Source organism: Canis lupus, chromosome 8, assembly GCF_048164855.1.
Source record: "Canis lupus baileyi chromosome 8, mCanLup2.hap1, whole genome shotgun sequence".
Taxonomy (NCBI): Eukaryota; Metazoa; Chordata; class Mammalia; order Carnivora; family Canidae; genus Canis; species Canis lupus.
The window spans coordinates 61,058,891-61,130,612 of record NC_132845.1 but is presented as its reverse complement, the minus strand read 5'-3'; the positions used below and the strand labels follow the sequence as shown (position 1 = coordinate 61,130,612).

At 49.4% G+C, this 71,722-nt stretch overlaps 1 long non-coding RNA gene across 1 annotated transcript; it reads left to right on the top strand.

The window, feature by feature from the left end:
• The first annotated feature begins 12,385 nt into the window (after nucleotides 1-12,385).
• Nucleotides 12,386-56,036, top strand: LOC140638760 (uncharacterized). The gene is made up of 4 exons (XR_012035720.1): nucleotides 12,386-12,517; nucleotides 36,371-36,544; nucleotides 36,965-37,065; nucleotides 55,490-56,036. It is a non-coding gene; the product is annotated as an uncharacterized lncRNA (long non-coding RNA).
• Nucleotides 56,037-71,722: the final 15,686 nt, after the last annotated feature.

Here is a 71,722-nt window from a genome sequence, read left to right as displayed (position 1 = left end):
GGCAATGGAAGGCGCAGCGGCTCCGTTGGCACAAACTGCACACCACCGTGCAGACGTGTCAAGCTGGGATTGCATATTCGGGTTGATGGAACAGGTCGTGCAGGACACTGGGGCAAGTGGAGGCAATGCTCAGGGGGCTGCTTCTCGCCTTGGGGAGCTCTGGAGAGACTTAATCCTGGAGGCAGAGATCCAGGAATGCAAGGTCTCACTCAGGGTGTGTTCACCAACACCCCGGCTGCTCCAGGCACATGACTGCAGCAGGTACTGAGGTGAGGTGCCCAGGCAGGGCAGACTTGATCTTGTTCTGCAGGTAGCACTCCTGCCCTTGGCTTCCACAGAAGGAACCTGTCTCTCAGTGGGGTTTTGGTGGGTTTTGATGCCAGCCAGTCCTGCAATGTGCATAAGGGGTTGGGTTTCTCTTCTTGAGCTTCTGCTGCCACCATGGACCCAGAAGAATAAGACACATACACATAGAGCAGACCTAGACTCAAGCAAATGCCTGCACCCCCAAGCCCGTGCTGACCCACAGATCTGTGAGGAAGGGATCCATGATCTTTCACTGAAGCTGCTTAATTTGGGTCATTTGCTCAGTAGCATTGTCGCATCCACAGCCAATAGAGAGGAAATTCTCCAGTGCATGTCTAGTTAGAAGGCAGCACCCCCACCCCTCACTCCTGCCCCCTCAACCGTTCAGCCTGTGAGCCTCAGAGCAGCCTCCCAGCCCAGGCAAGGTCTCCACTGGTCTTCTTGTCAGGCCCGTGCAATGTCTGCTTGTCTTTCCAGCAGCTCAGAGCTCAGGAGGGCCCTGTGTGCCTCACACGTGGCCACACCAAGGGGAGCTCCTGCACAGCTGCTGACAGCAGGACTGAATGAAGAAAGTCAAGGGGAGACACTCTAGAACAGCCTCCTCCTGCCCACCCTGGCTCTGTGCTCCTGTCGGGCTGGGCCAAGGGTGGCCAGTCACAGAGAGCCCACAGACCTGGCCCACATGGTTCCCACTGGTGACAGTACAGTGAGAGCGGTCGAACACTCCTGGTGCCTACAACGTGGTTGGGGGTGAAGCAATGCCCTGGCGGTGGCAGTGGAGCTGCTGATGGTCAGGCCAGCACTGTGTGAGCAGACTCCACCATGCCTCCTGCCTGCTGCCCAAGCCCCTGAACTCTCAGAGGTGGGAGCCCTTGCTCGGGCTTCGAGAGTTATATCTGGGCCGTGCTGTGTGGCTGCCAGCCGTTGAGACAGCACCTCGCCTGAGCAGATGGTGTGAAGCTAGTGGCATGATTTGATATGAAGCCCTGGTTTCAAGAACACCCGAGAGGGAACACTGCTATAAACATCTCAATGCCAAAGCAGCCTGGTGGTGCATGGGGGCAACTTCTGTGGTTGGCTTCACCCTTCCTATGATGCCTGCCAATATTTCTGATTTGTAAAGTGCTCTCTGAGCACAACAGTTTGAAAACCGCTGGCTTGTTTTCTGGGCTAAAAGGTACCTGCTGTGGCCCAGTATGTTCACCTAATCCACCTGTGTGGGAGGCTGCTCAGCCCTGTCACACCCCCGGGGTGGTGCTGAGGGGCTCCACCAAGGGGGACAGACCGAGTAGCACCACACTATGGGAACAGTCAGACCGGGCTGGAGGCTTGGCAGTGGCCAGGATCCTTCCCAGCTGGCATGTTGCCTCCTATAAGAGGGTGGGTCAGGGGTGGGGCGGAAATGGAGGGGGTCAGAAGACACACATGGCACGTGGCCAGAAGCAGTATGTCTAGTCCCTTAGAGGGGGAATCCTGTCCGGGGCACAGGGAAGTCCTCCAGCCATGCAATGAAGCTCCAGACAACTGCCATCTATGTGTGCTCTGACTCCAGAGCTGAGAGTCCTCCACAAATTAACCTCACAGCTGGGAGACCACTGTCATCTCTTCCGGTGGGGAGGCAGAGCGGATCATAGCTTCCTTTAAGAAAACCTGCTCAAAAAAAAAAAAAAAAAAAAAAAAAAAACACGAACAAAAGAAAGAAAGAAAGAAGAAAGAAAGAAAGAAGAAAGAAAGAAAGAAAGAAAGAAAGAAAGAAAGAAAGAAAGAAAGAAAGAAAGAAAGAAAGAAAGAAAGAAAGAAAACCTGCTCCTGGAACCCAGTTTGGCTCTGTTAGGCTGAGAGCTGATTGCTCAGTTTGCTGAAGAACTGGTAGTTCCCCCAGCTTTGCCTTGGAGTCACGACTCTAAGGATCCCATGAGTTGAAGGCAATGTAAAATGAGGGGCTCATGTCCCCCGAGTAATTCCAGTCCCCATTGACAACAGCTGTCTGTTCAGAGCACACAGGACACAGTCCTTGCAAAGGGCTCAGGCCCCATGAAGAGAGGCCCGTGTGGGTGGCACCACGAAGGAGAACATTGGGCCAGTGACAAATTCAGCTCCTGAGCCCCGGGAATCTGCCTGCCAGAGAGTTGAGGTGCGTGCTGGTGGACCCGGTTCTCGGGGATGGGCCCCAGCAGGTGCTGCTGCCGACGGAGGTGGTGTCTTCTCGCTCCTGTCGGAGTGGTGCTGGGCAGCAGAGCTCTCCTCCTCCCGCATCCCTGTGAACTGTCCTCCAAGGTGGGTGTTAGCTTCTTCTTTTTTTTTTTTTAAGATTTTATTTATTTATTCATGAGAAAGAGAGAGAGAGAGAGGGAGAGGCAGAGATACAGGCAGAGGGAGAAGCAGGCTCCATGCAGGGAGCCCGACATGGGACTCGATCCGGGGACTCCAGGACCACGCCCTGGGCTGAAGGCGACGCTAAACCGCTGAGCCACCGGGGCTGCCCTGGGTGTTAGCTTGTTGTGTGGCTGGCCAACAGAACCAGCAGCTGAGAGAAATGCCCTGGAAAACGCTTCCATCAGGAAACATTCAGACACTGTAAGTATACAGCTCGTATCGAGTTAAATGACTACTTTGCTGTCATTGAAAACTATGATTTTTTTTTACCTTCCTGTAAACAGGGACCTGGGCTTTTAATTTTTACTTCGCAGAATAAAAGATTGCTCAGTGGACCCTTCTCCAGGGGCTGCCAGTACAACATCTCTGGCGGGCGTCAGGGGAGGGGGCAATGCATACCCTTGCGAGAGGTCTCTGCCTCCACTCCGGGTACCTACCCCCACATCCAGCAGGGACGGGAAACCTACCTGAGGAGCCACTAGAATCAGAAGTGAGTGTGAGAGTCTTTGCTCCAGCATCTCCCACTCAGGCCCGAGTGTCCTGGGAATGCCACTGTCACGTAGACCTGTGAATGTGACCAGGCCCATCTGCAGGGCCTGAGGGCTCCAAGGGCTCCGAGGGAGCAGCACCAAACCCTCCAGCAATCCTGTGTGGAAATCATGCAGTGCTGAGAACAGCTGCGACCCTTGCAGCCTGGGCCAGCTCTGCTGGGGCACTGTCTCTTCTGTCCCTGCCACCTGGTGGGATCTGGGGGCGCCTCGTTGGGGCAGCTCCTGGCCCATCCGAGCTCCTGGTCCCTCTGGCCACGCGCTTGGTCTGCAGTAAGACCATCTTCCAGGCTGACATTAACACACATCTGGGGGCAGAGGTCACCAACTCCAAGAGTGACACAAGCCCAGGGCTGCCTCGCTGCTGTCTGTGAGGAGCTTCCTGAGTGAGGCAGATGCACAGAGTGGGCCCAGGGTCACAGTTTGGATCTCTAGGAAGTTTTCAATGACCCAAGCCAATACAATTATTATGCTTTAACTTCTATTTTGTCTGGTGTAGTTTGGCTTTGATCTTTGTTACTTGGAACCAGGAGAATCTTTAGTTCTAAAACATGTAAGAGAGATGTTATTCCAGTTTGCCTCAGAGAAATTTGAGGCTTAGGCAGTGCATTGGACTGAATGACTACTGTGTGCCCCAAATTCATGTGGTAACTCTTAACACCCATGCACTGGTATTCAGAGGGGATTAGCGTCTTTACGGAAGGGACTCAGAGAGCTCCCCTCACTTCCACGAGTGAGGAGTATGGTGAGAAGCTGGCCCTCACTCGACCATGCTGGTTCCTTGATCCTGGGCCTCCAGAACTTTGGGAAATAGATGTTGTCTATGAGCCACCCAGGCTGTGGTATTTTTATTAGAGCAGCTAGCATGGAATAGGACAAATGGGCAGGGGACTTGCCTGAGTCACCCAGCCGGAACAGGTGCAGCCTCCCTGACCTCCAGTGACCTTGGTCACTACTCAGAAGCTGTGGCTCTCAAGCTTGAATGCACTTGGGATTCACTGAAGGGGCTTGTTCGATGGGCTCTCTCTGTGGGTTTGGGCAGGTCCAAGGAGTCTACATCTCCCTCGAGCATCCCGTCTCAGCAAGGATAAAATCTTCTGTGTGACATTGGCTGCTCCGGTCCCTGTGTGATCTCTATGCCTTCTCATCCGATCTGCACTGATGAAGGACGAGGGAGAAGTAGGGGAGCTCGCTGCCCCATCGGCCTCCCCACCAGCCCTGAGGCAGCTCTGTGCAGGCAGTGTGCGCACGCCGCCAGCCCCTCTGGGGCCGCACTTGGGAAGCCCAGGTGACGGATCTGAGGCCGAGCACCACACCAGCAGCGTCCTGGCGCCGTGACAGGACTCAACCCCCACAGGCAGGCCTGCTCTGGCAGCCGGGTGGGAATCCAGGAGAAACACGTCATTCTGTAGATATTTCCTCTTCCCTTTGATCCTCTCAAGTCTGTGCTTCATCACGCACGTTGTGTGCGTTTCTGAGAGGCGCCTCCAATGGGTCCAGTTTGAGATAAGGATGGGTGTCAGAAGCAGGCCACCCCATAATGAAGGAAGTCTGTTGAGACCTGAAAATTTGCTGAAAGTGAACAGCATTGATGACCAAAACTTTGTCATTAGAATTCATATTTCATAGGCCTTTCCTGAATAAAAGGGCAACAAATAGCTTAGTTTTAACTGTTCCCTAACAGCTGAGTAACACAACATAACTGTATGTTAGCAGGAGTGGGAGTAAGAGGGTGAGAAGCGCCTTGTGTCGGACACACATGCCAAAAGCACAGTTGGGTAGGGATTTCAGAGTATTTCTTTAAACATATTTTAATTTGTTAAATGTTTATTGTTTGAGAGAGAGAGAGAGAGAGAGGGAGGAAAGGCAGAGGGAGAGAAAGCATCTTAAGCAGACTGCACACCCAGTGCAGAGCCCAATGTAGGGCTTGATCTCATGACCCTGAGATCACCATCTGAGCTGAAACCAAGAGTCAAACGCTCAACGCACTGAGCCACCCAGGCGTCTCTAAACAATTTTTTAAAAAGTCATTGACCAGGCTGGTGGCTGGGCTCAGAAGGAGTAAAAGGCTACTCAGGTCGAGCGCGATGCCTCATACAGACCCACACATCAGGCTTGCCCGTGACCATGAGGTCCCTCTCCGCCACCCTCCCTACCATGGATCTCATTCCTTTCTGAAACCCCCCACACTGGTTCCTCCCTTCTCCACATCCCTGGTGTGGTTTGCTCTAATCTGGCTTCACTGGCTCCCTTACCCAGAGCCCTCGGCATCAGAGCCCCGGGCCCTAGCCCTGCACCGCCTTCCCCCTGCAGCACTGCTTCCTGCACTCACATGCCCCCGAGGAGCCTCCTCATGGGCTCAGATCCACACACCCCCTGCCCATGCTGTGTCCTGTTGGTTACAGGCATGCTGACGGCCTTCTCCCACATGTTGCCCCAGCCTGGCCTGCCACGGTCCTCCTCTCCAGTAAGTGGCAGCTGTCCTGAGAGGCACCATCCCCTCTTGGTCCACTCACACCTATCCTGCCAGTGGATCCTCCGCTCTGTTCACAGGATCCCTCTCCTTCTGACCTTTCCACTGGTAAGAATTGTTGTCATCTGCACAGCATGGCTGTGGCTGCCTCCTACCTTCCTCTTTCTGCTGCTCTGACCCAGCACCTGCTAATCGGCTGCTTGCCTCCCTCAGGGGCCTTCTACTTCATCAGAGGAAAAGCCAAAAGCAAAACAAAACAGAGAGAGAGAGAGAAGAGGAAACACTGAGAGGCCTGTGACACGGGGGTGTCCGCCCAGCCCATGTCCAGAAGAACCCCTCACCTGTAGCACTGACCCCACGGGCTTGCCTACACCCACCGAATCTCCAATAGCAGCTGGGCATCTAGTAACTAAGTTCAGTGCTGACACTGTCTTCCAGAAGTCGATGCACACTCACAGGTGAGAGGCTTGACCCCACAGGGCTGCCCTCACTTCCGGCCTTTGTCATAAGCCATGTCACCTGTGCTTCTGTTTGACCACTATACAACCCACGACCCCCTCCTTGGGTTTAGTAATTTGCTAGAGTGGCTCACAGAGCTCAGGGAAACACGTATGAGCATTTACTGGTTTATCATGTGATAAAGGGTATGAATGAACCAGATGAAGGGGCACACGGGATGAAGTCCGTTACAGTCCCGATCATAGGACCTTCTGTCTTCGTGGCATTGGGGTGCACTCCCTCCCTGCAGGTGGATATGTTCACCAACCTGGAAGTGCTCCAAACCCTGTTCTATCATGGTTCTTATGGAGGCTTGTCACGCAGGAATGATCAATTATTCACTCCATTTTCAGCCCCTCTGCCCTCTCTGGAGAGTGGGGCATGGGGCTTCAAGTCCCAAGCTTCTGATTAAGGTTTGGTCTTTCTGATGACTATCCAGGACCCACCAAAAGCCACCTCATTGGAACAAAAGATGTTCCAATAACCCAGGAAATTCCAAGGAGCTCTGTGCTGGGAACTAGGGTCAAAGTTCAAATATTAGAACAAAAGATTCTGGCACCGTCACCACTTAGGAAAGTACGAAGGTTTTAGGAGCTCTGGCTAGGACCTGGGCATGAAGACCAAAACAGATATTTTTCATTATATCCCAACATCACAAGCAATATCGATACCCCCTTCTCCCACCTGAATTACTGATGCATTTCCCAGAATCCCTTGCAGTCAGTGCAGGTGGGCATCTAGGTTGGGGAGGAATGGTGTCTGAGAGTTTCTGGAGGCCTCCTTGAAGCCAAAGAGTGACCAGATATGAAGGCTGGAGCCACTATGGAAGGGAAAACAGAAGCCGCACACAGTGGGATGTAGGAATTCCTGCTCGCTAGTGACCCCTCTGCAAATTTCATACAAGCAGGGAATGTTAACTTCCATGCTTCCTTCACCAGAAAGAGAATGCACTTCTGGCTTATTGCAGCCAGTGTTATTTTGGCTTCCTGTTGATGCAGCTGAACCAAATGATAGGGAATAACAAATGCCAGTGACCACCTTTGCGATTATCCCAAGGCCCATCCCCCCTACAGTACAACATTGCTCAGCATCCTCTAACACATCTCGATTTTTGTGGTGACTGTGAGTCTCCAGGCTGCTGTCTAGGAACAACAGCTGATCGCTCTGACCATGCTGCTTTGATATTCAGGACACATCTCTCCTGTGTTCCAGGAAATCCACAGCACCTGTCTTTGGTTCTGACTCAACATCCCCTGATTTGGTCCACCCTTCACTCACAAGTCCCCCTCCCCCACCTGATTAATGTAAAGTCCCACCTCTCTGGTCTCCTCAGTTGGTTCCACATCTGGCTGCTCACCTCTTGGAGTCAGGTAAGCCCTGGGCTCACCAGGTAAGATCTCCTGGACCCAGGTTTTCTGCCGTGCAGACCCTGCCCTCCTATCACAGGCCTTCTGTGCTGCTTATAATGCTGAGGTTTAAACAGAAACAGAACTAGGGGGTTCCAGTAGCCAGAGGAGCCTGGAAGAGGAATGTGTGTCACTGCCACCTGCCTACCGGCTGGGTTTATGCACACTCTCACACTAGGCATCTCACTATGTTGTACTACCTGATGGCCCTCTGAAGTGGGCGTGATCACCCCTGCCTAAGGTCATGCAGCAGGTTCATGGCAGATCTGTCCTGTTCCAAGCCCGTTCTCTCAATCACTGCTCTGTGTGCCCAGGCTTCGGATCCATGGGAGAGTCTGTGCCCAAGAGGTGCTGTACACTCACAGGCACCTGTAACCTTTGTGTCCTCTGACAGAGTGTGTCACCTGCCCGTGGGGCCCTGAACTCCATGTGAACTGAGCCCTGGCCAGCTTGGTCACCTGCACTTGACTCCAAGTGCACAACCATGCTGCTGCCCAAGAAAAACATGTCCCGCATAGAAGGCAGGTTCTGGAAGTCTCTAGGGCACTGGCTGTAGGACATGAAGGAAAAAGAACCGGAAGGCTACTGAGAAAACCCATGTTCTCGGCTAACCTCTTTTGGAAAAAGGCCAGGCAATCTTTCTCAACCTTCTGTGTCACAACAATTAAGCAGCTGGTTTATGAACCATTAAGCTGACGGTGCTCATTGATGATATTTTAGGTTCTGCTGAAATTCATAAGCTAGTTCATCTTTCATAATAATCCAACAATGGGTCATCCATCACGTTTACAGCTTCAGAAAGAGGGCAGCAAGTGTCACATCCTGTAATGTCTCCAGTAATGTTTATTTTTTCCTTAATTACAGCCTGAAAGCAAGGCTGCCCATATGGATGGCAGAGAATTGGTGGGGAAAACTCCTGCAGCTGCTGATAGGACTTGAAAGGGGTCATATGGGCTGCCTACTTACTCCAAGGAAAAGTGATCAGAAGCCCTTGTTCCTTCCTTCCCTCCAGGCTCCACGGTGCACAGCTGTGCAGTCTCCTGGGCCAGTCCCAAGAAGAGGCTGGCTGTGGCCAGGTGGCCTGTGAGGACTGTCAAGAGCTGCACAGACTTCCAACGACCAGCCCCACTTGACATCTTTGGGCATCATGAGTTGCACCCATGTCACAAACACAATCCCTGTGTATTTCTTGGGGGGCTCCATTCAGAAGCAGCACGGACAAATACTCCTGTCCCACGAAGCCTTCAAATCTTCTATCTCTACTCTGGGGGTGAGAAGAGCCCAGCCTGGTCTCCGCATTTGTAGAGGTAAACCTCACCACTCACACTCTGTCCTGAGCAGGGACTGGCCGCGTGCCCCCAGGACCAGCCTTCTCCCACCTTAGGAATCCCAAGAACCAGTGTTTTCCCAGATGTCTCCAGAAAGACCAGACCACTGGGGTGCAAGCAGTAGGCCTGGTTGGCACTTCTCAGCTCCTGCCACAGGAACCTCCCAGCTCCCTTGTGAATGCAGATGTGGAGCATAGCAGGTCCCAGACCAGCAGAGCAGGGCTGTGGGAGGGAAGGGATGGCTCAAGGCTGGTGGCAGCCACAGTCCAGGGTCCTGGAGATTCTGGACGGTGAGGGAAAGCATGGGGTCACTGGAGAGGTCCAGCCTCCTAGAGGATGCTGAAAAGGAGACTGTGATGTGTCCGCCTTATTTAATCTCTTGTCCCAAAAAGAATAGCAATTATAATTTTGAGAGATAAAGTTATTAGTGTAAATGTAAAGAAATTTAGATGTGGTGTGATTTTAAAGAAAAAAATGACTCCTACAGAAAAGGTATTTGGCCTTAGTGCTGGCAATGTTTCCTTCCCACTGGCTCAGGCTCCTGCTCCTGGGCCTGCAGGGGGATGGGGTGGGGGCCTGCTCTCCTGGTCCCTAAACACATTGCCTCACAGACCCCCCAAGACTAAGAGAGACTTCATTATGGGTACTCAGCTTCGCAATAGAAAAATAACCACCTGAAAGGAGCTGGAGAGGCAGAGGGCCAGGCAGGGCACCAGGCTCTTTATGTTGTCAGGGACAGACAGGACAGATGAACTGCTCCTAGATGTGTGGGGATCAGCTAGCACAGCCCAGTTCTTTTCCTGGGAGGCACCGATGCTGTCCTGCTGCAGATATGTGTTCACTCCTGTCTTGTTTTCAGATGCTCTCTCTCGGCCCCATGGGCCGCCCCTCTTGTTTGTTAGCATCTTCTCTGTACCCTTATTTGCCAAGGCCCACTTGTAATGTGAACTCAATAAGCGCTTTTCTCTATTATAATCCATTGATCCCAAAGTGCTTAGGTAGTGTTATAAATATTGGATTAAAAAATTAGCCAGAGACCTCACCTCAAAAAATTAGCCAGAGGATTACTGATTAAACAGAAACTATTTCCCCCAAGAAATTTCATCTAAAAATAGCAGTTTCCACTCTCACCTATTGTAGGAGAGCACATTGGAGGAAACACTGAGACCTGCATCCAGGTGACCATCATTTCTTTTTTTTAGATTTTATCTATTCATGAGAGACAGAAGGAGAGAGAGCGGAGACACAGGGAGAGGGAGAAAGAAGCAGGCTCCATGCAGAGAGCCTGATGCGGGACTCGGTCCCAGGTCTCCAGGATCAGGCCCTGGGCTGAAGGCAGCGCTAAACCACTGAGCCACCCAGGCTGGCCTTCTAATGCCTCTTCTGGTTATTGCCAGGAATTACTAAAAAACAGATGATAGAAAAAAATATGTGACAATAGAGGGATTGTCTAAAAAGAAATGTGCATATAAACAGGTCTTCCCAACTAGGCAAAACCAATTTTCTGCACAAATAATTCAGATAAACAGGATAAAACGTCTATTGATAATGAGGGAACTCAGGAACAAGCCATCTGGGCTGGATCTTGAAAAGATCCCGCTAAAGGATCCTGTGAGCTGTCTCATCTATGTCTGTCATTATTCCCTTGATCCTTGAAGTGCTTTCAACTCCCCAGGATTGAGTCTGGGGCTTCTGGTAGGGTTGTGGAGGCAGTTCAGTGACTGGGTCACCCACCCAGGGCTACACTATGTGACCCCATTAGAGTGGCTGATAAGGAACAGATTCTGTTGGCGCCACATGCACTTGATCTCACTCTCCACTGGCAACAGTGGAAATTGCATAATGGCATTGTTAAGTATCCCAGAATTATAATTAATTCTAATTAGCCAATAAAATATTGATGAACCAGAACTGAGATAGCTAGAATTGCCATGTTGTATTCCATTTTTAAGAAAAAGAGATCAAGCAGAAATATAATCTAAAACCAAATTAGAATAGAAATTCCAGGCAACATTCTGGGATTGATACATGTCTATCTTGGTCTAACACTGCTCTCGCCCATAATGCAGGACACATTCAAATTTGCTTATGGGGACTTTGCTTTGGGCCTGACCCCCTTCAATCTGCCAGGTCCAAGTCTCCCTAACCCCTTCCCACCCTGGAGGTGCCAGGTCCCCTGCCTTCCTCCTGGAGATCCTCCCTCCCAACCTACATTTAGCTTGAGCATGGACTTCTTGTTCTCATTCCAAACACTGGGTTGCAGGCCTGGCTGTGATTCTCTGACCTTTGTTTTCATTGTCTTGTATGAATGCATCACTCCTGCATATACAGTGATTAGGACATGACATACTCCCATCCCCTTCCCCATCCCAACACCCAGGTATCCCATAGTCACAGGCTCCAAATCTCAAGAAACAAGTGGTGAGATGCATGGGCACCTCAGGGGGCTTGGGGGTGTGAGGGAGCTCTGGGCACCTTTGAGTGCCCAACTCTGACAGAAGTCTTTGCAGTCCCACCCAGCCCATCTCCCACCCAAAGGGAAAAGAAGGCATCATTCTGACCCCTCAGGTCCTGACTGCACAGTCTGTATGGCCATGGCGTGTACCTTCTCTCCCCATTATTGTACAGGTAACCTTAGCATCCCAGGGATTGACACTGGCCCCTCTGTCCCGCACACTGGGCCATGCTCTCGGGTTTTTCTGAACCAGCCTCTCCCACCCACTTCCTTGACTGTGCATGCATCCTTTGTGGCCTCAAAGGAAGGCTGCCCTTTGGAGGGCAAGGTCTCAGAGCTGGGGTTGGAGCAAAGGTGGTGGTGACTTACTCTGGCCAAGCAATCATCCCTGCAACACCTCTAGCTGGCGTCCCAGGGCCAGTTTCCCCATCTAAAAGTGGAAATATTCCACATAGTGCTGAGCTTGTCAGTGAACTGGCCCTGGGGAGACCCCGCACTCTCTGCAAAGTCCAGGAGGGTCTCTTGGCGGGGGTCCCCTACAGAGAAGCCACCTCCCCTGCAAACAATACAAAGACAACAAGGCAACAAGGACCTCTGTTGGCCTCGGGCTTTTAGAACCAAAATGAGCCAAGATGATCAGTGGTACCCAGGCCACAGGAGAACATTCAAGTGTGACGTCCCCAAGTATGTTCAAGGAAGAGCATTGGTGTGGGGCACCTGGGTGGTGCCGTTGGTGAAGCATCTTATTCAGCTCAGGTCAGGACCTCATGCGTTGTGAGATGGAATTGGGCTCTTTCCCTCTGCTCCTCCTTCAACTCATGCTCTCTAAAATAAATCTTTTTTAAAAATCATGTTTATTTAGGAAAACATAATTCTCGTGACGTCCTTGTTGGAGATACTTTACGCTAAAAATGAAAACCCTGCAAGCGCCGTGTAGGGCCACCCTCGCTTAGAGGTGCTAAACCAGGAAAGACCTTCCGGGCCGCGCACGCGCACAGCGCTCTGCCGCAGCGGCCCGACACCACCGCGCAAACCGCCGGGGGGCTGAAGGGGGGAGGGGCCCGCGCACGCGCAGAGCTGCACAACATGGCGGCTACGAGAGGTCAGGGAAGGGAGAGAGAGGAGAGGTAGGTCCTGCGCGCCCAATCGGAGACACTGGGGGCAGCGGGGCAAGAGGGTCGCTAGGCGAGATGAGGAGGGCCCCTTTGCAGGCGGAAAGCACAGGTGCAGCGTGTGACGCCGAACTGGGCGGGCCAAGAAGGCCTCGACTTGAATCGCCTGGTCCCCGCGGCGGTTTAGCAAAGACTCCAATGTGCCCGAGGAGAAAAGGCGATGAAGACGGCGCAGGCGCATTGTGGCGGCTAGCCTTGCGCAGGCGCGGGCTGAAGGACGGAGGCTGGCCCCCTGCCCCCCAGCGCGTGTCGCCTGTCTTGTCCGCGGAGTCCCGTTCCGCAGGTGTTTACTGGTGCGTCCGGCCGCGGCAGCCCCTGGGCAGGAGCCTGCGTGCACAGCCGGCCCCACTTTTGAGTATCAGGGCCCGCGCAGGCCTGTGACGCCATCGGGAGGCGACGGGGCTGCGCCGCCGGCCTTGTCACCTCGCGAGAAGGTGACTCCCAGCCCCCCGCCCCCCCCCCCCCCGTGAACGTGGCAGCTCTGCTCGCCAGCCGCGGCTTCCTCGTTGCGCGGCTGTCCCGCGGCGGCCGCCTGGAGCCTGTCCCTCCCCGGCTGCCGGCGAACTCTCCCCGGCGCGTGAGCGCCCGCTCAGGGCTCCGAGAGGAGACGGGCGTCCCACTTCCTCTCTGGGGTGTGGGCGTGGCCCCGGAAGTGCGTCACGTGCGCGTCACGGAATCCAATTGGTTGAGAAAGTCTTCGTGGAAAAGGGGAACACTGCTTTCTGTTATCTCTGATCGCGAGTGTAGAGGAGGGTTTTATTTTTTTAAAGATTTTATTTATTTATTCATGATAGACATAGAGAGAGAGAGGCAGAGACACAGGCAGAGGGAGAAGCAGGCTCCATGCAGGGAGCCCCATGCGGGACTCGATCCCGGGATCACGCCCTAGGCCGAAGGCAGGCGCTAAGCCGCTGAGCCCCCCGGGGATCCCCTAAGGAGGGTTTTAATAGCAATTTCTGCGGCTTTTTGTAATTAGCCATGCATTATTAAGCCACGTGACCCCGGCGAGTCTGCTCCCCCCACACGCCCCCAGCGGAGTCCAGAGTCGGCCTCGCGGTCCTGGTCTGTTCCTGCCCCTGCGGAGGGGTGACTGGGGTGGTCAGGTGGTGGCCCGGTATGTGAAGTAATAAAGTTGTGCTTTTACATTCCCGGGTGACAGAAACAAGTGGTGTGGGAGGCGGCGTCCCCTCCCCCCTCCGTCTCTACCCTATTTCTAGCCCCGGGCATCCCCGGGCTCCCGTAATCCCTTTCCCGGGCTCTGATGTCCTTCCTGTGCTCCCTCCCTCCGCACCTGCCTCAGACAGCCTCTCTGCACCCTCTCCTCGCTCTGGAGAAGGCCTGGATCCCTTTTTCGTGGTCATGCTGTGCTCCGGAACTTGGACTTGGACAACCAGTTAGTGATGCCATTGTGTACTTATTTCACCTTGTATCTCCCTATCTCCTCTTCTTTTTTTAATTTATTGATTTAACTTCACTTAGCCTACATATAGCCCATTAGTTTCAGAAGTACAGTTCAATAATTCATCAGTTTTGTACAACACCCGGTGGTCATCACACTACTGACCTCCTGAATGCCCATCACCCAGTTACCCCCCCCTCCACCCACCCCCCCCAGCGACCCTCAGTTTGTTTCCCAGAGTTAAGGGTCTCTTATGGTTTGTCTCCCACTCTGATTTCTTCCCATTCAGTTTTCCTTTCCTTCCCCTATGGTTCTCTGCCCTGTTTCTTATATTCTTCATATCAGTGAAACTGTATAATAATTGTCTTTCTCTGATTGACTTATTTCACTCAGCATAATACCCTCCAGTTCCAGCCATGTCGATGTAAATGGTAGGTATTCATCCTTTCTGATGGCTGAGTAATATTCTATTGTATATATAGGCCATATCTTTATCTGTTCTTCAGTTGAAGGGCATCTCCGCTCCTTCCACAGTTTGGCTATTGTAGACATCGCTGCTGTGAACCTTGGGTGCAGGTGTCCTGTCGTTTCACTGCATCTGTATCTTTGGGGTAAATACCCAGCCGTGCAATTGCTGGGTCATAGGGTAGCTCTATTTTTAACTTCTTGAGAACCTCCATACTGTTTTCCAGAGTGACTGCAGCAGCCTGTATTCCCACCAACAGTGCAGGAGGGTTCCCCTTTCTCCACATCCTCGCCAACATTTGTTGTTTCGTGAGTTGTTATTTTCAGCCATTCTCACGGGTATAAAGTGGTATCTCATCCTGGTTTTGATTTGTATTTCCCTGATGGCAAGTGCTGTGGAAGCATTTTTTCATGTGCTTGTTGGCATATGTAGGTTGTTTTTTGGAGAAATGTCTGTTCATGTCTTCTGCCCATTTCTTGACTGGATTATTTGTTCTTTGGATCTTGAGTTTGATAAGTTCTTTATAAATCGTGGGTAGTAGCCCTTTATCTGATTTGTCATTTGCAAATATCTTCTCCCATTCTGTAGATTGTTTTTTGGTTTTGTTGACTCTTTCCTTTGCTGTGCAGAAGCTTTTTATCTTGATGAAGACCCGATAGTTCATTTTTGCTTTTGTGTCCCTTGCCTTCAGAGATGTGTCTTGCAAGAAGTTGCTGTAGCTGAGGTTGAAGAGGTTGCTGCCTGTGTGCCTCTAGGATTTTGATGGATTCGTGTCGCACATTTAGGTCTTTCATCCATTTTGAGTTTATCTTTGTGTATGGTGTATTGCCCTATCTCTTCTAAGATATACGGTGGACATTGTGTCTTATTGATACTTCAAGCTTCACTTAATACAGTGCCTGGAGCTAACAGACACAATAAACACTGGTCACTGGTTGCCTGACCAGCTGAATGAATGAATGAATGAATGACCGAATGTACTGTTTTCTGAAGTTTCTATCTTGTCCAGTATACGAAAGAGCAGCAAAGCAGGTAACTACAGAGAATGAAGAGGATGTTGATGTTGTCAAGACAGTGCTCTGAGACTGTAGACACAAGGCAAAGCTGTGACTCAGTTGGTGGTGCTGCCGCAGAAGAGGGGAATTACCTAAGGAAGATGTATTGAGCCAGAAACAGTATTTATGTCTTTTTAAAGATGAGCTCTATTGAGGTATAAGTTACACAAAATAAAACGCAGCCACTTTAGGTGTGCACTCTGATGAACTTGGGCAAATGTGAGCACCCATGTAACCAGATCCCAGTGAAGATCTGGAACATCTCCCTCACCAGAGATGTTGCCCTTTGCTCCTTCCCAACCAACTCCTCATATCCCAGTCCCAGGCACTTCCCATCCTCTTTCTGTCCCTGTGGAGATTTGTCCTTTTGTTCATGCACCTGATGTACAGTGAGCCAATGATTGGAACACCAATTTTGAAGCACAGCAAGCTTTATTATTGGAAGGGCAGCCCAGTGAAGAGGCCAGACATCATTGCCAAAGTTGCCTTGCCTTCTTGAATCTAGGGGCAGTTTATACATGATTGTTTAGGGATATGAGTATGTGAAAGGAAGGTAATGGGCTTCTTGAAACTTGAGGGGTAGTCTTGAAACTACTGAAGGTTCACAGTCTTCTGGACAGTGAGGCACCATCTGGGACCTGGTACATAAGATAGTTTTAAGAAAAATATCACCTGTTTTTCATCAGATTCTTACAATCAGTGTGCAAACAAGGGGTAGGGTGACAAGGGCAAAGTTAGTGATGAGTCATGCACTGGGCTTAAGGAAACACAGGAAAAGAACAGAACATGGTGTTAGATAAATAATACAACTGTATAGTACAGCTTATGTTTTCAGAACAGGTCCCAAAACTAAGTGGAATCATGCAGCGTGCCCTGGTTAGTGGTGTATTCACTCAGCATGTCTTTGCTATTAACGAGTCCTCCTGTATTGCTGAGTGCCATCGGGCAAGTTTTCTAGTCATTCTTCTGCTGATGAGCATGTGGGAGTTTCAGGTTTGGGATGTTGTGAACGCTTCTGTTCAGGCTTTTGTGTGGACACATGTGTTCTTTTCCCTTGGGTAAATCCTCTGCAGGGGAAGCAGCTGCATGGAAGTCTTTGTGTAGCATCTTAAGCTTCCAACTTGTTTGTCTTATTGATAAATTGGACTTCACTACAATGTAAATGAGGTTCACTATAATAAGATGCTACCAGACACTACACACAGATAGGGGTGTGGAGTGTAAAATGGGACAGCCACTCTGGGGAAAGTTCTGGCAATTTCTTACAGAATTAAGTGCATACCTGCTTTGTGAGCCAGTAATCCTACTCTTAGGTGTTTACCCATGAGAAATGAAAACCCATGTCTGAAAAAGGCTCGTACAAAAATATTTACAACAACTTTGTTCATAATAACCAAACTTGAAAACAGCCCCCGTACCCATGTAGAGAATGGCTAAACTGTGTTCTGTCCACACAATGGGCTGTTATTTGGTGGAAGGAAACGAGCTACTGATGCGCACAATGCAGTCTTAAGGGAGGATGTCCCATGTGATTCCAGTTACATAAGTCTGATCAAAAAACTCTGGTGGGGAAAATTCAGGATGCCAAAAAGGTTGACAATGGGATACTTCAAGTATTTTTCCCAATATTTTTAAAAGGCTTTGGAAATTCTAGCATTTATCCATACATCGTTGGCCACACTTGCTGATGTGTCCACTGTATTTTGATTTTGTTTCAGCTTGTTGGAGTCACCATAATGATCTTGTGCACCAAACGTGTTCAGACTGTGTGTGGGCGGGTTACCCTCGATAATGAAAACTGGGGCGAGTCATATGTTTGGTAGATTCCACATCTTAAAATGTGTGTGGGGTTCATGGGTGAGAGATGATGAAGGGGGGTGGTCATGTGGAGGAGATGTGACAGTGATGGGGATTTGCTTACACTGGGAGTGGTGCCTGGGGCTGGGGAGACCATAAGGGCCACCTGTAGCTCATACAGACCCTTCATGCAGTTGGAAGAAGCCCTCCCCTGGGGAGATGGCTAGACGATACCTGTGCACTCCAGACAGGTGTGCCCCAGGGTAAGACAGGCTTGGTCCTCACCCTCTTGCAGTTTGTATTTAGGGGCGGGAGCAGACCAAACAATGGGTAAACAAAGGTTGGGAATGGTTTCAGTTAGCTCAGGGAGAGACCTGAGGAGGGGACCTGGTGACATAATGGCTGGTGTGGCATGATGTTGTGAATGTGGAGCTTAAAAGGCACAAACCAATTTTGTGTAGTGGACAGTTGTTAATGTCTTCATTTTTTTCCCATTTTGGTTTTAGTTCATCCTGAGTCTCTTGCTTTTCTGTGGTTGTTTGACAGGATCATTTTGAACTCTGTCAGCGTGGCCAATGTCTAGTCCCACTCAAGTCATGCTTGTTTGGGGGGAGGGGGTAGGAGCAGAAGAGTCTGCTCTTCTGCTGCAGACTGAGGTGCTGGACCCCCTTTGACTCAGTTACAGCCTGTGTTCTTTTTTGTTTGTTTGTTTAAGATTTTATGTATTTATTTGAGAGAGAACACAAGTTGGGGGGGGGGGCAGAGGGAGAAGCAGACTCCCCACAGAGCAGGGAGCCCAACTTGGGCTGAATCCCAGGATCCTGAGATCGTGACCTGAGGTAAAGGCAGACACTTAACCAACTGGCTACCCAGGTGCCCCACAACCCTGCATTCTTGATGAAAGGGAATACCAGCTTCTGCCCTCATTGCCCTGGACCTGCAGGCTGGCTCAGGCAGTAGATACCAGTGGACTGCAGCATCTCAGGCAGCCCTAGGTCCCTCCATAAGCTTAGGAAATTTTGTTTTTGAGACTGAGGGTGGGGGATGGCAAGGCAGAGGGAGGGGGAGAGGGGGAGTCCTAAGCGGGCTCCATGCCTGGCACGGAGCCCAAAGCAGGGCTCAGTCTCACAACTCTGAGATCAGGACCTGAACTGAAATCAAGAGCTGAACGCTTAACCAACTGAGCCACCCAGGTGCCCCAGGAAAAAGGTTTCTAATCAGAGCTCACCACAAAGCAACGGAAATGGGATGTAGTAAGGATACTTTGACTTTAAAGTACATGGAGACATGCCCTTGTGTGCACTTGGGATGTTTTAGAAAGAAATCAGGTGATCTCTTGTAGCCTAGATCGGGGCATCTCAGTGAGGAATCATCACAGGACCTTTTGACACCCAGGGTTGTGTAAATTATATGTCAAACTGCATGTTGGTTCATGACACACTCTGGGGTAGACGGCAGATCCCCTCTCCCTGCTCTTCCCCTGCCGTGTTGTTTGAGGATTTCTCTTGCAGAGGCTGGGGACCCTGCAGCGTCTGGGAAAAGAAACTGGACCATGAACAGGATGTAGGCCACTGGAATGCTAGCAGCCTGTGGTCGTGCCCGGTATGGATGCACAGGACTGCCCTCAGTGGCATGAGGCCACCAAACTGAAAATGAATTTCTGCAATTTCTTTCAGGCTACAAGGCCTCCCACTGTGTGAGGATTCAGAAACCATGCATGGGTGTGGCCATCTGGCCTTCTCAGGGGTGGTGATGGCTGAGAGGGTCCACAGAGGCACAGGTGCACAGACGTCCCCAGTCCTTGCCGCCCACATTCCTGCACACGCTGTGCTCACATTGCATGCCCTTGGCTTTCCTTCCACACCCTGAGGATCAATCCAAGTTCTTTAAAATTTTTTTTTATTTATTTATGATAGTCACAGAGAGAGAGAGAGAGAGAGGCAGAGACACAGGCAGAGGGAGAAGCAGACTCCATGCACCGGGAGCCCGATGTGGGATTCGATCCTGGGTCTCCAGGATCGTGCTCTGGGCCAAAGGCAGGCGCCAAACCGCTGCGCCACCCAGGGATCCCCTCAACCCAAGTTCTTATCCCATGTCTAGACTCGGGAATGCTAAGACAGAACCACAGCCCTGTACACGTTCCTCCTCCCTCTGGAGGAGCCAACTTCTTTGGTACCCAGCGCTGCCCACAGCAGTTAGGCCTGTCTGGACATGGCCAGAGTCAGACCACAAGCCCCTGCACCTCAGCCACGCAGACTCACAGAGCATGTGCATATTCTAAGTCTTCATTCCAAATCGGAAGATTATCTTTAATATGAAGTGATCACCAGTAATTTGAAAACTAGACAGAGGCCCCTCTGAAAAGGCTGTAATTCTGGCGATGCCAACACTGAGAAGGGGCCTGGTCAGACGGAGTAGCTGCCGTCCTTCCGCGTCCACTGTGTGTGACCTCCTCTCTTGGAAGCAGTGTGTTCCTGCAGAAGCTGTGTTGGGAGTCAGGGCGGCCCCTGCTGTGGGGTGTCTGCAGACAAGAGGCCCCAGCTGCACAGTGCAAGGAGAACCCCAAGGAAGGGAGGGAGTTACCCCAAGAAGAGATGCCTCTCATAGCTGCTCTCTCTTGGGATGGTCCTTGGGCATGGGGTCCCTGTGTGGCAGTATGTGGGGACTTGTGCTGAATCACCTCCATAAGGTATTAGCTTGAGAAAAGGCTCGGAAGGGCATCTGGGTGCCTGTGTTTCATCCCCACCCCACCCTCACAAGTGGCAGGAACTTGCTGATGCCCTCTGACGTGAATCTCCAAAGGGGGTCCCTCTTGTGGCACCATTGATTGGGCCTGTCTCCAGACATCTCTCCACACTGACCTCCTTGATCTCCCTGGTCCCTGACCCTGGGATCCTAGAAGTGCACGGATTACCACAGTGTGAGCCCAGCCCAGAGTAGCTGCAGAGGGATGGGACTGCGGGCCTCAGCCCAGCCTGGCATCAGCAGGTGGCCAAGAGCAGGCACTGCTATGCTGGGTCTATGCGAAGTCTGTGGGTGGGGAGGGGTCTACACCAGCACAGGTGACCCCTACCCCACAGGGCATGGGCCTGCACCCAGCACCTTTCTCCCATCAATCAGGGAAGCATCTTTTCACTGCATTCCTTCTAGGCCACATCCTGGGTCCTGGGGTAAGGCCAGAGTCAGCCCCGCAGGCAAGGCTGGGCTGTTTCCCCTGGGCAGCCTACTTGAGGGGTCATCTTGCCTCAACTCCTGAAAAGAGTGAGCCTGTCCCATCAGACCTCACAGAACTTCCAGTAGTATCTAAACTCCAGAGTGGGCAGAGTCTCAGTGGCTAGAAGCCCCCTTTCTGGGAGATGGAGGATGGTAAGTGATCCTTTGGGAGAGCATTGCCTTCAGCTGCCCAGAGCACCAGCCTGGACTCCATCCTCTGCTCCCTGTAAGTGTGGAGCTCCCTGTTAGTCTGGGCCACTGAAGGCCCAAATGCAGTGCAGTGTCCCTGCCAGAGATGTGCCAGGGTCTCAGACCCAGGACGACCACCTCAGCCTCCAGAGTTGCAACCATCTGTCCCATCACCCTGTGTATCACACTTGGGCTTTTGGACAAGGCACTGACTGTCTCAAGTGCACAAGACTCCCCCCCAGAAGTCAACACCACGCACGTGAACTTGAAAGCATACCAGGGAACCCCAGTGAAAGCAAAGCAGTGTCTCTGGCCAAGTTAAGCCTGCCCTAGGTCCTTCCCTTCAGTCTTCAATAAGAGAAAGCTGTAATCATTGTCAAGCCTGGTATTGGGTATGTGCAGCCCCCCAGGGGCCTGGGGCCTTATTTCTGAGGGAAAGATGAGAAGGGAAGTCTGAGGCAGATGCAGAGGGGAAGAAGGGGATCTCATGGCACACATTTGCTTCTGTGGTATCTCTGCAGACCGGCTGCAGTTAGAGGCCACATGTCTGATTGGAGCAGGTACAAGGGTGAAAATGTCTCTGCAGATAAGCAGTGTTTAATAGCATTTTCACATTTGTATTCATAACATCACCACTGCTGACAGTGGCAACTCCCTGCCCAGCAAGGAGGCCCATGTCCTGGCCCTGGGTGTGCTGCTAGAGAGCTTGGGCCAGGCAGGCTCCCCTCCTGGGCACTGATCACCATTGTGAAAGGAGGGTGACGGTAGGTTTCTTCCCTCTGCATCCTCTGCCATGTTAGAATTCTAAAAGATGGGACGTTTTCTATATTTTAGGCAGCTCTCCAGGACACATATATGCCTCAACTTCAGATTTCTAATTGGAAAAGTTCTTATTCTAAGGTGGATAGTCTTTTCCTTTCATGGAGGATCCTGCCCCCACCCCCGTTGGTGATGAAAATGATTACATTTTACTTTATTTAGCATGCATTTATTTCTGGGGCACCTGGGTAGCCCCAGACACTGGCTCAGTGTCCAACTCTTGGTTTCGGCACAGGTCATGATCTCAGGGTCATGGGGTTGGGCCCCACATTGGGCTCCGTGCTCAGAGGGAGTCTGCTTGAGATTCTCTCTCCCTCTCCCTCTGCCCCTCCCCCTGCTCTTGCATGCTGTCTCTCTCTGTCTCTAAAATAAGTAAATAAATTTTTGAAATACATTTTTCCTTTATTGTGAAAGTAACAGAAGAAACACTTTTCTGAAGCCAGCATGATCTGTCAGTTAATCATAAAAACTGGTAAAAGCAGGTAATAAGAAAATAAGGAAGCAAACATACCTTACATATATTTTTAACTTAAAATTTGTGGCCGTGCATTAATTTTTAACAATAAGTTTAATGTAATATTTTTCATACAGTGAAACCTTCAGGTTCTAATACCATCTGTTGATAAGTTTTGACAAATGTAGAACGTCCCGTTAGCGTGCATAACAGTTTCATTGATCCAGAAAGTCTTCTTGTACCTCACTGTACCCTGCCCAGAGGCCACCACACTGCTGGCTGCCATCCCCAGGTGGCCACTTCTAGCTCCAGTCACCACTCTGGATGTTTCAATATGGGGCCAAAGGCTCCCAAGTGAACACCGTCTAAGGATTGGATTTTTATTTAGTCTTCATTTTTAGTATAAACCACATCCTTAATTTGTTTTCCTAAGATGTGCAGTTACAATATTTTTCTGATGTGAACAGAGAAATCGAGTGTTTGCAAAGCAATCTAAGACCAGAATGCTTCCAAATATCCAAGAATTATTTTCTATTTAAGAGTTATTTTGCCTGTACCTAATTCAAAAAATCAATTTTTAAGGCAAGTTCAGTTTGCCTTTATCTTGATTTTCCAAATCACTTTATCTTGGTCTTCATAGAAACAGCTTTCTTTTCATTTTGCACTGACAGGTGATTGGTTTACATAATCTCAAGCTATGCAATAGGGAGAATGTCAGTAAGCAGCACACATAGGTTTAGGTGCAAACTAAAGTTTCCAGCTGCACTTATGGTAGAAAGTGGTCTACTGCATTTTGCTGAGTGATAAAGCAGAAGTGGGACTTATAGACGTCCCTGTACTGTATCCCAGGGGTGTCTATTTTCAGGATGTTTCCGGATGGTTCTTCAGCCTCACAAACATTGTCGTGTATGTGGAGTTAACATTATTTCAGGGTTGGAGGGAGCAGTGCATGTGCACACCTGCACGTGAAGATTCCCTAGGAGGCCACTCAGAGCTCACGGAGAACTGATACACTCATGGCTGTGGTTTAGTACAGCAAAGAGGTACAGGTTAAAATAACCCATGGAGAAGGCACCCAGGGAAGAATCCAGACTCCAAGCTCCAAGCTCCCAGCCCTCTGCAGACGGCACTCCTTTCTGGCAGCCACATGTCCTCACCGGAGCTCAGCTGCCAGTCTTTCCTGGGGCTCTGTCACCTGCTGCTCCTGTACCTGATGTTTCTACAGCCCCTCTGGAAGGTGCACTGATGCTGAGTGACTCAAACCCCCCCCCCAAGTCACAGACTTTCTCATGGGGCTCAGGCATCCAGCGTTTAGCCATCCCCCCTCGGAAGCTGAGGGCAAGGCCAAGCCTCTCTCTGGGCAAGGTTAAGTTGTTTACCACACAGTCCTATACAATGCTTTCTCCCCCCCTTGGAAATGGAATCACATTCTATACTTTGTTTTGCAACCTACTTTTTCTTTGTTCTAACTGGATCCCTTTCCTTGGTCCATAGGACATTTCTTGGCATCATCTTTTTATGGACTCATGGTATGACAGCTTTGTTCACTTAGATGGTCTCAAGTTTTCCATCACCATTCTCTACCTTCTCTGATCACCCCACAGGCAACTTTTTTTTTTCCCCCCACAGGCAACTTTTTGGGAAGAGAATTCATTTACTGGCAAGTGAATGTGGGTGGGTGTCTCCTGTCTTGGGTTTCAGAAGCAGACTCTGATAGTTTGGAAGTGATGGCATGCCAGGGGGAAGCAGATGGGGTGGGGGGAGAGACTCTGGAGACTACAGGTCACAGCTCACAGGTGTCTCTGTCTAGAGGCAAAGGCTTTGGATTCAAACCCTTCCTGTCAATGACCAGTTAAGTGTTGTAATCCCCAGACAATTCCATCCCTCCAGGAGCTCAAGGGAAGGGGGTTCTTGTGGCCAGAGGGCAGCCCTCTGTGAAATACTCAGAGACTGGATGTTGAGAGCAAAAGACCTGGAGCTTAGGTGCATAGAAATAGTAGATGGACAGTAGGAAATGGAGGTAGAACAAGGACAACATCTACTGCAACCAGATCTAAAGAGAACATGGCATTCAGAGGGCCACAAGTGTTTGTCTCTTGGAGTAAGCGCAGGCCCTTAGTGGAGTCCCCTGACCTCAAGTCCTAGTGGGGTGAGCACCTAGACCAGAAGCAGAAGCTCAGCAACCATCCACTATCACCTCTACTGCCCCTGAGCCATGTTTGCTTTGGAGTTGGCTTCCAGCATCCTGGACAGGGATGGTGGGGGAGTGTCTTCTCTCCTTTAGATGCCACACAAGCTCAGACTTTGCCCAGATACTGTTAATAGACAAGTAGAACATGATGACAAAGATGAAATGACTGCTGCCTGCAGGAATGCCCCCTCCATCAGCACCACCCAGTGCATACTCTCCGCCCTCCCCATCCACCCCCCCCATCTTCCCTACCTGCCCCATTCACCCCATTCTCTCCATCCATACCATGTACCACACCTGCTCCATCTGCCGAGTTTGGCATAAGGTTATTTGAGTAAAAAACAACAGGTTCAGGGAGAGCATCCTTATCTCTCCCTTTCTTCCTGAGAACAAGAGACAGACCCCATGACAGGTACCATTCTTGCCCCAGGAGGAAGGAAATGGCCTTGCTGAGGGGATGGGAGTCCAGGCCAAGAGAGTTCTGAGACCTTTTTAAAATAACTCCCTCTCTAGGTATTTCAGATACTTTCCCACAGTTTCCCCTCTTTGTTCACACTAGCATGGAATATTTCAGTTTCGCCATTTTTCTGGGTCTTCATTTTCCTTACGAGGGCTCCCATGTTATAGAAAACTTACGTTAAATAAACTTGTGTCCTTTTCTCTTGCTAATTCTCAGGCCTTGCCAGAGACCCCAAGAGGGTTGAAATACGGTTCCTCCCTATACCAGACTGGATTCCACCAGAGCATGTCCTGGCTGTCTTGCTACCTTCCCGCTGCATCTTCAGCCCCAAACAGCATTATTCTTGCCCCAGCCCCTGCCCTGGGGAGCCTGCAAGTCTTCCCTTCTGCTGTTGCTTATTTGTGTCCTTCAGGCCACAGGTCAGGGTCTCAAAATAACCCATGTTCAGATGTCCCTGAACGTGGCCTTCTACTTCAGAACCGGACCCCATGGGGAAAACATGAAGGGTTCGTATATCTAGCCTCCCAGTTATAAGAGCAGAGCAATGGTGTGGTGGGACCATAGATTCAATATTACATAAAACATTTAGGACCTTTACTGAGTAAAGAGCTTTGAGAGAAAACTCTGGTGGACAATGACATAGAGACTTGGATGGTGCCTCACACATGAGAGATGGTTTCCCTGCACAAGCCATTGAATAAATGCAAATTGAAACAAGATTCCTTTTCTCCTATCAGAGGGCTAGAGATGAAAACATCATAATATCCCTTGTTGACAGGGAGGGATGCAAATGGGCGTCCTATCTGCACCAAAGACCTCAAAATGAGATGGCCCTCATCTGCGTGGTTCTGGGACCCCTTGTCATGTAGAGAAACATCAACCCTCATCCAAAAATAAGAGAAAAGCATCTGTAGTCCTTGTTATGGCCTTTCAAGAAAATACCAAAGGGGAACTTCTCAAATTATAGCTTCTCTCCTTTGCCCTCTGGTGTGTGGATCCTGGGGAGGCTGTCTCTTGTGCCCCTCTTCTCCTGGCTCCTCTGGGGCAGCTGGGTGGGCATGGGCACCAGGCTCAGTCTTTAATCTGTTCTCTAGCCCACCATGACCTCACTCCTCATGAGAAAGGGGCCAGAGCCTTACCCTCAGCCCCTCTTGGGGGCCTGGGGTCAGTGGTGGGTAAGATGCTGAGATGTGTGGCTGCAGGTGCTAGCCCGTGTTTACATGTTTCCGTTCGGTCTCATTGCATGTGGTGTGTTGTACATTAGAATCACCCTGAAGTTAGCAGGTAAACCAAACTCTCATGAAAAAAAACGAGGTGAAGGAAAAGAGTGCAGGGAGAGTGCTTTTGTGAAGCTCTGATCTAAAAATATGTGCAGAGCAACCATGTCTCAAAAGCCCCACCCAGAGCAATGGTCCATACCTTGGGGGAGATGCTTCCCGGCGCTGCCAATGCTGTTTCCCCTCAGATTTTTGCCTAGTGGCTAGAAACTATTGTTATGATGTTGTGTGCCTAATGGTGATATTTTACTTCCTTCATCCCTTCTACATTTATTAACAAGAGCTTTCCTGTAGGAAAACACTGTTCCTTCTCCCACATTTATATACTTATTTGGATGTTTATATCAGTATGATATAAACATAGCATGATCTTTGTGGAAGGAGGGGAAACTTTTGTGCTAGGCCTTCATTTATGTTTTTTTGATCCTTTAGTGAGTGTGGGGAACACCTCTGTTGTTTCTAGCTCCCCCATCATAGATGGCAGGCTAGGATGGTCATGGGCTCGTGGTGTCAGTGCTGTTCCCTGCCCTTTCTTCTCACTTGGTCTATGGATGATTATCTAACACTGTCATTATTAATGACATATTCAAAACCATTAGTTTTTCCTCAAATTATTCTAGCTGTGGTCACTGGGAGCTCTTTCAGATATTTGCTTTGTGAAATCCTCAAAGCTACTCTTTTTCCCAGACCTCCTGTGGGCAAGGGGAAGGACATGTGGGGTCGATTCCCTCAAGGAAGAGGGAGTTTCCAGACTGCTGGTCCCTGCAGAGCTGATTTAGTGCATAAATACCAGAATCTAAAGATAAACATTGATGGTACAATCACAAGCAGTTCCCATTACTGAGTGTATCAGATAGTGTGCCAAGCATTTTGGGTACTTTTTCTTATGAAATCTTCATTATAAGCCTAAGGTCTCAGTTTCACTATCCTGGTTTTACACATAAGGAAACCAAGTCTGGGAGCTACAGGACCTTAACTGGGTTCATCCCAGAGCAGGTGTCCTTCATTGTTACTGGTGAGTTCTGTTACGTAGACCAGTAACTCATTGTTACTGGTGAGTTACTGTTACTTAGACCAGCATTGACACGGGTGAGAATAAGGCTTTGCTTACATGCATCCTTTCCAAAGGCACTTGGATGGCATGGGTTGAGCAGCTCATAAGGACCTCTCTGTGTCTACACTGGCACTTGCTACCATCCCATTCCCAGTGGAGCTCCAGAAGCTAAAAATAACCATGTGTTTTCTGTTTTATACAGAAAAGAGGAAACATGCAGTTTATTTTGTAACATACTATTTCTGAAAACCTGAATTTTCTCCACATGTATTTTTAAAATGTCTTTGGATATGCCCTTGGAAAAAAGACACAATGCAGATTTCACCAAGGAACCCTCCATTCTGTAATCCAGATCTTCAGGAAACAATTGCTGGAGTTCAGATCCCCTTGATCAAGAGGTGGATTTTCAGGAAGCCACCCAGGTACAGATCTCACTGGGGGTCATCGAGGAAAGACAGCTCCCAAAGGGCCCTGGGACCTTGGCGCCAAGGCCTCTCTGCCTGGGCTCCCCCATGCAGGGAGGGGCATGTGATCCCACAGCCACAGGCTGACCATAGGAGCCCAGGCTTCGGTGGTCCTGAGGGATGAGTGAGAGATGATAGTCAGTGAGTAGTGCTCTGACTGCCGCTGAGCATGATCTTTGTGGAAGGAGGGGAGGCATTTTTGCTAGGCCTTCATTTATGTTTCTTTGCTCCTTTAGTGAATGTGGGAGGATCTCCATTGTTTCTAGCTCCCCCATCATAGATGGCAGGCTAGGATGGTCATGGGCTGGTGGTGTCAGTGCTGTTCCCTGCCTTTCCTTCTCACTGGGACACTGGAATTTTAAGAAATATATAAAGAACAAATGAAGTAAAAAGACACAAACTGTCCACAGCACAGGAAGCTGGAACGTGGGTGAGTAGTCACAGACCACAGGGGTGTTTCTGGTGAGCAAAGAGCAGAGGGACTATAGCTAGGTGTGGGGTGGGGATGGCAGAAGAGGATCCCCACCTTCTCTGGAGAGACCACCATGGTGGGCCCTTCCCTGCCAGGTGCTCTTCAGGACTGGCCATGTGGCCGGCACCTGCAAACCTGAGCAAAAGTTTCTGGGGCATAGAGCCAGGGATGGGCAAGAGGCAGGAAGTAAGGGGGAAATATGTGATGAGAACATTGTCAACAAGATGTGTAAAATGAACTTTTTACATATCTATAGGAATGACTTTCCTGTAGAAGTCAGCAGTGATTTGGAAAATGTAATAGGGACAAACTGAGACCTGATCTCAGTAGTAACAACTCAGCAATTGTTTGGAAAGACAGAGGGTTAATGTGGAAAATGCTCACAATCTCACTGAGGTTGTTAGAAAAGTCTGAGTGAAGGAGAGACACACATTACCTGAAGGCAAAGACTAGTAGATGGATTCATTCTTCTGGGTTTTAAAAATTTCATACATGTTGAAACCAAATTATACCTGGATCTTCTAAATCTGCTAATGTGCAGCATTCCTGTCAGGGATGCATCTAATCCCAAAGAGACATCAGACAAACCCAAATGGACAGATGCTCCAGAAAATAGCTGACCTGTAATCAAATGCACCAAGATCATGAGAGTCAAGATGAGACGAAATACTCCTCCTAAGGAGAGAGAGAGTAAAGAAGCTGGCAGGGGCTCTAAACTGGACCCTTTGGTGGGGCGGAGGGTAGGTTAATGCAGTATAAGAGGATTAGCAAAGCATCAGTGTCCATTTCCTGGTTTGATTTTGATAGTTGTGCTGTCCTGATGCAGCACAGTGTCCTGGTTTGTGGGAAAATTTGGGAGTGATGGAACCTCCTAGTCAGCAATTTATTTTTAGAGCAGTCAGAAAAAAATCCTTGTACTGCCCTTGCAACTTCTTCTCAGGTTTGAGATTGTCGCAGACATGCACACACGCACACACACACACATGCATGCCACTTTGGAGTAAACAGACATGCTCTGGCCTAGCAGTTCTGCTTCAGGAATCTACCCTAGGACAATAACTAGAGTCCCCGCCCACACTGTACGGTAAGAAGTTTAATTCATTATAGTGAAACATTGGAGACCAGGTGAGTACCTACCAGCAAGGAGATGCATCCTGACACAATCGTGGTGAATATCATTTTGTCCCTAAGAATCATGTTTGTTAAGAATATTTGACGACAGTGGAACATGTCCATGGTATGATGTTTATGGAAACAAGTAGCAAAGATATTCTAGTTGAAACAAATGCCCAGAGAAACCTGGAATTCAGAAGGGTTCAGGAAAGCAGGCAGACTTTGTAGGAGATAAGGCATGCAAAGAGAGGAAAATGGAGGAGGAAGAGGAGGGGCAGACGGAGGAGGAGGAGGAGGAGGAGGAGGAGGAGGAAAGGTTATGGTACATTTAGGAAGGAGACTTTACTGCCTTATGGCTGGGCCTTCCCTTAGGAGACCAGCCCCAGGATTAGCTCAAACTCAGAGCCCAGTGACTTTTGGACTGTCCTAAGCCAGCCCAAGCTGGGCAGACTCCCAAGGCCACCCAAGGGTGTAGCTCCTGTGTTGCCCTGTGGCCCTTGGGCTGCAGCTAGGGCTCTCAGGGAGGGCTCCCCACCCTCCATGCTATTCCTTTCCCATGCAGCCACCCTCTGGAGGGATGACACTCTTCCCCAGACTCCCTCTGTTGCTCTCCTGTCTTCAGAGTGGACCCCGTCCCTCTGGAAGGGACCAGCCTCAGTGTGGGCCCAGGCTCTGAGAGGATGTTCCAGGCGCAGCCAGCGGCCAACGCAGGGCCATGCTGACAGGTGCCATGGACAGGTCGCTGTCGCTAGGTGTGTCCACCCTGATTAGTGTCTCTGTCACCAGCCCGGCACATCTTGGGCCCTGCCTGCACCAGCCTGTCATTTCCCAGGAATTGGAGACATGGAGATTCTATAATGGGAAGGTAGTTGTCAAGCTCCGTTACACTCCAACCCCTGAATCTCCTGACAAGGATTACAATCAAAACCCGGTACCAACCCATTCTCTGGCAGCTATGCTGCATCTTCTTGGGGTCTCTTGGTTCAGTGTGTGTGGAGGACGGGAAGGAGGCTTCAGGTGCAAGAGAAGCAGCCTCACAAGTGTCCAGGCATCCACAGCCTTGAGTGTTGGGGCCTCAGCAGGGCAGCACCCATGGCTGCAGGAGTTCAGAACCCAGTAGTCACTGACTCTCTCTGTGCCTCAGTGTCCCCATCTCTGCAATAGGTGTCATAACAGCACTACTACTTCATAGGCCTTTGCAGGAACAACTACAACATGTAGGTACCCCAGGGCAGAGGCTGGCATGGGGAGAACTGACTCCAAAATGCCAGCAGACTGTAAGACCAACCTTTTGTTCTCACAGCAGAGCAGGCACCAGACATGTGGGGCCCCTTGTTGGCCTGAGGCTGCACAGTGCAGGGCAGGTGAGGGGCTTGGGGCTGGAGGTGAGGCACTGCCTTTCAGTGACATGATCACCCTTTGGTCACTTCTGAAGGGACAGTGAGTGGGGTCCCCCTGACCAGTTGGCAGGACCTGCTCTGCTGCACCAGGTGGTCTTGTAATTAGATCTAATCAGCTCGGACCCTGAGAGGCAAGGGCGCTGACGTGTTAGCAGAGTTTCACAGCCAAGGAGGGACTAAGGGACTGAGCAGGCCCAGGCCCTTGGCGGCTCTCCTCAGTGGTGTTTTCTGACCCATCCAGGCATAAGGATGGACTGGACTAGTCCTCACAAAAGTATTGTTTCCCCTTCCTTGGACTCACAGGGCAAGCAGTGGAGTTGGGGGTCTCCAGGCTCCCAGGAGAGTCTCTTCCATGCAGGAGTCACCTGCATCTCTCACAGTGGAATAGGGGCCCAGGGGTGTGCACTTCCTTGTCAGATGCAAGGCCCAGGCTCGCTGACCAGGGCTCTTCCACCCGCCTTCTGCAGCTCTCCCAGGCAGAGCTCAGCCGGCAGAGATGCAGGTGAGGCTGGAACTAGAGGCAGAGTTGTAGCCCAGTGCACACATGAGAACATAGGAAAACCTAACACTGGTAAGCTCAGCATCTGTTGTGCATCAAGGAAAGGAAAATAAAATTATCTTGACCTTTGAACAACACAGGTTCAAACTGCACAGATCCACTTACACAAGGATTTTTTTCACTAAATACAGTATAATACTTTAAATGTATTTCCTCTTCCTTATGATTTCTTCGTAATGTATTTTCCCTAGCTTTATATAAGAATACAATATATAATATATATACAGAGTATGTGTTAATCGTTTACACTATCAGTAAGATTTCTGGTTAATTGTAAACTAGTAGTTAAGTGTTTGGGGAGTCAGAGTTACACGAGGATTTCCGATTGTGTGGTGGGTTGGTTCCCCCCCACCCCCGTGTCATTCGAGGTCAACTGTATAAAGTAAGGCCAATACAAAATGAAGCAAATGCCTAAAATTACTGACAATACTAAAAATGAGCACCTGGGATTCTCCAGTCTTGTCAGTGAGAGTGGATATTTTTAAGTTTGTGGGATCTTTTTATTTCTTGATCTGAGTGTGAAGTACACAAGTGTTTTCAGTTTATGAAGCTTTTATCTATGTAAACTGCACTTGGGAAAAAAATGAAAAGGCACTCACAGTCCCTGCCTGTGCGAGGCACCTGTGTGACCCTGGCCAGCGCCTTCCTCGCTCTGACTCGGTTTTCACAATGGCAAACTGGAGAAGGCCACAGAGACCCTGCTGCTATTCTGACCAAATGAGGTGGCACCCCACTTACCACGGTACCTCTGAAGTGGGAGCGCACACTGTCCCAGGAACCTGGAGAGAGCAGGGTCACCCTAGACAACAGCCCACCTGGGTAGAGGGGCGCCAGCACACAGGAGAGGTGGCAAATGTCAAGGGGCCTCCAGGCTCTGGCCCACCTGTGTTGATACAAAAGCCAGTTCTGTATAAATGCCAAGCATCAGGCCTGGAAAATGAGACTGGTTTTCTCTTGCACCGTGATTATACAAGAATGTTCCCTTCACCATTGGCCCCGCAGAAGTCTCTTCTCAGTATTATCTACTCCTTTAGTTTTCCTCATTTTATGCCCTCTTGTCAGGGCTCCCTCAGGGCGCCTGGATCATCTCCGGCTCGTGTGCATGGACGCAGCAGCATTTCCACCCTGTATCCATTTGCATCTGGCCAGCAAGCAGCATCGAGGCCTGAGCCCCTGTTCACAGGCATCTTCACAATGACCTTGACCTCAGGGCTGCATGGCCCTCAGCTGCCTGGCTCAGTCGCCCGTGACTCATGGAGCACACAGACTCCCACTTGCTTTGGCTTGCCTGGAGTCAGCCCATCTGTCAGGCTGATCTCATTGTCCGCTTGGGAGCGTAGAAGAGAGGGGCCTCCAAGTGAACCCTCCACTGCCGGGAGGGTGGTAGGAGGGCCAGTCTGGGGCATGGCCATAACCCTCACCCAGAGCACCAGAGACATCTGTGCCCATGGTGCCCATTTCCAGTCAGACCCCTCCCTGCAGCTGAGAAGGAGCCTCTGACCTTTGCTGAAACCCCCATTGGTTCAGGAGATGTCTTCATGATAGAAAAACACTCCGCATGTGTCAGGCAGCACAACATACTCACCATCCCAGCATCCCCATGCCGGGGTGGCCAGGGCTGCAGGTGACAGTAGCACGCTCTCAGGAGAGCAGAGACGGCTCTCCAGCTGAGGTAAGCCGCTCAGCCTCTCAGCGGTGGCCCTGGTGCTGGCCACAGTCCCCAGCATCCCACACCCGGCAGTGATCACTGATTCCAGAATTTTCAGGTCCTTTCCTTCACTCAAACAGCTTTCTTGAGTTGTAATTCACATAGCACCTAGTGCTGGTTCCGTGGTTGTTGTGTGTTCATAGATGCGTGCAACGACCAGCGTGGTCAATTTTGGAACATCCACCAGAGAGGCAACCATATGCTTTAGCTAGCACCCCATAATGACTATACCAGCTCAGTTGGCCGGGCTAGCTCTTGCTGGTACTCCAGCTCTGCTGGCCAGCCCTGCCTAGCTTTGGTTACAGAATGGCCACTTAGGGGCAAGAGTGTGGGACTGGGGCCTCCTTGATGTGGCCACATGAATGTAAACTAGTAATCAGACAGGCCGCAGCCTACCCACCAGAGTGTCACCTGCCCTACGTTCTCCAAGGTCATAGTCACTTTGCCTTAAAACTTCCCATGGTGGGTACAGGTGCTTGACCCAGCATGGGAACCCAGGGACCTGACTCCCAGTTAAAATAGTCCATATGACCCAAGGTGAATCAAAATAGGCCTTCAAGGATCGAGACTTCAGGCAAGTGGAGACACAACTATTCTATTTGATAGTGGTTGTGGCCTGTGTAGCCGCCGGGAGAGCGCCGGCACCCAGTGGTGGCTCCCTACGACCTCAGTGCCGTGGGCCCACGAGAAAGCCCCACACCCGGTGTTACTGAAGTGACTGACTCCGTGACAGCAGCGGTATCGATTTTGCTGTTACCGATTTGGCTGACTGGTTCTGTGCAGTGCCCATTTCAGCCACAGTGTGTGTGTCTCCATCCTGGCAGACATCTCGGCCTGTGCTCACCCCAGGCTGCTCCTCTGTGCCTGGAAGCCAGGGCTGCAGGGCCCGTGCATGCACCCCGCTGCTCTCTCCTTCCAAGAGACATGTCCTGGACATACAGTGGGGCCTCAGAATCATCCCTGCTCTGACATCCAGGAGCTGTGGCTCTAGAGAGTGAAGCACTCAGAGATTTCTCCTGGCCTCACCCCCAAGCAGACGGGGGCCTCATGTAGGGTGGACAGAGAAAGCACTTCCTGGGTCTTCATGAGCCACCAGCAAGCTCCGCTCCCTTCTGGCTATAGAGTGGTGCCCAAGGCAGGCACGGCCCCACCATCCCTCGCCCCCCTGTGCAGTCAGGCAAGCCTTGGTTGCTCTGGGAACGAGTCCACCTGGGGTGGAGTTCACGCTCTGTGTCACTCACCAGCCTTGGGGTCATCGGTATCCCTGGATGCCTGCCCTCATCCAATGCGGACAAAACCAGCTGGCCTTGCATTACCATAGAAACAGATTCAGGACAGGCTGAGCTCCCCCTCCCTGGTAACTTTGGAGATCCTGAAGACAGTGGGTGTCCCCCCAGGCCCCTGCGTGCCGATGCATCCGACGGCAAAGGGCATGGCCCACGAGCACAGCACTGCCTACCACTTGTCACTGGGGGGCAGGATCCTGTGCTCACAGGACCATCACACATTCTAGACACTTTACTGCTGCTAATGAGGGGGGTGCTGAAGGGGTGCATCAGACACTGAGCCCAGTAATTGTTTTGGGTATAAAATTACTGCACACAGATAAGTTCTAGAAACAGCTGCCTAGAATATTCTTTATATTGAAAAGTATGCTTTGAGGCCATTACTCAGGATTTTATGGGCCATTTCTTGGCTGAGCCCCAGGATGACTTATGGTTTTGCAAAAAGGCGACATCACCTTTTATGAATGACAGATGGCTTTTATCACACCTCTGCATTATTGCTTATGGTAATAGGGCCGTGGCGATGCCCTGTGGCCTTGGGCACCTGAGCGGGTACAGCGGGCACAGCCTGCAGGCCTGGCCTTGACGAGGTCCCTGGACCACACTGACTGAGGTTCATTTCCCACTCTGTTTTCCTGCCAGTCAAGTCACAGCAGCAAAGGCAGCTGCTGGTGCCCCTATATCTAGGCACAGCCCTGGCACAGGCCAGTCTCCACAGGGATTGGTTGCCCCCCAATCCCCCAACCTGGACCGAAAACCCTGCACCTGTCCTTTCTCCACCGTCCTCTGTCCCATAGCCATCTGTGTGGCCCCCCCTGGCCAACCCATTCTTCTTATCAATTCTTATCTTTCTCTTTTTCTCTGCCCACAGTCCAGGCCTGGTAAGTAGGGGTAGTGGGTGGCTGTGTGCACTGCCCTCTAGCCCAGCAGTGCCAGGGGACTCTGCCACAGCTGCACCCAGGGGACTCACACTAACTGTGGCTCAGATCTACCTCAGCCTTGCTTTCATTGCAACAGAATTATTTTTAATTTTTTTGAATTTTTTTTCAGAATTATTTTTAATAAATTTATTTCTCAGTCTGAGAGAAGTCACTGCATTTGGCCCAAACAGACATAACTTATGTTTTTAAAATCAGCTCTGCTCAAAAAATATTTAAAGAAAAGATGGGTGCACACAATCTGGGCTATTTCGATGACTTGGGAGAGCATCAGGAAGAAGCCCAGGGGCCAGGGACTAATCCAGGGCTGGGACTGCTGTTTTTCCAGCAGGTCACAGGGCAATGAGTCAAGAAACAGAGGTAGGATGAGTCAAGACCACAGCTCAGAAACTGCAGTGATCCATTAGCTGCTCTGGTGACCCCAGGGTCCTGGGGCCTGGGTGGGCAGGAGGAGGGAGGAAGGTGGCAGAGACAGAGGGCAAGGCGCAGGAGGGAAGGGCACAACAGGGTCCTGTGTCTATCTGGAGAATGTCAGGCATGCCCAGGTGCCACTCCTTCCCTGAGACTCAACAGCCACAGATGTGGGCTGGGTAAAACAAAGATGTCCAGTGAATACATACATGCCGCATTCATTCTGGAAGGTGGGTGGGCCCACTCATCCTCACAAAGCCCAGCATTTCCCATGGCATTGAACTGTGGCCCATCAGCTTTGAACAAGAGCAAAGTCAAATGTTAGGAATGAGAGAGCTCTTGGGTCCCCTGGATGCTCCTGAGAAGACAGGAGTATAGAGGTGGGAGCCGAGGCGCAGCTAACAACTTTCCAGGAGCGTCTGTGCTGCACCAGTCTGGCTGTTCCTCGCTCGAGGCATGTGGCCAGCCACACTGTTGAGCAGCCTCAGCCAGAGTGTCCCGTCTGTAATGGGGTGGCAAGCACCCCCACGAAGCTCATGCCCCAGGGCTGTGGCGTGGCCACTTGGCTCTCAGTCCAGGCTTGTCCTCCCACCTCCTCCCACTGTGTCACCCAGGCAGCTGAGGGGGACCGTCAGACAGCCCCATGGGGTCTGTGGGGCCCAGTACTGTCAAGCTTCCATCAGAGACAAGGAAACTGACCTCAAGGTCAGGGATAGTGGAGCAGGGTCTGCTCCCAGGCCTCCTGTGGGCTCTACTCTGTTCATTTCAGGATGGACTCTGATGGCCAGCAGCACCAGGAGCTCAGACCATCCCTTCCCCCAGAGGCTCCCTGGCCCAGCCGCTGGATCCTCCTCCAGGGAAGGCTAATAAGAAAGGCTCCGAGGGGCCACACCTGCTTTCACCTCTGCAAGCCTGTAAGGCTCAGGGGGACCCTGAGCATCCAGCTCATCAACCCGAGTCTGAACTTATACCTGGCCACGTGGGCAGAGCCCGGGTAGCCCCAGGCCAAGGCCAGGCCACATCGAGGGCCATGTGGGGAGAGCCAAGCCGGGGGGCGCCTCTCATTCTCACTGACCACTGCAGAGCTGTGGAGCCGCCCTGTGGCCCTCACTGTGAAGGTGCTGGCTGGAACCGGGAAGCCCGCTGCACCAGTGGCCACCTGGGTCTGAGACTTCCAGAGTCGACTGGGACAGCAGCAGTTCTAAGGAGAGCAGAAGGACCTAACTCCAACTGGGGGGTCCAGGCGGGCTTTTTGGGGTAAGGAACTCTGAAATAGTCCTGATGGATGAGGCAGGATGGGGCCCGGAGGCAGATCAGGGAAATCTCTGTGGGGGCACTGACTGGGAGTGGGTGGGGTGTTGTCTAGAGGAGCCTCCGGGTGTGGCGGGGAAGGGGCAGCAGGGAGCTGAGCAGGGGCCGGGCCAGGGAGCAGCCAGGAGTGGAGGGGAGAGTGAATCAGGGAGTTCCTGGTGGAGACTCTTCGGGTGGGGGTGCAGGGCAGGGCGTTGAAGGGAGAAGGGAGATGGGCCCTTGGCAAGAGCTGGCGCTGCAGTGGAGACCTGCGGTGCAAGATGAAAGGGGCCTGTGCCTGGCCTCTCTCTTCCTCGTGTGCGGTCGGTGGCTTTCATGGGGCTGCAGTGTCCCCGACGAGACACTGTGTGTTTCTCACCCACGCAGGGAAACCATCGTGACCTCCGGAGCAGATGACACGTACGCTTTCCCCCAGCGTGACTCAAAGGATGTGAGGTTCCTGCAGAAGGCGGCCTAAAAGTGGATGGGTAATTGCTGCCTGTGCTTCCTGTAATGATTTTGTAAGATCACGCCACACTCCGTTCTTCACAGAAAAACAACTAGGAAATCTGTAGAGAAGGCAAACAGGAGCCTTTTGAGGGCTGGGGAGAGAGCAGCAGCAGCAGTTCGGGGGGGAGTTGTTCAAGGAGGATTCTCCTTTCATCCTGGAGTCAGATCCGGGAGGCAAATGGGTCTTTGCCGGCTGGAGAGTGACAACCTTAGGGTGGCAGGAGCTTGGCCACTGCAGGTCTTGGGGATTATAGGAGAGCAGGAAATGTTCAGGGAACCTGCATGCCAGCCTGCCCACCTTTCTACTGACTAACCACATGCACAGAACATTCTGGAAAGCAACCAGCCAAGGACAAGACCTAAGGCTGGAGCTGCCGCCCGGGGGCAGCTGAATTAGGTCAGCTCTTACCACCAGCTGAACCAAACAAGACACGTCACTGGTGAAAAATAACAGGATCCAGAATCTCCTCCAGAGCACATTCATAAGGTGGACACAGCCCAAAAGTACTACCCAACATGCAAAAGACCTAGTAAATGGGACACATTCCTCGGAGAAAGGAACGTGAATGGAGAGAGAACCCAGGATGCCCCAGGTGCTGAGACAGCAGATGGGGCTTGTGCTTTGTGTACCGTGGAGCCTGGTGACTAGGTGCAGAGGCATGTAGCATTACGTCCTCTGGATAACCGACCCCTTAGGAGCCACACATTGACCTTCTTTATCCCAGGCTGGACTCATTGCTCTGAAATCTACTTTATCTCATAAGAATACAATGACGCTGGCTCTTTTGGCTGGTGTTACTGGTAGATTTTTTTTTATCTCTTTATTTTTATATGTATCTTTATTTTTAAAGTGGATATGGGACACCTGGGTGGCTCAGTGGTTGAGCATCTGCCTTCAGCTCAGGGAGTGGTCCCAGAGTTCCAGGATCGAGTTCCACATCTGGCTCCCCTCAAGGAGCCTGCTTCTTCCTCTGTTTGTCTCTGCCTTTCTCTCTCTGTCTCTCATGAATAAATAAATAAAATCCTAAAAAAAAAAAAAAAGTCAAGTGGATGTGGGGCAGGTAGCACACAGTTGAGTTTTGCTTTCTTATCAAATCTGAAAAGTGATGACTCTTGATTGGGGTTTGGACAGTATTTTCATCAAATGCTACTGTTAATGAGCATCAGCCTTAACTCTGTGATCTTGCTATTTGTTTTTTATTGTCCATCTGGCTTTCATTTCCCTTTTCCTCTGAATTTGCCTTCTTTGGATAATTTGAGTATTTTTATGATACCATTTAATCCCGTTTTTGCTGGTTCCCTATAACTGTGTGCGTGTGTGCATGCTCACATGCATGCTTTAGGGTTTGTAGTACACAGCTTTACCTTCATCCTTCTTCAAATAACATCACACTCCTTCATGGCAACTTAGTAACCTCACAGTGGGTGGAAGGGCTCCATTACCCATTGGGGTCTTCCTGGTGGTGTCGTTGGGCACTTTGTCCACCCCCTTCTTCATATCAGGTCTCCGTGTGGTGTCATCTTTCTGCCTGAAGGACTTTCTGAACATTTCTTAGTGCTGATCTGCTGGCGATGATGAATTATTGCAGCTTCTGTAGGTCTGAGAAAGTTGATGTTTTACCTTCTTTACGCCATTTGTTGCTGACTGTAGAGCCCTGAATTGGCAGTTTTTTCTCCTGGGCTTGAAGGGCCTTATTCCACTCTCCCCATTTCCACTTTGCCAATAGGAACCTGTTCTCATCCTTCCCTCTGTTCCTCTGTATGTAGCATGTCTCCTTATGTGAATTTAAGATTCTCTTGTTATCACTCTCTTTAGGCAATTTAATTAAGATAAGCCTTCTTCAGGCTTCTTGGGCTTGGGAATTTTTAAGTATCTTGGATATGCTGGTCACAGTTTTTAAAAAATTCAAATACAGAATATATTCAGTTATTTTTTCTTCAAATATTTTGTCTTGTTTCCTTCTTTTCCTTCTCTTTCTGGGTTGCTGACTACATGTATTTTAGGCCATTTGAAGTCATCCCCCAGTTAACTTTCTGCTCATTTTCTGTTTTCTCTCCCTATTTCATTTTAGATGGTTTCTATTAAGTGTCTTCAAATTCATTAATCTTTTCTTTCTCAGTGCCTGATCTGATCTTAATCTCATTGGTGAATTTTCATCACAGACATTGTAGGATTCATCCCCAAAAGTCTGATTGGGGTCTTTTTTATTTCTTCTCTCTGTACTCAACATCACCAGCATCCTCACTAGCTTCTTGAGCACACAGAATACAGTGACAGTAACAACATTCCATCTTTGTTTGTGAATTACTTCATCTGTGCCATTTGTCAGTTTCAACCAACTGATATTTCTCCTCTTCATATGATGTGTTTTCTTGCTTTTTTGTATACCAGGTGATTTCCCTTTGGCTGCTAGACACTGCATATTTTTCCTTGTTGGCTCCTGGATAGTTTTGTATTCCTAAAACTATTCTTGAGCTTTATTTCTGGGATAGAGTTGTGTGACTTTGAAAAAACTTGACATATTTATGTTTGATTTTAAACATTCTGAGTGGGGATCTGCGTCACCTCTCAGGCCACTCATGCTCTATTCCTGAGGTAAAGCATTCTGAATACTCCATACAGTCTCCTCTGTGTTATGAGGCTTTCCTGAGCCACCTATGACCTGGTTGGAACACAAACCATTCCTGGTTCTTCATGAGCCCCAAGGTTTATTCCCTCTAATTCTTGTTTGGTGTTTTATTCTGTGCCCTTGGGTAGTTCCTTTATATCTGCACATGGGTCAGTGTTCAGCTGAAGACTCGATGGGACCCATCAAGCATTGAAGTTCTTTCCCTCTGGTCACAGTTCTCTCTTTGCTGGTGGTCTTCCAGGTATACATGAGTCTCCTCAGCCTTCCAGCACTCCCAGGACCATCTCTTTGCCCAGGGAAACCACCAGCTTCTCCCCTCTGTGATGAAGCCCAAAACCTCTCTCTGCAGGCATCAGGGCCAACAGAAGTCTCACCTTGTCAGATCCTTGCATGCCCTAAGGACCACTGTCCTATGCAGCCTGAGAGCCACTGTCTGAAAACTAGTGCTCTATGTATCACTACCACCACCCTGAGTTTTAGTTTTGTAGGCAGAAGGCTGAATTTGTTCCCTTTTAACTTCATTTTAGCAGAAAGCAGAAGTATTAAAGATTTTAAAGCAGTTGTCATAAATATCCTCAATGGAGACAAATAACCATGCTTGCAAAAAATGAAAAAGTAGGAAATCTTGGCAGAAAAATCTGAACAATTGAAAAAAATTTAGGATTCAACGATACAATATCAGAAATAACAAAGTCTATACATGATCTTGACAGCTACACAGAGATGACAGAGAAGATAATGAACTTGAACAGAGCAGCAGAAATGGTCTAATGTGAAAACAGAAGGAGAAAAGGTGGGTACATAACAGTCTCAGGCACTCTTAAGAAGATCAAACTCTAATATATGTGCAGTTGGCTTCAAAAGAGGAAAGGACAGGGAAGATGGTAAACAAGAATATTTGAATAAATAGTGGCTGGAATCACCCAGGTGATGGAAGACAGATATTTGCAAATATAAGGTAACTAGTATCAAGCATAATAAAGACATAGAGATGCATCAGAATCAAACAGATGCTTACCAATGCAAAAAAGCAAATATTGAAAGGAACAATAGGAAATGTGGCACTGTACATAGAGGGGCTAATGATTCGATCAACAGCCAACTTCTTATCAGACTCTATGGAGATCAGAGGACAATGAGATACTAGAGTTAAAGTGTAGAAAATAAAAAACAACAATAACAAAAACCTTTAAATGTAGAACCCTGTATCTCCTATGTCCTTATGTCCCCCACATCTCCTTTTATCCCCTATGTCCCCCTGTATCCCCTATGTCCCCTATATCTCCTATGTACTCCTATGTTCCCTATATCCCCCTACATCCCTTATAGCTCCTATGTCCTTTATGTCCTCCTATGCCCCCTATGTCCCCTGTATCCACCATGTTCCTCTATGACCGCCATATCCTTTATGTCCCTTATGTTTCCCTATATCCCTTATATTCCCATATATCTCCTTTATATACAGCAAACTTACCGTTTAAGAATGTTGAAATACAGCTGTTCTAGATTTTAGAAAGCTTAGAGAAATAATTACAGAAAAACTCTATAACAAACAATGCTAAAGGAAGCTCTTTGAGATAAAGGACATTATACCAGAAAAAGGAAATGTAGATCCTCAGAATGGAATAAGTAGCCTCAAAAATGGTAAGTATATAGGTATATATAAAAGGCTACTCGTTCTATTTTTCTTGCTCCTCCTAACTTCTGTGTAATACGCATAACTTAAAGTCAAAGCTATAATACCATTGGGGGTGCGGAGGGATGAACAGGTGAAGAACAGGATCTTTAGGGCACTAGAAATACTGTGTGGCACTACAATCATGGGTACATGTTGTACATGTGTCCAAATTCACAGAATGCAACACCAAGAGTGAAAACATTGTAAACTATGAACTTTGGGTGATAATGATGGACCAGTGTAGGTTCCTCAATATAACAAGTGCACCTCTCCAGTGGGGGGTGCTAATAAGAGAGGAGGCTGTGCATGTGGGAGGGTAGGGGGCATATGAGAAATTTCAGTACCTTAGTCTCCATTTTGCTGTGAACCCAAAACTGCTCTAGAAAAATTAAATCTTTAAATAAAACTGTACTGTTTTTTTCTGAGCTTTATAAGATGTGTAGATGTAGCACATGCATACACCTACTATACTACAGCATGAAGGATGGCAGGTGCAGTCCAATACAGCTGTAATATTTTAACATTGTACTTGAAGTAGTGAAATGTTAAATGTAAGTGGAATATGAAAAGTTAAAGATGGATAAGAAAATGGTATGACATACAGAAAACACATCTGAAGACATTCTACATCCATTCATAATTTTTAAAAAGTCCAGCAAAGTAGAACTTCTTTAAAATGATATAGGCATCTACAAAAACCTAGTTTTAACATCAATAGCAAAAGGCTGGGCAGCCCGGCTGGCTCAGCAGTTTAGCGCCGCCTTCAGCCCAGCGCCGCCTTCAGCCCAGGGCGAGATCCTAGAGACCTGGGATGGAGTCCCACGTCGGGCTCCCTGCGTGGAGCCTGCTTCTCCCTCTGCCTGTGTCTCTGCCACTCTCTCTCTCATAAATAAATAAAATCTTTAAAAAAAAATAGCAGAAGGCTGAATGCCTTCCTTGTGAATCAGGACCAAGGCAAAGATGTACATTCTTGTGTTTCCTATTCAATATCATGCTAGAATTCTTAGCTAGTGTGAAATAGCAAAAGAAATAAATAAAAGTCATACAGATTGGAAAGGAAGAAACAAAACTGTCTTTTTTCACAGATGGCATGATGTCTATGTAGAAAATACTGGAAAAAAACCTCAAAGGGCTAGTAGAATTAATAAATGAGTGTAACAAGGTCATAGGATATAAAATCAACATACAGAAATCATTTGTATATCTATATACTAGCAATTAATGATTGAAATTTCTAAACTGCCACAGAAGAGTAGCAAAGATCATAACATGTTAGGAATAAATCTTATATGTACAGAATATGTATGCTGAAAACTACAAAAACTAATGGAAGAAATGGAAGAAAAATCAAGGAATTTGTCAGTCCATTTGGGCTGCTGTAACAAAAGGACTGGATGACTTATAAAGAGAAATTTATTTCCCACAGTTACTGGAAGCTGGACATCCAAGATCAAGGCACCAGCATGGTTGTGTTCTGGTAAAGGACTCTTCCTGGTTCATGGCCAGCACCTTCTCTGTGTCCTCCCATGGTGGAGGGGACCAGGGATCTCTCTGGAGCCTCTTCTATAAAGACACTGGTTGCATTCATGAGGACTCCACCCTCATGACCTCACCACCTCCCAAAAGTGTTTGTTTGATTCCATTGTTGACTTCTTGAGGAGCTTCCATACTGTTCTTCACAGTGACTGCACCCATTTGCATTCCCACCAACAGTGGACCAGAGTTCCCCTTTCTCCACATGCTCGCCAACACTTGTAATCTTTAGTTTTTTTTAAAAAATTTAAATTCAGTTTGCCAACATATTTAGTATAACACCAAGTGCTCATCTCATCATGTGCTCTCCTTAATGCCCTTCACCCAGTTACCCCATCCCCCCACCCACCTCCTCTTCTGCACCCTTTGTTTACTTCCCAGACTTGGGAGTCTTTCATGGTTTGTCTTCCTCTCTAATTTTTCCCCACTCAGTTTCATCCCCTTTTCCCTTATGGTCAATCAGAGAAAGACGATTACCATATTGTTTCACTCATATGTGGAATATAAGAAATAGTTTTTTGAACAATAACCTTTCTAATGTATATGAGGTAATATATTATTGTTGTTTTGATTTGTATTTCTCTGATGATTAGTTATTGAACATCCTTTCATCTGTCTGTTGACCATTTGTATGTCTTCTTTGGAGAATGTCTCTTTGAATCCTTTGCTTATTTTTAGTTGAGTTGTTTGTTTCTTGCTATTGAGTTGTATACAAGTTCCTTATATTTTCAGTATTAATCTCTTATCAGATGTATGGTCTGCAGATATTCCCTTCCAGTCTGTAGGCTTTCTCTGTACTTGTTGATGTTTTCCTGTGCTATCCAGAAGGCTTTCATTTTGAATGAATTCCACTTGTCTACGTTTTTGCCTGTGCTTTTGGAGTCTTCTCTAAGAGAAGTGTTATATAGACTAATCTCAAGAAGCTTTTCCTCTGTATTTTCTCCTAATAATTTTGTGGTTTCAGGTCTTACATTTAAGTTTTTAATCCATTTTGAGTTTATTTTTACATAGGGATCTATTTGCTGTTTTTTCTCTAGCTCCTTTATGTGTAAGGTTAGCTTTTGTATTTGAGTTCTTTCCAGTTTTTGAATGGATGCTTGTATTGCGATGTATTTCCCCCTTAGGACTGCTTTTGCTGCATCCCAAAGATTTTGAACGGTTGTATCTTCATTCTCATTAGTTTCCATGAATCTTTTTAATTCTTCCTTAATTTCCTGGTTGACCCTTTTATCTTTTAGCAGGATGGTCCTTAACCTCCATGTGTTTGAGGTCCTTCCAAACTTCTTGTTGTGATTTAGTTCTAATTTCAAGGCATTATGGTCCGAGAATATGCAGGGGACAATCCCAATCTTTTGGTATCGGTTCAGACCCGATTTGTGACCCAATATGTGGTCTATTCTGGAGAAAGTTCCATGTGCGCTTGAGAAGAATGTGTATTCAGTTGAGTTTGGATGTAAAGTTCTGTAGATATCTGTGAAATCCATCTGGTCCAGTGTATCATTTAAAGCTCTCGTTTCTTTGGAGATGTTTTGCTTAGAAGACCTATCGAGTATAGAAAGAGCTAGATTGAAGTCACCAAGTATAAGTGTATTATTATCTAAGTATTTCTTCACTTTGGTTAATAATTGATTTATATATTTGGCAGCTCCCACATTCGGAGCATATATATTGAGGATTGTTAAGTCCTCTTGTTGAATAGATCCTTTAAGTATGAGATAGTGTCCCTCTTCATCTCTCACTACAGTCTTTGGGGTAAATTTTAGTTTATCTGATATAAGGATGGCTACCCCTGCTTTGTTTTGAGGACCATTCGAATGGTAAATGGTTCTCCAACCTTTTATTTTCAGGCTGTAGGTGTCCTTCTGTCTAAAATGAGTCTCTTGTAGACAGCAAATAGATGGATCCTGCTTTTTTATCCAGTCTGAAACCCTGCGCCTTTTGATGGGGTCATTAAGCCCGTTCACATTCAGAGTTACTATTGAGAGATATGAGTTTAGTGTCATCATGATATCTATTCAGTCTTTGTTTTTGTGGACTGTTCCACTGAACTTCTTCTTAAAGGGGAATTTTAAGAGGCCCCCTTAAAATTTCTTGCAGAGCTGGTTTGGAGGTCACATATTCTTTTAGTTGCTGCCTGTCTTGGAAGCTCTTTATCTCTCCTTCCATTTTGAATGAGAGCCTTGCTGGATAAAGTATTCTTGGTTGCATGTTCTTCTCATTTAGGACCCTGAATATATCCTGCCAGCCCTTTCTGGCCTGCCAGGTCTCTGTGGAGAGGTCTGCTGTTACCCTAATACTCCTCCCCATAAAAGTCAGGGATTTCTTGTCTCTTGCTGCTTTAAGGATCTTCTCTTTATCTTTGGAATTTGCAAGCTTCACAATTAAATGTCGAGGTGTTGAACGGTTTTTATTGATTTTAGGGGGGGATCTCTCTATTTCCTGGATCTGAATGCCTGTTTCCCTTCCCAGATTAGGAAAGTTTTCAGCTAGAATTTGTTCAAATACATATTCTGGCCCTCTGTCCCTTTCGGCGCCCTTGGGAACCCCAATTAAACGTAGGTTTTTCTTCCTCAGGCTGTCGTTTATTTCCCTTAATCTATCTTCATGGTCTTTTAATTGTTTGTCTCTTTTTTCCTCAGTTTCCCTCTTTGCTATCAACTTGTCTTCTAGGTCACTCACTCGTTCTTCCACCTCGTTAACCCTCGTCGTTAGGACTTCTAGTTTGGATTGCATCTCATTCAATTGATTTTTAATTTCTGCCTGATTAGCTCTAAATTCTGCAGTCATGAAGTCTCTTGAGTCCTTTATACTTTTTTCTAGAGCCACCAGTAGCTGTATAATAGTGCTTCTGAATTGGCTTTCTGACATTGAATTGTAATCCAGATTTTGTAACTCTGTGGGAGAGAGGACTGTTTCTGATTCTTTCTTTTGAGGTGAGGTTTTCCTTCTAGTCATTTTGCTCAGTGCAGAGTGGCCAAAAGCAAGTTGTATTGGGAAAAAGAGAAAAAGAGAGGAGAGAAAGAAGGAAAGAAAAGAGAAAGAGAAAAAAAAGGGAAGAAAAAGAAAAAAAAAAACGAAAAAAAAAAAAGAAGAAAAAGAGAAAGAAAAAGAAAGGAGAAAAAAAGGGGGTGGGGGAAGGAAACAAATCAAAAAGCAAAACAAAACAAAAACAAACAAACAAAAAAAGAACCACCGGGGAGTATCTTCTGATTCTGTGTTCTTTAAGTCCCTTGGCTTCTCCTGGAAGTTGTCAGTCTAGCTGGTCTTCTGGGGGAGGGGCCTGTTGTGCTGATTCTCAGGTGTTAGCAGTTGGGGGAGCTGCTGTGCCCCTGCCTGGTGCAGGGCTCGGTGGGGGTTGTTTGCCCCGTGAGGCCGCAGGAGGAACAGCCCCAGTGGCGGGGCAGCTCTGGAAACCTGGATTCAGCTCCGGCAGGAACTCCGTCTGCAGGGCCTGGAGGCTCCGGGGCGGGGCCGCTGATCTGCTCAGCTGGGGCAGGAGCGTCCTCGCTGTCCTGGGCCCTCCCGGCCTCTGCCTGTCCCGGAGGAGGCCGGATCCTGGGCTGTGTCCCGGCGCCCTGTGCTCCGGAGCCTGCGCTGTTGGATTCGCGCTCCCGGGCCGCGCAGCCCCCTCCGCACGGAGCCTCTTCCTCTGCCCGAGCCCCTCCGAGCTGCTCCCGGGGCCGCGCAGCCCCCTCCGCGGAGCCGCCGCCCGAGCCGCCCCCCCCCCCCCCCCCCCCCCAGCTGCTCCGGGTCCCGCCGGGTCCCGCCGTGCGCGCTGCAGCCCTTAGGGAGCTCGGCGCACTCTCCTGGGCGCGCAGTTGCTGTTACTGTCCCCGGGAGCCCGAGGGCATCCTCGCCCTCCTGGTTCCTGCTCCAACTCCCTGCGAGCCCCTTTCCCCCCGGGAAGGTCGGTGCAGCTCCTGCTCCTCCCGGACGGGGCTCTCCTGTCCTGGGGACACTCGCCCCGGCCTCAGCCCGGCTCCTCGCGGGGCCCCTCCCCCTCGGAGGCCTTTGTTTCTTTATTTCTTTTTCCCCGTCTTCCTACCTGGATAGAAGCGCGAACTCTTCTCACTGTAGCATTCCAGCTGGTCTCTCTTTAAATCTCAGGCCGAATTCATAGATTTTCAGGATAATTTGAAGGTTTTCTAGGTAGTTTGGTGGAGACAGGTGATTTGGGGACCCTACTCTTCCGCCATCTTGCTCCTCCCCTCCTATTTTTACATAGGGAGTGAGTTAATGGTCCAATTTCATTCTTTTGTGTGTGGAAAACCAGTTTTCCCAACACTACTTGTTGAAGAGATTTTTCTTTCCCTATTCTGTGTTCTTGGGACCTTTGTCAAAGGACAATTTACCATAAGTGTGAGGAGGTATTTCTGAGCTCTCTACTCTGCCCATTAGTCTATATGTCTGTTTTTATGCCAGTGCCATGCTGTTTTGATTACTGTAGCTTTATAGTACATTTAAAATTGGGTAGTATGAACCTCCCATGTTAATTCTTTTTGCTCAAGATTGCTAAACAACCTGTGCTGGTAGCTCCTATCCTGCCATCTTGATTATTATTTATTTTAAGTATTAGCGGACCAAGGTGCTCGATTAAAAGGCAGAGATTGTTAGGATGGATACAAAAAACAGGATGTAGGATAAAAACATGACAGAGAGGGGTTTTCCTCGTTAGAATGTTAAAACTCTCTCAGTAATAGACCATTTTGTAGCAGCCTGTGTTTTCCCACTCTCCTAATAATATTACTGAATTTGAATAATTTTAAGGGGGAAATACTTTGTCTCATAAAAATGCCGAGCAGAGGACCCATTTTAAAAGATATTATCAAGGTAACTCCAGGGCTTATTGTGAACGAGGACCAAGTGCCCATGCCCCAGATACTAGCTGAGGTCTTCCTGCCAGGAACATGGCCCTTGGAGGGAGGGGCGGCAGCCACCACACAGAATCTGAGGTCGGCCAATTGCAGGCAGCTGCCTGGAGATACAGGGACAAGCAAAAACTGTTCACCTAGACTGGGCCAAACCTGGGGCAAGGCCCCAGGAGCTGGGGTATGCCAGCGGTACACTGTAGACCAACACACCTCACTATGAGTTCTGGTGGGAAATCACGAGGGTAAAAGGAGGTACTGAGCAGGAAAGCATAACCCACAGAGCTGCTGCTCCTGCCCTAGCCACAAGCTTGGGAATAAGTTTCCAACAAGCCCATTCTCTTCTTGGCTGGGTTTCCTCACCTCTAGAGAAATGAGCTGGATGCATGCACATCAATGTAGGAACTGCCTACGTGAGAGAGGTACACATTTTTCTTCCTCTTCTGCAGAACATCTGCAAGACCCCAGTGCCACAGGTCACCTCTGCCCAACTTCCCTTTAGGAAGAGCTTCAGGTGCACACCCAGTATCTTAGGGTCCTTCACTGATACAATTTTAATGGGCTCCTAGCATTTGCTGAGGGAAAATGGGAGGGACGGTAGTTGGTTACAGTGGCAGATGGCGCCATACCAGGGAAGGCTGGGCACATTCGCTTTCGTTTAGCTCCTCCACATTCATTAGTGGGGCAGTGAATGTGATTTGTTCTTCCCAATCATGGTGCAAAATGTATAATTTCTCCCAAAGAAATCTGATTTTAATGAGAGGCTAGATCACAGGAGAGAGTCATTATTTAGATAGTATGCACGTGTCAGGTTAATTTTAAATCAAGTTTTAGGTCTATCTGTCTTAATTATTTCATTAACTGCTTTTGACTGGTAATTTCAATAATTGTATTAGCATAACACTTGGCAGTGTAATTACTTTTTGGATTCTGTTCCTTGTGATGCTGGAGTCAGCTCCTGGGCTCTCTCTCTGTGCTGTATTAAGTGTATGTATGTTAAGTGTGCGTGTGTCTGTGTGCATGCAGGCACATTGAGGATTTTTCCTGATTATTAATGAATTCATTTTCATGAGGCTTATTGATATCAGAGAGCCCTGCATTTATTTTAAAAATTTTTTAAAGAGAATTCTAATTTTTTAGTATCTTTAGATTTAGAGAAAATGATGACAATCACTTCTCATGTACTTCACATCCAGGCTCCTCTATTATTAATATCTTACTTTAGAATGGCCCGTTTTTCATAATTAGTTAACCAGTATTGATATACTATTATTAACTGAAGTCCACACTTCATTCAGATTTTTCCTTGCTTTTTCCTTAATGTCCTTTTTCTATCCCAAGATCTATCCAAACTACCACCTTCCAGTTAGTCATCATATCTCCTTAGAGGTCTCTTGGCTGTGACAGATTCTCAGACTTCCCACTTTTTGGTAATCTTCACAGTTTAAAGGAAGATGGTCAGGTATTTTGACTGTACCTCAGTCAAAATTTGTCTGATGTTCTTCTTAGGATTATGCTGGGTGTGGATTTTTGGGAGGCAGACCACAGAAGTGAAGCAGCATTCTCACTGCGCCCTATCAGGCAGGGTCTTTGCTATCAACATGACTCATCACTCTGGACATGACCTTGGCCACTTGACTGAGGTCATGTCTGTCTGAGTTCTCCACTGTGAAGCTATTCATTCCCCCCTTTTATACTGTACTTTTTGGGAGGCAGTCATTATGCAATGCCTTTATTTTTACACAGCTTTATTGAGACAGACCACACAATTCATCCATTTCCCATTTAAAGTGCACAATTTAGTGCACTCACAGATATGTGCAACAATCACCACAGTTTTAGAACATTTTCTTCACCTCAACATTTTCTTCACCTTCAAACCTTTTAGCTACTCCCTGCCCCCAGCAAGCCCCTCCTCCAAACCCTAGGCAACCACTAATCTACATTTTGTGTCTATGGATTTGCCTGTTCTGGATATTTCATCTACATGTAAACATGTCATACATGGTCTTCTACGATTGGCCTCTTCCACTGAGCATGGTGTTTTAGGGTCTGTCCATGCTGTAGCAGATCCCAGCCCTTCACATCTCTTGCCTTTCCTTCTTTCTTTCTGTAAGTACTGAATTCCTTTTAATGGCCAAGGAATATTCTATTATGTGGCTGTACCATATTTTGCTTATCCATTCATCAGTTGATAGATACTGAGTTGCCTTTATTTCTCTGCTTCATGGACAGTGCTACTATAAACATCTGTATGCAGGTTGTTATTCGAATATGTGCTTTCACTGTTCTTGGGCATGTACTGAGGAGCAGAAGAGCTGGGTCATATGGTGGCACTGTGTGAACACTGAGCAGCCACAGCGGCCACACTGTTCTACTCTCCCACCAGCCACATAGGAGGCCTCCAACATCACCACCCTTGCCAACATCAACTATGACCTGTTCTGAGAGTAGCCATCTCACTTCAGAGTGAGTGAAGACGTATCTCAGCCTAGTTTTGATTTGCATTTCCCTAATAACTAAAAAGGTCCAGGATCTTTTCATGTGCTTATTGGCCAGTAGTGCATCTTCTTTCCAGAAATGCCTATTCAAATCCTTTGCTTTTTTGTTACTGAGTTGTGTCTCTTATGCAGTCTAGATACAAGTTCCTTACCAGGTATTTGATTTGCTAATATTTTCTCCTTTTCTGTGGGTTGTCTTTCTGTTTTATTGATGGTATGGCTTGCATCATGAAAGATTTTAATTCTGATGTGGTGTGATTTTTTTCTATTTTTTTCTTTTGTGATTGTGCTTTTGGTGTCAGATCTAAGAACTCACTGCCTGACTTAAGGCTGTGAAGATTTTCTTTACATTTTCTTCTGAGTGGTTTCTGTCCTTGGCTACCAAGACAGTGTGCTGCTTTGATTGCATTTTGGGTGTAGATTCAACCGTGCATTCCTAGGGTAATCTTGCTGGGTCCTTGTATTCAGCCCTTCTTGTCTGTTGCTAGATTTGGTTTGCTAGTATTTGGGGGAGGGTTTCTGCATCTAAGTGCTTACGAGGTTTGGTTTGTAGTTTTCTTGTAAAGTCTATCATTTCAAAGTATCATCTAATTTCCTTCATGATTTCTTCTTTGATCCATTTGGCTAAATAGGAGTATGTTATTTGATTTTCACATTTTTGTGAATTTTCAGATTTCCTTCAGTTACTGATTTCTAATTTAATTCTCTTGTGGGTGTACAATCTACTTTGTATGATTGTGATCCCTTTTGATGTACTGAGACTTGTTTTGTTGCCTAACATATGGTCTGTCTTACAGAATGTTCCATGTGTGCTTGAAAAGACTGTATTCTGCTGTTGGCCAAGGGCTCTGCAGATGCACACAGCTCAAGGCGACTTACCGTGTTGTTCCAAATCCTGCATTTCCTTGTTGACCTTTGGCCCAGTTCCTCTGTCTTGCAGTGAAAGTGTGTCATTGAAGTCCACAGTGTTTGTGCCTTTTTCATCAGACTTAGAGTCCATGTCTGAGCTCCTTGATGGAAAAATACTTACTTTGCTCTCAAGCTAATGGCCTCTCTTCTCCCATCTGATACCTGACATCCACTGAGTGGAAGCTTATAATGCGTTGGGCTTCATGTTTTAGATATGCTCCTAGTATTTGTACTCTGTAAGTGAGGAAATAGACCTACAGAGGACCTGGGAAGATTGCCCCAAGACACCTGGCTGGTTCAGAACTGGATTTTCAGGCACTAGAGTCTAGAATTTGTGCTCAGCACCACATTTCTAGATGTCCTCTTGCGGTACTTAGATGGTGTCATGAACATTCCCACACCAGAATAAGGCACTCAGTCGGAATGTTGGCCTGTTCCTAAGCTGCTGTGTAAGGAATTTCAATTTCTGTGGAAAAATAAAAGGGATTTTTATTGTTTCGAATCCCGGCCTCTGCCACCTTCCCAGGTTTGGGTCTGCACATGGCCAAGATGCAGGTCACATGTCTCCACTCAGCTCACCTTCTAGACCACAGGTCCTTGGATTTCCAGGTACCTTTACAGTGTTGTACTGGCATCACCTATCTGGTCTTTCCACCATTCATGCAGATCTCTCTCTCTGAAACTCTCCATGACTCTGTTTCTCCACTGTCTGACCCCCAAACCTCAGTGAATAATTAAAAAACCTTTGTAATCTAGATCCAGTTGTCCCCACAAACCCACCAAACTGTGTCAATGATGTCTGTGGCCCACAAGACCCACTCTGTGACTTTAGAAGTGACAGCTGGCTGTTGAGTGCTTAAATGTTGGCACAATTGAAATTCTAGAGAATTAAATCCCATCTAGAGCATTAGAGATCCTCTATGCACCTTTGGTTCCCTTTTGCCTTGAAGTCCACAAAGCCCCCAGGCTGTCTTTGCCACACTCTGTTTTCACAGGGCACTGGAAGGGCCACGTGAGTGTCTGGCTCCCTAGGCCCCTGCTGGCATTCTTTAGCCACCTCCTACCCCTGCACATTAATGGACCTGCTTATAATTGACATCCAATATAAGGCTGACGACAAGACTGTGATACACTTTGCCTATCAAAAGCATCCCACTAAATGTTTACTCACAGAAGCACTAAATAATGTGCATAATTGGGCAAAAAACTCTCCCCTAGTTTGTGATGCAGAGGATGGAGGGAAGTTGGAGGGGTGTTCAACCTGTTGGGCCCTGTGCTGAACGGAGGACTTCCTGGGCCGAAGGGCCCCGTGAATGGCTGGGGTGATGCAGAATTCTTCAGCATGCTTTTGGAATACTTCAGAGTCTTGGGCAGGAGCAGTGAAGGGACATACTTCAGCCTTTTAATGGGAGCACTGTGCAGGTGGGGCTCAGGTACCTTGACTGGTCATTCTTCCTGTGCAGAAAGGAAGGTCAGGCTGGGAGTGGGATCAGACTTGCCTGAGACCACACAGCGATGGAAAGGCTCTAATTTTCCTACAGCCAAGACTCAAATCTGGGTCCTCTTGCAACCTCAGTGGATCTGGAGAAGGTTAGTATACAAGCAGGACAAAATGATGCAGAGTGATAATTGTTTGCCCCCAAATTCAGCTCCAAGTACTAAATGTCAGGCTGGGGAGGTTGATATATCCAGGCAGGTTACCTGAGCTTGAATTTAGGAGATCCCAGGAAGCAGCTTCCCACGGAGGCCTGGCTCCTTGGAAAGCAGAGAGCATCAAAGCAGCCTGGAGGACAGAGATGGGGCCATGTGTGGGAGATGGGGGCCCAGGAAGGAAGGGGCAAGGTAAGAAGCAGCTCCGACTCACTCATGCCAAGATCCTGCCCTGAGCCAGAGCCACCACCCCAACCTCCTGAGAGTGGTAAGGGCCCAGGCAAGGAGTCCCTGTGCCCCCTGCCCCAGAGAAGAGCAATCTTCCTAGAAAGGGAGGTGATGGGTGTGTAGAGTGTCATCACACTGGAGCCTCGGACACAACATTTATCATCCTCGCTTCATGTCAGAACTAGGAGAGCAGGCACATGGCACTTACTGAGTCTGGCCTGGCCCACAGCAATCCACCTCGTGAATAGAGGCCCCAGCTGGTGTATTTAATGAGAGAAGAGAGATCTGCCACAGACCGAATGATTGTGTCTCCCTAAATTCACGTTGCTGAGACCTAACCCTTGGTGTGATAGTGTTAGGAGGTGAGGCCTTTGGGGCGATTAGGTCATGAGGTAGAGCTGAGCGCTCTTAGAAGCTCCAGAAAGCGCCCTCACCCCTGCCACCACACAGGGACACATTAGGCGTCGCGCTCTGTGAGCCCCACCAGACCCCATGTCTGCAGGCTCCTTGATTTTGAATGTCCAGCCTCTGGGCTGTGGTAAATAAATATCCATTGTTTGTAAACCCCCCAGGCTGTGATGTTCTGTTACAGCAGCCTGTGTGGACCCAGATGAGTTCCCCATTAAGTTCGGGGATAACTTATTACATAGACACATGGGGTGGCCAGAGCCATCTGTTACTTGGAGGGTTTGGAATTCTAATAAGAAAAAGCACCCATCACGATGTGTCCGCTCTCCTGCCCAGGAGCACCGAGCCCACTGTCTGCCCATTGCTCAGTGAACAACAGCTCTGAGTGCGTGTTGAGGGGTGCTCAGCACTTGGTCCTGAGGCAGATAGCAATACCTCGTTTTACAGACAAGACAATTGAGGCTCAGTTGAGCTCACATCACTCAGCTGAGTAGTCACGATGAGGGCAGGCCAGCTTCCTGGTCCGGGTCATGATCATGAGTGTGTCTGTGTCACCAGCTCTCTCTATCCGGGACAGTCCTATCCTCCCTCCCACCCTAACTGACCCTGCTCAAGCCTCTTGCTCCGTGCAGCCCTCTTGATGCCTCCTGACTTTCCATCTCCCCTCCTGGTCCCTGGAGCCTGGCCCCCCAATCCAAGCAGTTGCTCCTGATTCCTGCCCCTAACTGCCCTGCAGCGTGCACCAGAGTCTGGCTTCCCTGTGGTTCCAGCAATGGTGCAGGGCTTGGAAGACAAGAGTAGAGGCAGCAGGCATGAGCCCTAGGCCAAGGTGACCCATCAGCTTCTCTGGGCTGGGAAAAGAGAAGGTGTGATGGATCACACCATTTGGGGCCCTCTGGCCTGGGGGACAGAGAGAAGCAGGATCCCATGGAGCTGATGGAAGGCGTGCCCTCTGAGGCTGGCTAGTGGCAGCCTCCTGACTCCACCTCCCTGCAGTCAGCGGGGGTGACTTGTTTGGATGCAGATGGTAGAGTGTACACCAAGCATGACACTGACCCCAATAAATGTCTACGTCTGCCCTTTTGCTGAGCTTTATGCAGTGGCTACATTGAAAACTGTGGGTACCCTTATGCCCACCTTTCTGGGGCCTCTGTAGAAAAGCCCAAGGGACTGAATGCTAAAGGACCCTTTCTCACTGGAAAGATTCCCATAGAGAAAATGAGTGGGAAAAACTAGAGAGGGTGACAAAACATGAGAGACTCCTAACTCTGGGAAATGAACAAGGGGTAGTGGAAGGGGAGGTGGGCAGGGGGTTGGGTGACTGGATGATGGGCGCTGAGGAGGGCACTTGATGGGATGATCACTGAGTGTTTTTTGTTTTGTTTTGTTTTGTTTTGTTTTAAGATTTTATTTATTTATTCATGAGAGACAGAGAGAGAGAGAGAGGCAGAGACACAGGCAAAGGGAGAAGCAGGCCCCATACAGGGAGCCTGACATGGGACTCGATCCCGGGTTTCCAGGATCATGCCTGGGCTGAAGCCGGTGCTAAACCACTGAGCCACCCGGGCTGGCCAGCACTGAGTGTTATACTATATGTTGGCAAATCGAACTCCAATAATATATATATATAAAATCTTCAGGATATAAGACTAAAATAAATAAATAAAAAGGCAATCAGATGCTATTGATAAGAAAAAAGAAAAAGGAGAGATTCCTGGTGCACTTACTGACCACCTGTGAGCGTTACCCAGGAGCTTTGGTCCCCAAACAGGAGCCCTCAGCGCATCCTGCACAAGGCAAACGTCTGCAGCCCACGGGGTCAGGTGGCCTGCACAGCCTCGCCGTGGCAGGCACGTCCCGAGAGCTGCCCGGCCCCAGCCAGCCGGCTTTGTCCTCCTGGAGCCTGGGAAGCGGCTCATCGGGATCACTGCCACCCAAGCTCTGCGGGTCTTGCCTACCAGGGGCGGTTTCAGCACCCGGTGTTCATTTCTCTACAGGCGAAGAGAAATGGGAAACCGAGCTTGAGCTCCAGAACCAGGGAGAGGGGATGGGAGACCCCGACAGCAAGCCTGTCCATTCAGTCCGGATCAACCTGGAGCCCCACACGGAAGAATGGTTGCTGACCTCATCTCAGAACATGTCCAAGCCTCCCCCCTCACGTGGGTGCTGCGCATGCCTTCCAGGTTCGTTTAAAAATCACCTCTCGAGTCTCTGCCCACATCATTTGTGGGGTCTCCACCCCAGACTGGCATAGGAACATACGTAGGGTGATGTCGCTCCCTCCTGTACATGCCCCACACCCCTGGCCTGAGGGGCAGGGCATTTCTGAGCTATGTGCCCCAGGACAGGACAGGGACCCGGGGCGGCTGGCCATCGCGGGTACAGCTGACATGCCTGGGCCCCTGGAGCCTTCCTACTGAGCTCACCTTCACCTCCACCCCTCCGCAAGTGCAACTGCCATCCTAGATGTGATGTCTTTAAAGAGGAAGCATATTTGATACCATTAAAATATGTACATAGTATAAAAATTGGTTTTCAAATCTTGTCATTCTACAGTAGCCTTTTTTTTTTAATTACTACATTTTGTAGTTTTAAGTTTGTGTTAAACAAAAAAAAGCACATAACAGAAAGTTTTCTCTTAGCCTTTTTAAAGTGAACAGTTCAGGGGCACAGAGCACATTCCCACTGCTGGACCACTATCGGGCTCCAGAATGTTCCATCCCCCTGACATCTTGACCCCACCTGCTCCCCCAGCCCCGGCCCCACCATCTACTCTCTGTGTCTGAGTCTGAAGATGCTGGGATCTCATATGCGTGGGGTCCCCACGTGTGTCCTGCTTCTGGCTTATGTCACTCAGCCTCATATCCCCAGGGCTCGTCTCTGTGGTGGCACATGACAAGATGTCCTTTTTAAAGGATGAATGATGTTCCATCATATGCTTATATTGCTTATCCATTCATCCATCACCAGACACTTGGGTTGCCTCTTGGCCATATGAACAGTTGCTGTGAACATGGCTGTACAAATACCTCTTCAAGACCCTGCTCTCAGTGCTTTTGGGGATAGACCACAAGTAGGACTATGGCATCATGTGATAATCTACTTTTAACTTTTTGAAAAACCTCCCTACTATTTTCCATGGCCATTGCACTACTATGACACCATTGCAACATTTTACACTACCACCAACAGTGCACAGGGATCGAAATTTCTTCATGCACCTGCCTGTTTTTCTGATAATGGTCGGTCATCCTAGTGGGCACAAGGTGGTGAGGTCCTTCATTCCCTTCCTTCCTTCCTTCCCTTTTTCTTTCTTTTCCATATTTGTGTGATAATCTTTCAACTTCAAGCACAGTCTGTGCTCAGTTCAGAGACCCTAGGATATAGATGAACATCAATACTAAATTACTTAGAGGAGCTGATACTGTTGTGGCATCCATCTTCCTGGTTCTAAGAGAACTGGTCCGAAACACTGGTGTGGTGTACTCATTGGGTTTTGAAACAGACATCACTATTGCAGTTCACCATAGCAGACCACACAGCACATTTCCTCCAGTATTTCTACACTCAACTGAAACACGATTATGGATGGATGTAAACAAATGTCCACAGCATCAAAGAAAACAGAGCTCCAGTAGAGACAGAAGTTATGAGCAAACTAGAGATATCAACAGATTTCAAAAAAGAAAGATGTGTTCAGGATATGTTCGTGCAGAAAACAGATGGAGAGACCCCACACAAAATATGCTCCTTTCAAGAAGAGATGCCAGGCTGGGCTGTAAAGCACACTGTCTGGTCCATTGTGAAGAGATGAGAGCACAGCCTGTTTCACAGGCTGGTTGAGCCCAAAGAACCACAAAGCTATGGCATAGTTTGTTTTCAGATTTCCTGGATTATCCGTGAATCTGCTGACACTTGTGCCTGGGTCCACACAAGCAAACACCCAGCTGCTCTCTCTCTCTCTCTATATATATATATATATATATATTTTTAAGATTTATTTATTTATTCACGAGAGACACACAGAGAGAGGCAGAGACACAGGCAGAGGGAGAAGCAGGTTCCTGGTAGGGAGCCCAATGCGGGACTCGATCCCTGGACTCGGCATCAGGCCCTGAGCCAAAGGCAGATGCTCAACTGCTGAGCTACCCAGGTGTCCCCCAACTAGTCTCTTGACTCGAGGCTTTGGTGCCTTCAGATTCTAAAGACAAACTAATTAGGGGTGTCCAGTTGGTTTCCTTCTCTTGGGACCACGTGTGGGACAGTCCTGCTCGGTGGCCAAAAGTGTCCCCTGCCCTGGGATCTATCAGTGAGAACCTCCTAAATGAAGTTAATTCCCCTTTTGTACAGACGAACCTCTTCAGCCTTCACCTTCTGTCCATACCGGCCAAAGATGGGTGTTCAAGATCCTCATCTGTAACAACGTGCTTGGCGCACCCATTATGGTCACAGTTCTGTGGAGCTTTATCAATAAAATTAGACTGTGCAGACAAACTACAGAAAGCTCCATCCCCCTCCCTCCAGCAGCTGAGCCAGGCAGGCGAGGGAGCCCACATGCATGACTTAATCTGACTTTGTTAGCGTCCTGCTGGCTACCAGAGCTCCCCTCTCTGCATGGCTGCTTCAAATACCAGCTTGAATTCCAAGGCTGAGGTTGGAAGTGAAAGGCGTTTGCAGTTGCGGTTCGTTAAGAAGCACTTCCAGCCTGCGTGTGCAGAGGGGCCTTCGGGGCGAGGGGTTTCAGCTGCTCTGGGGACCAGGATTCTGCTGTGGGTGCCCACACCTGTTAACTCAGACATTCCTTCTCTCCTCCTCATTCACTCTGAGGTATCGCCCAGACGTGGACACCCCCTCCCTGGGGGACCTGCTCCCAAGGCTGCCTATGTGGCCCGTGCTGTGTGTCTATGGCCGGCTGGAAAAGGCAGAGGACCCCTTCTGAGCCATAGAAGGTGGAGTCCAGGAAAGGAAGGAAAGGAAGGGATAGTGCCCTGGGCTTTCCTGCCTGAGCAACAGTGGAGGAGGCCGAGTGGGTGGACTGGGCTGTGATGCTGTCCTGGAGGGGAGAGGGTGCCTGGAAGAGAGGCGAGCAGGAGGGGGAGCCGCAGTTCTGATGGACACCCGAGCTTGCTGAGGAGCTGGGGAGAAGACAGGAAGGGCAGACACTACACCTCGCAGCAAACAGGCTGCTCATTGCCCAGGCCTGGAACCTGCTCTTGCCTCTAAAACAGAGAAGGTTCTGGACTCAGTGTGAAGCCCCCCAGAGCTTGGGAGATGGGATCTGCCTCCAAAGGGAAAAATAGCATGTCTCTGGGAGCAGATGCTCCCTGTGAGGCCCCCCGGGTCTGCCCTCTGGCTCCCCACCCTCACCCACTCCCCGGGGCACACAGATGTGGGGCCTGGCATCTCCACACTCATGGAGAAGGGGCCTAGCTGGGTCTGGAGTGGAAAATCTACCAGCAGCTCTGTCAGACAGAGACATGTATGCACACACTCGGAGGCGAGCACATGCAGACACCGGGCGCGCGCACACACACACACACACACACACACACACGCACATCTGTGCCCACGCCAGACACCCAGGCACACATGCACAGAAACACACAGCTTTCTTCAGCTCCTACCCTGACCTTGTCAATGGAAGGAAATAGAAAAACCACCAAAATCTGGCATCCATGGCATGCAGCTGATTGTGAAAACTGCACACTCCCCCCCCCCCCCCCCCCCCCGCCATCCCCGGAAGAAAGAGCTTCTCGTGTTTATTCTTCAGATTACAGTGTATTGAAATCAACCCAATCCCACTCCGGTTTTGTTTTGGAGAATTTCACATCGCCCAGGGTGTACGTATGGGCTGGAGCCCTTTGTCCATCTCCAAGGGTGTTTTGGGATCCAATTGCTCTTTTTTTCCTGTGTGGTTTTCCTTCCAGCAAAAACAGAGCAATCACAGGGTGTGGGAAAGGAAGCAGGGTGCTCTCTTCGCAACACACACAGAATCTGCTCCACATGGATCCAGGACTAAAATTCAGGGTGTTCTTAAGAACTTTGCCTAGAAAGTGTCTGAATTATTTGGGACCTCGGAGTAAGAACTTCTTAAGTAAGCTCTAAAGAGCTCTACCTATAAAATAAGAGACCAATACTTTTGAATGCATTAAAAACCTGTCAATGAAAATCACCATAAAGAAACTGGGGAAGAAATTAAAGGTGAGATGCTCACACCAGGAGCCTCGGATATAAAGCCGTGGCTCTGTGTGCATCAGGTCCGGGAGCCACCAGTCACCCCTCTCGGCCTGGGCCTTGGGCAGAAAGAGAGGGCATTGCTAAAGCCCTGAGAGACCTTGGGACCCGCCTCCTCGCGGCTCCTCCCCATGTCCTCCACTGCCCTTCCCAGGACCTGATCCAGCTAGCAGGTGGGTGAGTCAGGCTGTGGCTCGAGTTGTGGGTGCCTGTGTTCCAGCTACGGGGGCAGGCGGGGGCAGGAGGAAGTGGCTCTGAGTCACAGGTCCTGTGGGGCTCGTTTTCCAGGACACTGACCTCCCTGTGGCCCCGACAGCAGGCCAGACGGAGGAGGACATGGGCTGTGGCTTCTGACTGTCCCATGAGCAAGTAGACACACACACAGATGGACACACACGGATACATACACAGAGACACAGACAGACACACAGAGATATAGACAGAGACACATGGATACATACACAGAGATACAGAGACACGGACACTTACAGGCCGACACACGCAGAGACACATACATGCCATTCCATCGGACAGAGGCAGCAGCAGTCACTGCTCACTCATGGCCGACAGCACCGTCCCCTGGGTGGGACCCCCCAGAACGAGGCCAGAGCTTGGCCCTGTGAGCTCAGGGGCAGCAGAAGGGAGTGGTTCTCCATGCAGCTCCAGAGCTGGTATGCCCGGCTGCCCCCTCACCAGCTCCCACGCAAACTTCTGCTCCCAAAAAGCCAGTCTGGGCTCCTGCCGGACTTGTCAGTGGCCAGTTTCCATCAGCAATGGAAGTGCTAGTCTCCAAGAAGGTGACCTCAGGGGCCTTGGCGCAGCGGACAGGGCCTCTGGGAGGCAGCACGGGCTGCCGTGGGCCTGGCTACAAGGGCCTGGGTCAGAACCCCAAGGGATGTGGGATTCTGCATCAGACACACGGAAAGTTCTCGAGTGGACAGAGGGCTCAGAAGGAGGTAACACCAGTGAGCAGACCCCTGGCCCCTGCCCACTGCTCCTGCAGGCCGTTGTGGGGTTGGTGGGGTCTGACCCTGGTCCTGAGAGCCCTCCAGGGTTTAGGTCAGCAGAGCCAGAGCTTGGCCACCCTCTGATGAGCCCAACCTGCTTCCCACAGCAAAATAGAAGCACCTACTTGGTGGGGGGGACATAAGCTCTGCAGCCCACTCTGTGTGTGGGTAGGTCTCATTCTCTGTATTTGAGGAAAACAAATAATTAGCAGCATTTGCCCCTTTTATCTCCCAAGACATCAAGTGCCAGCCAATCCCCCAAGGCTTTTGTAGGAAGAATCTAATTCCTCGGTCCAGGCTGATGTGGAGAGCCCAGTGGAGCCAGCGGCGCCCAGGGACTGGCCCCTCCTCAGGTCACCTCTCTGCTGCCCTGTAGCTCCGAGGGTCCATGGACAGGGTGGTGGCTTTGGCGGGACCCAGCTGGCCTTCTCGGTGGCGTCCAGCCTTGCTTGCCGAGGGAAGTGGCAGAGAGGGCCCTAGCTCAGGGCCTGGATGATCACACTTGACCCAGCCAGGCCAAGGGTCCCGATGCTTCCCCTGGTGTCCACAGCTCGTGGGGAGGAGAAGCAGCGCTGCACTGACTCACCAGGTCTCCAGTCTGAGGGCTCGGGCAGCCCAGAGGAGCCAGACCAGCCTTCCCTGCGTGGGAGGAGTCTGGAGTCTGGAGCTGCAGGCTGAGGGCGCAGCCTCCAGGCCAGGCAGCAGAGAAGCTAGAGGGGCTATCTGAGCTCGGGGCAGCAGGGACACAGGCCAGCCCCCTCCTGCCCCATCCTGCTGTGCATCCAGCACCAGGCAAGGGAGGGCTTCCGCTGAGACCCACAGCCGACCGCAGCCTGGCCTTCACATGCTGAGAGCTACCGGCCACTCTCCTCAGGGACGAGGTGGGGACAAAGCAAATGAGAGAGCAGAATGAGCCAATCAGAAGGGCAGGGAGCATCAGATACGGTGTCATCTCTAGGCAAAAGGAGCAAGACACTTAGCTTGAGATTTATTTATTTATTTTTAAAGATTTTATTTATTTATTCATGAGAGAAACACAGAGAGAGAGAGAGAGAGGCAGAGACACAGGCAGAGGGAGAAGCAGGCTCCACGCAGGGAGCCCGACATGGGACTCGATCCCGGGACTCCAGGATCACGCCCTGGGCTGAAGGCGGCGCTAAACCGCTGAGCCACCTGGGCTGCCCTAGCTTGAGATTTCATCCGAGTTTCCCCTTCCTTATCCGCCAGCCACTGCTCACCGCTTTGCTCATCCTTCTATCCAAGCAGGTGGGCTGAGTACCTTGGGAAACAAGGATGCCAGTGGGAAGCGAGGACAGAGGAATAGCTTCTTGGATTTTGATGTAAAAGCTCAAGCCCTCAATAGGATAAAATCAGAGAGAAGGATCTGGGAGGGAAACATGCCTAATGAGAGCCAGGCCTCCTCTGCAGGCCCCTCTGCGGTCCGCCCTGGGCTCTCCTGGCTGGGCTGCCCTTCCTGCAGGTGGGGGTGCTGCTACCCGCCCCCCCCACACACACACACTGACACATACACTGCATGCTCAGACCGGGCAGAGGGAGGACAGACCCTTCTGCCTCTGTACCTTGATGGTACTGACTGCAGCCAGCTCAGACGCATACATGGGCCTCTCCAGCGGGCTGCTCCAGCTCCGGAGCTGGGAGACAGGCCACCCAGCAGGAGACTGCACAGTCAGGTGTGTTCAGAATGCTGGCTTGCTCTCTTCACTGTGCAGGCCTTTGCTATGTGGGCTGATCCAGACAACTGCAGTTCCACCCTCTGGCTGGGAAGACCACCAAGGCTCCTAGGGGCCCCTTTCCTTCTAATGGTCACTCACAGGGGTCTATTTAGAGGGAGCCACTGCTTCCCACACAACCTGTCAGTAGTCTTGACCTTTCACTGGGTGTGGGATGGTGGGCAGGTGACCCTGTCATGTGTGGGGCCAGGTACCCCTGAGCAGGTACCCCTGAGGACAGCTGAGCTCATACTTTGAGCAAAGTGCTGACCACCTGGGTCCCCATGAGGCCTTCTTACCAGTAACAAGGGGCATCCATAGCCCGGGGCAGGAGCAGGATTATGAGAGTTTGGGGGCTTTACCACAATCCCTATGTGACCTTAGAGTCTGGTGTAGATGAACACATGAAGTGAACAAATGAGAAAGTGAGGAACACACGAGTCAGTCTACTTCTCCTGGAAACGAAACTTGGAATGGTCCCTCACAAACCCAATCCTCTGGTTCCCCATCTGCAAGTATCTGGGGAGACCCTCCCTGCTGCTCCCATCCCTACAGATCCAGCTCACCTGGCTTAACCTGACTGTGGGTAGAGATGGGAAAGGCTCGGGAAGGATGGTCCCAACCCCCCGCCACTCTTGCTTCCCCCACAGGGTTGGCCCATTTAGCTGGCACAGCTGGTGGCTGACAGGTCACTGGGGTGCAGGAGCTGGCACTCACACTCAGACACCCCTCATGCAGAGGTCCCATGGGTCAGAGGACAGAGCACAGGGCTATTCTAATGGCATTGGAAGAAGATAGGAGGCCCCACTGTCCAGCTCAGGCACCTCCCTCATTGTGTGGCTGTGAATGCTATTGTCCCAATTGCTCTTTCCCTCTGTGGATGTCACTTTTTAAAAATTTTTTTATTTATTTATGCATGAGAGACACACAGAGAGAGACAGAGACACAGGCAGAAGGAGAAGCAGGCTCTCTGCAGGGAGCCTGATGTGGGACTAGATCCCAGGACCTGGGATCACAACCTGAGCCAAAGGCAGACGCTCAACCACTGAGCCACCCAGGTGCCTCTGCGGGTGACACTTCTGACCTGTTTCCCCAGCATGTGTGTTGGGAGGAGACAGCCACAATCTCCTGCAGCCTTCGCATGTGGGAGGAGCCTGGAGGTGAGGGTGCTCCTTGGAGAGCCAGGACAACACAGACAGGAACCCCCTTTATGGCTCAGCTGAGTCTTGAGGGCACCCTCCCCACTGCTCCTCTTCCAGGGCCTCTGGGCCAGTGACACGCCACTCGCTGCATGTTAGACTCCGACAAGTGGCCTGTCCCGCAGTTTTCCCTAGGGAGCTGGCATGAGCCCTGCTGCCTGGACAGGCTGGTGCAGTTAGGGACCCTGCAGACGGTGACGAGCAGAGCGGGGACCCCCAGCCTCTGGTCTTGAATGCTCTGCAGGCTCCGGGGCCTCCCAGGAACACATGGTGACTGGTGGCAGCAAATGCCTCTAAGCTGGGTCACACCCTGGCACAGGGAGCAGTGCGCCTGAGCGTGCAGGCGCTGTGTTTACCACGAGTCCTCAGGGCCACCAAGGCCCTGAGAGAGTGTCACAGCAAGCTACGTGAGCGCTTGGCTGAGTGTAAGTGTACATGTAGGTGAAGGGAGGGAGGGAGACAATTCTCCCCAAAACTGAGCCCAACAGATGACAGGTATGGAACTGAGCCTTTCCCCCGCTTTCTGACTCAGGGAGAACGGATCCTGATGTCAGCTGGCGGCGCCGGGAGCAGCCTGCACGTGCTCGCCTGGCCGTCTGGGGACAGCCTGCAGCCGTGCTGGGCAGTGAGGCTCCAGTGCCATCCAGCATGATCCCCGTCAGAAGAAACAGTGACAGGTGCTGGGGGACGGGGCATCTTTCCGCAGGGAGAAGACGCCGCTGAACACCGGCTCCGATTTGCTCTGTGCTACGGAAGTGTTACATAAGCGTGAAAAATAGGCAGCTCCGCTTTTTAAAATCCTGGCTTCTTGGGGATCGCAGCAGCTATAATTTGAAATGGGCTGCAAGAGGCAGGGCACCTCTGAGGGCCTCGGACGGACCAGGCTCGGGGCCAGAACATCTGAGTGGCCCGGATGGCCAAGCCGGCCCTCACTCGTGGCCAGGTCCAGCCAGGGCTGGGCTGTGGCCGGATCCAGATGCGTGTGAGTGACTGTGTGTGCCTGTGAAGAGAGGGCATGAATGTGAGTGTGAGCGTGGTGTGTTTCTGCGTGTGGGCATGCTTGGGTGTGTGTAAGTGTGTGCGCGTGCACGCGTGTGAGTGTGCTGTGGGAAACCGTAGCGTTGACCTTGGGTTTTATCCCAGACGACCTCTGCCCTCACTTCCGTGGTTCCTCATCCGTGGCAGGCGTCATGGGGAGAAGGGAACGAATGGGCGGGCAGTGCCCGGCCTTGTGCCGAGCCACAGAGAGATCACACGCAGGGCAAATGTCACCTGAGCAAAGGAACAGCCTCAAGGCCACGTCTACCCTGTGTAATCACGGCCTTGTGCCTCCTCTCCTGCTTCTGCTTCCCTGTGGTCTCTCTGAGTAGCACGTCCACACCCGCACTCACACCCACTCCCGTCTGGCTTCTGCCGCCCGCCCTGCGGTTTATGCTTCTCTGAGCCCAGACTGGCTCTGGGTCCCTCTTACGGCCTCTTTGCCTTTGCCAGCATTTTCTTCGTGTCTCCTCCTGACACACTTCACTACATCGTCATGCAAAATTAAGTCCAAGCCAATTTCAGGCAGGTACTCCCACCCCTGAGACAGGTTTTAAGATAGCAACAGGACGAGCATCCCACTTCGCAGTCGGGGGCTGTAAAGACTGGTGGCGGCGACTGCCTTTTCCATTTACAAACTTACTAGCGTCAATCCCACAGGGAAAGGGAAATCGCTCATCTATTTCCTCTGATGGGTTTGCTTCCCTTAGAAGGGTCCAAATAAAGCTCTGCAGAGATCTCTGCTTGTGTCTGCCCTTCTGGGAAAATTTAATGTGTTTCTCTTCTCCACTGCCTTTATTGATCAAGGCCAAATTTCAAATTTCAATTACTGAGGCGGGAAGCCAGATGCCGTCATAAAGGGTGCAGGGGGGAGGCCCCAGTAATGCATCCAGTCAGGAGATGAGCTAGACAGGAGGACGTTGGTCCCTTCTGTGTTCCTGTGGACACCTCCTATCAGCTCACTCGCTGCCAGGTCCTGCTCCGCCCTAAGAGCCAGTGTGGTGACAGGTCGCTCGTTGTAGTGTTCATGGAAGTTGGTTATTTGTCTCTTTGACTGTGATGCCCTCTCTTGCTCAGGCTTCCTGAATCTCCTCATCTCATCCTGTAGGTATCTCTGTCCTCACAGACCTTTGGTTGCCATCAGGTCAGTCCCAGATGTAGGTTGGAAACAAGATGGGAAAGGACGCCAGATCCCACACTTCCCTGCAGCCTGCTGGTGTGGAGCTGCAATTAGGCAGGAAGGCTGCTGTGAGGGCCCCAGGGCATGTGCGGTTGTTGGAGATTCATTTGTGCAAAGGCTCTCAACCAAGGGGCAGGTAGGAAGGCCTCCTAAACCACTGGTGGGAGGGCGGAAGCTGAGGGAATGAGGTAGAAGAAGTGTTGTTGACTTTGGGGTTCCCACTGGAAGCCTTTGCTTTCCCTGCATTCTGTGAATCTCTGAGTCAGTCCTGCTTCTGCTGTTTCTGATCATACTGAACTGTAAAATCAACCCTTGGCAGTTTGGAAGCTTCCAGGTGCCAGTGACCGTGGGTCTAATCGCTGCTGGTGTGAGTAGTGATGAGAAGTATGGCCAGATCTGGGAGCTGAGAACCACAGTGTGATGAGCTGTCCTGCTCTGCTGTGTGTGGCCTGGGATGCGCAGTCCCCTCGGCATGCTGCCTCCCAGCGGGGCAAAGGAGGGTGGGCAGGAGTGGGCCTTCTATGTCTTTTCTTACAGGGAGATGACTCTTCAGCATCCCTTCCACTCACAGCTCCCCTTAACCTCTGGGTGCACAGTGCGCTCGCCCCGGACCATCAGTGTCCAAGGGGAGCTCACCTGGGGGGCCAAGGACCTAACACTGCTCATCACAGGTCACTAGTTCTAGCTAAGCTGAAAGGTTGGGGGGTGCCGGAGGCAAAATCTACTGAGACCGACAGCCCTGCAAGGGAAGCAGCTCTCAGCAATGCTTCTCCTCCTGCTCCCAACTGTGGGGGGCATGGGCCACTGTACCGCGAAGCTCAGAAGGCAGCATCATACAGTGTCCTCCAGCGAGGGTGCCCTCAGAACTGAGCAAAGCAGCTGTCCCCCCTCCCAGGGAGCTCTGCACAGCTAAGTGCACCTGTGTGGCCACAAGCAGCTCACGCCATGTCTGAGGCTACACCATGGCAAGGCTCAGGAAGGAAGGCTGTCCTGTAAAGCAGATGCTCTGCTCCCCAGCAGGGTGTCAAGGGCCAAGATGAAGGGCTCCTCATCACTAGCAGAGTTTGAACCAAGATGTAGGTGGTATCGTGCTGTGTGTAACAGCAAACATGGGTTGAGATCCTCACGTCACCACCTGTTAATTGAGAAACTGTGGCAAAATTATTTGACCTCCCTCATCCCCACTCCTCTCTCTGTAATATGAGGTCACCATTGTGCCTCCTGCAGCGAAGTCATATGAGAAAGCCTCTGTTAAGTACTCAGGACACTCCCAGCTCATGGTGAGTACCCTGTCTACACTGGGAAGCAACTGCCCTATTTTCACTGCTGCAAAATTGTTCTCCACACTGTGGGGATGCTCACCCTGAGGTGCTGACATCAGGCCCGCCGTGTCTGGCACCACCCCGCACCTGGGGTTTTGAGCCCCACCCCTCCCTGGTCCTCTTCTCCAGCCATGCAGCTCTCCTTACCGCTACTCAAGCTCACCAGGCAATTCCCACCTCAGGGTCTTTGCATGTGTTACACCTTTAGTGGTTGCTCTTTCCCCAGATCTGCACTTGGCTGGGTCCTTCCCTTCAATCAAGTGACCCCTCCTCCCACAGCCTGATGCCAGCCACCCCACTAGGGAGCTAAAGCCCCTCCTGTACCCCACCCCTACCAGCTTTACAGTCTTCACTGCATTTATTATCTTATATTATAGGATTGATTTAAGTCTCTCCACCAGAACATGAGCTGAAGGAAGGCTCTCACTGACTATCTGTTTCCATAACACTGGGTATGTGTTGGGTACTTGGGCATCATGTGCTGGGTACACTGAGTGAACGGAGAGATTGAAGAAATCTTATTGTTTAGGGTTCACGACCACGTCCTCGTTCAGGAATAGCCCTGCCCAGCTCTTCTCCCAGATTCAGTGTCAATTGTCTCCTCTGAACGGGTACCTTTCAGTCTCAGTGGGGGACCCAGTTAGCTCTTAATTGGACTCCAATTTTAAGCAAACCAGTGAATGTACCCTTTAAAGGCAACTTTAAAGCAGCTCTATTCTAATGAGCATTTGTGTCCACAAATTACAGAATTTGCTCTAAACTCTGCACAGCTGCACTCAACTGTAGCGCTTAAAAATGGCTTATCCATACATGTCCTTTGTGGGGTGAAAATAGCCTCTCAATGTCACGCAGTCAAACTGTGTGGATGTGCAAGGGACCTGGACTGTGTGTAGAGGATGGAGGGACTCTGCATGTGCTCAGAGACCCTTCCCTAAGCAGGTCTGGCTGCAATCGTGCTGAGGTGTGTGCTGTCGGCCTGGGGAGCACTCCCGCTCGAATCTGGGGAGTTGCCTGAGCCGTCTAGAAGTCAGCCCCCCCACAGATGGGGGATGTAATAGGTACAAAGAGGGAACTGACAAAATAAATTTAATTTTTAACCCATGCTCCCAAATAATCCCTAGTCAAGCAATTAATACTTAGACACCCAATTTTAAGGAAAACAACTTCTAGATTATTAAAATTCTTGGGAAGGGAGTTTCTGCCATCAGGACTGTTCAGTGGCTGTCGCACATTTTCTCCCTGAGGGGTGTTGCTACAATAGGCACCAATCTCTGCCGCAGTCCTCACACAGAACCCAGAGAGGAAAGCTCTGGCCACCGCGGGCCAAATGGAACCCTTAAACGGCAGAACCCCAGCCCTACTCGTGTTTTGGCTGAGCACAGGTTTGCCCTTTGGCCACACTTCTGCTTCTTCCACCCACTGACCTCCAGGGACAAATTAGTCATTAGTTCCTGCCTCCTGAGGGTTGGATGAGGGGTAGTTAAGCCCAGAGCATCTCTCCCTGCCTCTGTGTCCATTCTCTGCTACAGGTCACAGGAACCACAAAGTCAGTGGCTTAAAACAGCACAGAATTATTGTCTTGAAGTTTCAGAGATCCAAAGTCTAGGCCAGTTTCACAGGGCTGAAATCAAGGGACCAACAGGACTGGTCCCTCTGGACATTCCAGGAGAGATTGTCCTGGCACTTCCAGCATCTAGAGGCTTCTGGTTGCCCCTTACTCCATATTCAAAGCCATCTTCTGTCTCTGCTTATGGTGTCACATCACCTTCTCTGTTTTTATCTTCATGGCTCCCCTTATGAAGACCCCCCCCACACACCCCCAAGTAGTTCAGATGCTTATCTTCATCACATCTACGGATGCCTCTTGCTATAAGGTCACAGGTTCTTGCCATTAGGGATATGGGCAACATTGGGGGCCCTGATTCAGCCTACTGCACCCATGTTCTGATGTGAACCCACCCTACGTGTGCTTCTTCCTTGGACATAGCCTAGAGCCCAAGCCAAATGTCACCAGGGCCTGGAGTAGGGCCCTTTCCCCCATGTTCCTAAAAGATATCAGCCCCCACTCTTGAGAAGGGCCTTCTTATGAGTGGTTTTTAGCCAACAGCTAGTCACTGTACATGCAGTCTTCCCTGACCCCAAGCAAACATGAAGTGGAAGGGTTTCTGTAGAAATCCTCCAAGAGGACTCTGCTCGTTGCTCCTTCCTGTCAAGGAGACTTAGATTTGGTGCCCAACTCAAACAGCCTGTCCCCAGTAAGATTCCTTGAACTACCCCCATTTCCCAACAGCCTTCTGCTCACTGCTCACCATCCCTGAACATGTCAGTCGTCTTTGTTAAAGGTGTATCAAAATATATTCAAAGATATAAAAGTTATACTCTGTTTAATTTGCTTTCTACTGACTACTCCAGCTGCTAACATAGCCCAACAGTGGTGGTCGCAAATGCTGGGAGCAATTCTTCATCTTTTAGCAGATCCTAGGTAGTCTTGGAACTCACTCTAAGATGTGGAGGTATCTGGTGCCAATATAATGTTGCTAGATCTTAGGACTCATTTTACTCTTACTGTTATGTGTACATTTTTAATAAACTAAGTGTGGAATAATAAGGAGTAATATTTCTCTATAGAAAAAAATGGCCTGCCTGCTTCACTCTAAAACTTGGGAAAGAACTATACTTTGCATTCTATGACTAGGATGCTAGGACTTTGAAGTTTCGCCCTGCTAAGCATGCCATGCCATGATAGGGCTCTCGCTCAGTTGATTTAGTCACCGAGGGGGACCTGCTATCAGCACTGGCAGCAGGCAGCAGGGAGATGAAGGGGGACACAGCATCACTTATGCAAAAACAGAATGAGCTATTAGCCCTCACAGATGGATTCTGGCATTTTCCTCACTGAATCTCATGTTCGTCATCTCAGCCAACACTTCTGAACAGCAAGACTGAACAAGAGTCTTTTGATTCATCACAAAAAAAAATAGTGCCATAGAAAAATTGAATGGGAAAGGAGTGTTAAACTGTCCATATCAAGCAGGGATCTCTAGGTCTTATGCTGAGCCTAGACTCCTGCTTTTCGTCCCCTGGGTGTTTAGCCCAGAAATCTGGGGTTTAAAAATCATTTAAAATCATTTTTTAATAAAAACTGTACATATTTAAGGTGTACAACACAATATTTGATATACATATATATAGTGCAATGATTAACACAGCCCATCTACATAACATATCATTTCCTCACAGAGTTAACTTTGTGTGTTGAGAACACCTGAAGTTTACTCTTTTAGCAAATTTCCAGTATGCAACATGGTCTTATTAACTGTATCCATTTACGCTGCACATACTGTAATTGTTCACTGTACATAACTGCGACTTTGCACCTTTAGGCAACATCCGCCCATTTCCTCCATCCCCAGCCCCTGATAACCACTGCTCTGCTTCCATGAGTTTGACTTTTTTCAGATCCCACGTACCATACCATATAGTATTTCTTTCTTTGACTTATTTCCCTTAGGCTAATGTCTTCCAGATTCATCCATGTTGCCTCAAACAGCAGAATTTCCTTCTTTTATATGACTGAATAATATTCTTGTGTGTGTGTGTGTGTGTCTGTGTGTCTCACATTTTCTTAATCCATTGTTTATCTTGTTTCCATGCCTTGGTTATTGTAAATAATGCTGCAAAAACAGGGGTGTAGGTACCCCTTTGTGCTGCCTTTGCTCCTTTGCCAAAGTTAATTGACTATATTTATATGGGGGCCTATTTCGGGGCTCTCTATTCTGTTCCAATTCCCTATTTACCTATTCTTTCAACGAATACCACTCTGTCTTGATCACTGTAGCTTTATAGTAAGTCTTGAGGTTGGATACCATCAGTCCTCCAAATGTGTTCTTGTTTTCTAGTATTGCATTGGCTATTCGGGGTCTTTTGCCTTTCCATATAAACTTCAGAATCACTTTGTCCTTAACCATAAAATAGCTTGCTGGAATTTTGATTGGGATTGCACTGAATCTACAGATTAACTTGGGAAGTACTGGCATCTTGACAGTGGTAAGTCTTTCTATATTTGACCATGGACTATCTTTTTTTTTTAAATTTTTTATTGGTGTTCAATTTACTAACATACAGAATAACCCCCCGTGCCCGTCACCCATTCACTCCCACCCCCCGCCCTCCTCCCCTTCTACCACCCCTAGTTCGTTTCCCAGAGTTAGCAGTCTTTACGTTCTGTCTCCCTTTCTGATATTGCCCACACATTTCTTCTCCCTTCCCTTATATTCCCTTTCACTATTATTTATATTCCCCAAATGAATGAGAACATATAATGTTTGTCCTTCTCCGACTGACTTACTTCACTATCTTTTATTTAGTTTTTTTTATTGCTTTCTTCATAGTTCTGCTGCCGTCCACATACAGGTCTTGTACAAATTTGGTTAGATTTATGCCTAAGTATTTCATTTTTTTAGTGCTAATGTAAATGGAAACATGTTTTTATTTTCAAATTCCATTTATTCATTGCTGGT